Here is a 60948-nt window from a genome sequence, read left to right on the forward strand (position 1 = left end):
CATATGCATTACCAAAGTTCTAGTATTTTCTTCCTGTATGCCAATGGATTGTCTTATGCGCTCCTTGGGGAACACTCCCACGCATATTTTGAAGACCACTGTTCTAGAGCCTTAGAAGACTTGGTTTCATAACTTTTTTACTGAATGTAGTATTAAATTTAGGACTAGATTGCACTTGATGCTCGGGTTATGTATTCAGCCTATTCCAGAGCTTACTTCTCTCTAGTGAAGTGAAACAAGGCTGTTTAATCTGGGTGAAATGTGGCAGTCTGTGCAGAGCATCTGAATGCTGATAAATTGTATTTGTGAAGTCTTAATCTGGTAGTGTGCTTAGATGTCTTATGCTTAGTACTGAAACAGATCCCTTCAGCACGCTTGGTAGTGGACAGGCAAATTGCAGGAGTGCTGATCTACTTTGTGAAGCTTAATGCAAGAACAACTTCAATTGTAGTTAGAGGAAATGTCTGCTTATGACATGATATTTGTCACTGTCTCAAGGGAGATGTGCCAATAATATTTTAACCTACGTGAATGTGTTGGCTAACTGTGAATCTTGAAATAAGGGGAAACGGTGAGGAATTAAGGTACTGTAATGTGTGTGTGTGTTGTTTTTAGCTTTGCAATGGTATTCATTCTTAAGGAATGAGTATTTTGCCTGCTTTGCTCAAGTAAACCAGCAAAATAGCTCTGTGTAACAGACCCCTGTTCTGAGTGCACCTTGGTTACACTTCAAGGTTTGACTTGTGCTTTAACGCAAATAATTTAATTCTTGTGCTATCTCTAAAAGACAGCTTACTTAATGTTTAAAAATAGCTCTAATACAAAGTTCAGGTAAGAGATATCTAATATGTTCACTTAAAAACTGTATCAGGTACAGCTTGATATCAGTCACTGTTAAGTATACAAGGAGTTATAGGCACAGGGCTTAGAGACAAATAATTTATAAAGTGAAATGGTTTTTAGTGAACAAAGCTTATTGTATCCCACAGTAAAGGTGAAGAAAGTTCTGGCTCCAGTAAAAGATGATCATTTTGCAGTGACAGAAATGGGGGCAAATGGGGCTTAATTTTGCATCTGGGAAAACTAAAGAGCAGAAGATAAACTTGCTTCAGTTTTTCTGCTATAAGAACAAGTTTAGTTCACTAACTCTTGAATGGATTTGGGAATAGATAGCATATCTTTGTTGTTCATCAACATAAGATACTTCTGAAGAGCGTATAGATTTGAGTGCTTTCAAAGTTAACCATGTTTTAGGTAAAAAGGGTAAAATGCAAGTACTTTATTTAAAAGAAAAGGCTTCATGGTCACGATTAATTTCTTGGGTAAGTTTCTGATGAGACTGTGACTGGATCATTTATTTATTAAAGGAACTATATTTTTCAATTTTGCTAGAAGAGAGAAAACTCACTGAATCTGCAGGAAGAATTGTGTCTTTGCTCGGGTGTAACTGAATAGTTGTGCTTGAGCCTTTTCTAAACTGCTCTTCTCCTTGATCTTTGGGGTAAAAAGGAGTTTTGCTGCACTTCAAAATGCAGCCAGAGGTGCTGGGATCTGTTTCTTGTTGATACTTTCATCATGGACTACAGGTTTAAGTGTATCTGTATTGTTAAGAGTACAAGTTAAATTTATTTACCTCTGTCTTTGGAAGCCTTAAAGCTCAAATATCACTGGAAGCATCTCAGTCTACAGCATGTATGAGAGAAATCTATTATCTGTTCAGCTGAATGAAACTACTTATTCATTGGTTAGCATTTTTGTATTAACATTGTATTATAGCAAGGCATATAACTACTGTGCTGGATGCAGTTAATGAGTAAATATCTCTTATTAGGGTCGGCCTTGTTGAATCTAAAATCCGTGTGCTGGTTGGAAACCTGGAGAGGAATGAATTTATAACTATTGCACATGTAAAGCCACAGTCTTTTCCTGGCAACCAAGAACTCTGTAAACAGTGAGTTTCATTATTTTTCTGAAATACATTTTGGCCGATGTATTGTAACTTCTTTATATTCATCCATGTCAGATCATCTGTGAGATGTTCAGCTAGGTATCTACTGTTTCGTAGATACGAGCTCTGACAGGCAGGTTCCGAGCATGTAAGATCTTTTTAAAGAAAGAAGGGAGAACTTGAGAGAAGTACTCTAAGAACTTAAGTATGGGCTGACTAATCTTTAACTGCTGTGTACAACTAAACTGTTTTGCTTGATCCCTTCTTGAGAGCAGATACTAGCATCCGAATAACTGTGCATAAATTATAAATTTGTGAAACTGTCTTTTTAGGAGTGGATATGTGTCAATGTGGTTTCTTGGAATCGTATTTAGGAAAGTGGAAAATGCAGAAAGTGTTAACATTGATTTAACATATGTTATACAGTCGTTCACAGATACAGGTAAGCCTATATTTTGCTCTAGTCTTGTAGGGTTTCATTTTTTTATTCTAGTGGAAGCTGTTTAACAGTGAATTGTGCTTTCTTTTGGTACTAGCTATTAGATAGTTCTATAGAGAGCAATATATAGCAGATTAGCTTTAAAAATGTACTGTTTTGACACTTTGGTAAAGTAAGTTTGTCTTGACTGTATGTGAAATAAGAGTTCTGCAGGTCATAGTAAACACTCACAAAGGAACTGCATTTCATTAATTGAACAGTCAAATGTGAAGCCAGATGTCCATTTACTAAACTTGTCAAAAAGATGCTGAACTTTGAAAGTAGGAATTAACTGTATCAAGCCCTGAAATAAACTGTTAGTGCCTGTTGACAGTATTCTTTCCAAAATAATAGTCTGTGTATGATGCGATCCCAGAACACTGAAAGTCAGTGTTGTCACATTGTAATTACAGGCAGTCTTGCATGCAAACCTTCATGTTCATCTTCCATTATTACTTTTGATAGATGTAGAAATAAAGTAATATTGCAAGTGGTGTTAGATAATGCTAGAATAAAGGGGTTTTGGGGTGAGGAGTTGTTTGAAAGTAGAAGTCTTCTTCATAATCTGTTTCCTGCTTGTGTGTGGTTAGGCTTGTGCCTAATTAAATTCTAGCTATCCTAATGAAGAACGAAGGAAAGAAGGTTACTTTTCGGAAGAGACAAGTGTGTTTGAACAAAGTTTTAAACAGTGGACTCCTTTAAACGTTTGTTTGCACTGATGAAGAGTGTATGTGTGGTACCAGCATGAGCTGTGTGTTGTTTTGCTCAGACAACAAGAGTAAATGCAGTAAAACCTGACCCTCCCTTTAGCTTATGCTTTAGGATACTAGAAAAGCTCAGAAAAGTGCACCAAAACTCTTGTCAGAGTTTCAAGCCAGGCAGGGTGACTTCCTTAGACTTGTACTGTTCATCTGTACTGATGCTTGTCTTATACACTGCACACAGTGGCACCATGTTTCAATGCTGTGGCAAATGTAAATTACGTCAACTAAGTTTATGTGCTGCTAAGAGGTTAGAACTAATGCTAAATCCTTTTTTCTATGCACAAACTTGATCAGTATAGCTGTGTGCTCTTAGTTTAGTGAAGCACTGCCTATAGTATGTTTCAGATAGAGGACTTGAATCCAGAGACATTAAACACAAAAAAAGGTATGAAATCCTTTGGCAAATGTAGGACTGAGCAATGTTATGTGCAAGAAAGCTTTTATCATGTGCCTTGATTTTGAGAGAATATTTTTAGAGGACAAAGATTAACTTCAGGTTGATGGGCTCAAGAACATAAGGCTCACTGTTTGGAAGGCTTCTGTTAAGTGAAATTTATCTTGCTTTTACATAAAAACCATTATTGAATTTACTTTGAAGCAACTGTTCATATTGGTGTAAATATTCACATTTGTGCTTTTATTTCAATTCTAGGTGTCCTGTAGAAAGATGAATAAGCCTTTTTGTTGCATGTTCTTACTCTGATTCCCATTCTGTTTTAGTAAGCTGACTTTCCAGTTATGCTTATGATAGGCCTGTTAGATAAGCTTACCTAAATGTGACTTAATCCTGTAATAACTGCTGTTCTAGTATAGCAGTTTTAAGTTGCATAAAAGACTGTTGCAAACACTTAAGAAAAACCTGTTTAAATTGCAGTGCGTTTGGTAGGTTAGATGCCCTTAAAATCCAGTCTTGCTTTCTTGGACAGATAGAATTTTAACATCGAAACTACTGAGAAGTTATATAATGTTACAGAACTGTTATGAAAAAAGCCGATTGCCACTGAAAATACCAAATAAAAATATTAGTTTGAATCTTCAGTAAGGTGTCTGCTCTCGTCAGCACAACTAAGTTGATTCATCTAAGGCTTCTAGATCTATTCTTAACCAGAAAACTAATGGTTAAGGAGTACTATCACCCTCAGGTTAAAATCAACTCAGTTTTGGATTCTCTAAAATCACAATTCAGCAGCATGTGAGCTGCATGATTAGCAAACTACAGCTGCAACTGTGCACATAAATGTGTATTTGTACTTAAACAGCTGTTATGTATCTGGTCTCTACTGGATGTGAAATGAGCATCTTAGGTCACATTCATTTTCTTGAGAGACTATATGTGGAATGCTTGGGTAGCATTTCGTGTTCAGTTAGGCTGGAAACTTCTTGCTCTTTGTTTGGGCTGGACTGGCTGAAAGACTTGCTGTTTCTAAAGAAACCATGTGTAACCTTGACAAATACCTGATGCAAACATGCCCAGTAAGCTACAACACTAAATTTCACGTTAGTTTACAGGCAGGCTAACAACCTCAATGTGCTAAAGGAAGGTATGAAGATTGAGGCAGCTCATGTGAAGAGAAAGCATCTCCACTATTTTTTGCCTGCAGAAACCTTACAGAAAAGAAAGAAGGTATAACAATAATATAGCTTGTCTGGCAATCTTTTTTTGCTTTAATAATTACTTGAAGACTTCATTATTTTCTTAACTCTTTCAGCAAAGCATGCCAGATACTACTCAAAATGCTAGTGGGCTTCAGTGCAAAAGGACTTCTTCAGATGGAAGCTGTTTGGACAGTTTCAGAGACACGGACTCCAGAACACCATATAATTCCTCTTCATTAAATAAGATGTCTAAATTGGATACCTCTACAACAGAGATAGAAAGGTTAGCACCTTATCTTTAGAATTGTGAAGAAGCTGCTTTTAACTGACTCTGTGTGAATGAGATCTAGGATTTCTGGTTTGAATCTATGTGGATCATAAGCATATGGAGGGCTCTAATGTCTTCAGGAACAAACCTGGCACCTCCTTTGGGCATGCAGTGGGAGATGGGCTAAATTCTTGAAAACAGTTAATGTACATGAACACGTAGGTACGAAGAGCTCAATACAAGAGAAATTATTTTGTCTTGAATATAAATCCCCTTAGGTTAATGTGTAACTTGAAGCTGGAGTATTTTATGTGTAGATAATTGTTTTTTCTAACAAAGTACAGTTAATGCCAAGCAGTATTTAGTTCTAATGAAGTGCTGATCTTGATCACAGAAACACTAGAGCTTCTGCTGACTTAGTGGAGCAGTATGAGAACTTGGGCAGTAAAAGTGTCTGTCACTTCCTGGCAAGTCTATCTGTCCATAAGCTACTTCAGCACAGGAGGAATATGTAATCTTGAGTGTAATAGCCCAATGTGTAATGCCTGCTGTGTTCAGACTGTTTGGTACTGGCGGAGTAGCATGCACAAAAATATTGGGTGCATGTATGGAAAGAGCAGATATATCCAGTACTCTGTGCTGCTTTTAATGAATGTATTAAGCTGGAAAACGGTACCAATATGTAGAGACTCACTAAAGAAAATAATTAAGTTCAAATTCGCAGTCTGAAGTTCAGCAGAATGAAGATGATCTGCTAGATCACCTGTGAGTTTGTGTTGTTTAGTAGAGCTGTGACAATGAGCTAGGAAAGTAGATGTTTGTCTTGCATGAACTTTCTGGAAATGAAATATATAGTATTTTACAAGCTAGCATTTTATAACTCTAGCATCTGACTCTTACAGAAATGCTGTATGTCAGAGATCTAGTGGCGGTAACAGAGAGAAGAGATCTCATGTAGCTGTGCCATCAGTGTCTAAGGGACTCTCCATTCCTGTTATTGATTCACGTATGTATTGAAGTAGTGGGTGGAATGCAGTCTTTAATTTCATAGCTATACTCTAAAAGCTCAGTGTCTCCTACAGAAATGCAGGCTACAGTTGCAATAAGAACATCGGGACCCCCAATTGGTTACACCATTCCAGGACATAACACAATTTCTCAACTCAGAGCACATTTTGTCCAAGGACATAATGAATTAAGTGGGACCACAATTACAGATCCTAAGAGTGCTGCACCTAAACGACCTTATTCATTGACCTCTAAAGGATGTCATTCACCTACATCAGAAGGATGCCCCAAAAAAACAAGAGATGAAGAAAAGGTAAGGAAGAGGGAGGGGGGGGGCTAGGCCAGGAATGGTTTGCTGTAGTATTAACTATTGATATAGAATAAATGAGATAACTGAGAAGAAATGCATATATACATTCTCAACAGATTCAGGAATCTAGATTTAAGTGTAATGATAGTTTTACTAGGATGTATATATTAGAAATTGTCTTGCACATAATGTATAGCTATTAAACAAATACTTACCTAGGATCTGACGTTAATGACTGTTTCTAGTCTGGTGGCAGGGTCTTTAAATAATACTGCGCTTACATGTTACTGCACTGACCAATTGCTGAATGAACTGACTCCTTTGGAAATTCAAAAAAAAATTATCTCAAAAATGAAGAGGATATGAATCTTACAAATGTAAAAGTATGAGCCACTCTTGTTCTGGCAGACAAGTTTTGAATGCCTATTGGTAGTCTTGCTGCTTTAGAAATCAGCACCCTACACAACAGGCTGTCCACTGCTGAAATGACAGTGTGGAGTTGCTTGTTAAATCTTGTTTTGGTGGAAGCTTTAAATTAATGCTTGATTTGTGTCATTGCTATGTATAAATCTCCTTAAATAGCTATTTCTGTGGTTTGACCTCGGATTTGAGGCAGAAGCAAAGAACACCTAGGAAAAAACCTCAATTTAGAATCATAGAATTGTCTAGGTTGACACTTGTAAAGAATCAACTTGCAGAACTGCTATCTAGTATTGAATATTTCAAGTACAGATTTCAAGATTTGGGTAGTAAGACTTTTTGAGAGGCTTGAGATACTGTGTGGGGTAATGGTAGTCTTGCTTAAGTGTTGTTTTAAGAATGGCCACTAATACATTTAATGTGTTGACTGGAAGCTGTACCCAAATATGAAGACAACTTTAGTATAGCAATTATTCTGAGTCTGTGTATTCTGTTCTTCTAGTTAACTGGCCAGGATTCAGTATTCAAAGATGGTGGCAATGCAGAAGATGTCGGGAGAAGATCTACAGAAAATGTAATTTTGAATTGGTTTTACTCAGTGGACTAACTGAAAAGCTGAATGGACTGTTCTAGTGCCTAGACTACTTTGCATAAATACTCTACACATTTATTGATGTAAACAAAAATTTGCTTTTTAGTTTAACTTATTTCAGTTTTTGTTTCCCAAATACTACACCTGTATGACCTATCCTTTAAAAGAAATTACTACCAGGTGATTTGGCAGTATCTAGCTTCTTCCCATGCTTGAGATGAGATTTCATTTTTTTTAAAACCACTTGATTCACTGATGAAAACTACTGTAAAGACTAAAGCATTTGCCCTCTCAAAGGGAGTATAAAGAGCTCTATTTAGTGTAGCTTGCTACTGAAATATAAACTCTTGAGGGTATACCTTCAAATCAAGATGCGGTCTTGTTGGTAAAGTGAAGGTTGAAATACTTGAAAAGCTATATGTGTGATTATAGGTGTTAAAATAAAAAGAGGTGGAGGTTGTCAATGTATGTATGTATTTAGTTTTTAAGCATCCTAGCTGCCAGACCTTGCTGTCTCTCAAGTCATGAATTTGACAATACTGCCTAACATATCCCTTCTGGCTTTTTAGGGAGGCCTTGGAGGAAAACCCATGCTGATTCCACTTATCAACACATCAAGATCACAGGTATTATTTATTGTGTCTTTGTATTAATAGGCAAAGCAAAACTAGAATTTTTGTTATGTACAAAGACTTATGTACTGTTAAGCCCTATAAACTTGGCGGTTCTAAATAACTGATAAGCTTTGGCCTGTCATGCTTCCACCAAATCATATAGCTGAACAATGACATTCCAGGTTCACTCACAAAAGTGTAGCCAAAGCTTCCAAGTTATGGAACTTGAAAAACCATGTTTCCCTGCACTCAAACACTGACACAGTTTGTTACCTGACTCGTTTTTTTCTTAAGCAAAAAGATCTGTACTCCTTGTAGATCTTCCATAAGGTGATCTGTGCTCTTATTAAATACTTGTATACTGATTTCTGTGACCAGATTTGGAAGCTTTGAAGTGTATAAGTGACACTAATTCTTCTGTGTCGTGTACAATGTTATGAAATTGAGGGTTATAAGACTGGAAGTAATCTGGACAGTAAAGACACTGTTTTTTCTGATCGGTGGATCTGAGAAGAATGGTAGTTTCTCCTATTATGCTGTTGAGCAACTTGCAACTTATTTTATCTCCCTTCAGGAATATAATTATCTCAATTGATGCCAGGAAAGTGTTCAAACAAACAAGTGTCGTGGTGGAAAAAAGTCTTCTAAATATTTGGGCTTGGGTCATACTGTTTTGGTACACAGTTGTTATAGTCATCTAGGAAAGGGTTTATCTGCTGCTGCTTCTGAATTAATGAATTTAAAATTTCCTTTTTTTTTTCCTTGTGGCATCTTTTTGTGTGTTGTAGAGGCTTTCCAGTAAAGAACTACCAGATTCTTCATCTCCTGTTCCAACAAACAGTATTCGTATTATTAAAAGATCCATCAAACTTACCCTTAACGGGTAACCAGTATTTCTTCAGGTAAAGATAATTCACTTCTTTAGTGGTCCATATAATCAATCTGTATTGTAGTTACTAACAAAGTATGGAAGGTTACTGTTGCCAAAGTGCAATTGGCCAGTTAAAATCATGGTCTTATTTTATAGTATTGTTAGATGCTTGTTTCCTTTTGAACTACTCTTTGCATATTCTTGTAACAGTTATCCTTATTAGTCTTTTAAAAAGTCTTAACTGTCAGTAACTGAGACAACTTTTGAAAAAGCTACAAAAAAAACTTGTCCTGTGACTTGGATTCAGAATGTATGTCAACAGGTTTAGCTTGTCACTCTAACCACATTCGGTTTCAAGTGTGTGTGAACATGCCTGTATTCATTTGTGCTTTCCTAGTTCGTGTGCATATTGTTCTTATCTTAAATTATTTTCCCATTTGGCGCATACACTCCTGTGCATTTGTCACAATGGTGCTCAGCTTCCTCAGCTAGTAGCTTTCCACTGTCTAGCACAGCCATGCACTACACAAGTATTGTCTCCCATGGAGGCCTATAAATAATTTAAAAATTGAAGAAAATGCAGCAGAGGATGCTATCAAGGTATGAAGATGATAAATGTGTCCCATGCCATGTTATCTGATTTTTTTCTTAAGACTGCTCCAGCATGAGACTCAAGGGTTTTTTGTTGTCACTGGGTAGTAAAGCGAAACTCGGAACACACAGCTGAAGATGCACTTAAACATTGCAACAGGCGAGGCTGTTGTGACACTACTACCCACCTGCAAGCTGCAGTCTTGAAAGCAACTGGCATGCAGAAAGTGGTTTCAGATAAACCTTGAAAGTTGTTCTTAATGGTTGCATGAAAACTTGTAGTAGTCTTAAGTCTGGTTCTGTAAACTGATAACACTGCTTACCCGGTTAAGAGCATTAAGGTTTTTTGAGAGGTGGGGAGAAATTCTGATATTATGAAACAAATGTTATTCTACCTCTCTAATGCATTTTCTTTATAATTTGGTGGTTTTGTAAATGAAGTTGTATGTGTTTTCCAGAGTATTTTTGTATGTACTGTAAAATACTATCTTTCAAAGAGAAATTGAAAACCTTCCGTCTCTTTTTTTTAATGCAGGTGGGATCTGCTTAAAAAATCCAAACTACTAAACCAAATATAAGATGGGGGGGCAGTGCCACAAAAAATGTTCTACAAAATAATAATGTCATGTTAAAGTAAGTTTGAAGGAACTAGGAATGCTGCTTTCCTGCTTCTAGTATTTCCAGGCTTTGAATTAATGCCCTCTGAATAGCAGTTCGCAAACTGTTGGGAACTGATGTCCCAGATTGCCATGTGTGACAACAGATACGCCTGAATTCTTTGGAAATTAGTTGCTTGGCTTAAAGAGCAATTCTGAGCTCTGATCATATTGAGCATCCACCTGAAATTCTAGTGACAAGACAAAAGACTGTAAAGCAGTAAGAGGCACATGTCTTGTAAGGTCTTCATTCTCTAGCTTCTCCCTACTGCTAGTATTCCAAAGTTGAGGAGGAAGCATGACTACTTATCGCAATATATTTAGGTTTTTTTCCTTATTTCTGGTTTCCAGCTTACTTCAAGTGCACTTTCTCTTGGAAAACTGGCCTTAGTGGGTTTGAGAGGTCTTATTCTTCCCTCTCCCCTCCAAAACCCCCAAAACTTAGGCTGCAAGGCTTAGGTTTAGCCACAGGTTAAAATCAAGCAACAGAACTGATGTTACTTAAGCAGCTTTTAGCAGAACTACACCTTGAGTTTATAAAGTGGTTACCTCAGTTATGTGGCCTGTGTTAAAACCATGGTATTTAAATATTGTCAAGTCTGTGTACTAGTTACAGTATGTATACAACTTCAGCACCTGTGTAAATAAAAATCCAGCATGAATTTGAAGGAATTGAAGCTGAAATAGGTGAAAAGATAAACAGCAAAGCAAATATGAGGAGTCAGTGTTTTGTAATAGTCTAAAACTCTGTAATATTACCATGCTTTTAAACAAATTCTTCCACTTGAGTACTCTAAGACTGTTAAGGGCTGTTTTGCCCTTAACCTCTATGTCAGCACATCCACTTATGTAACTAGTCTCAAACTAACCTAGCTAATAGATATCAAAGTATACGCCTTTACACAGATTTTTCTTTTTTTTTTTTGCCTCTTGTTTTGCAGTTATCTTTAATTGCTTGTACTTCCCACCCCATCCCACCTCCCTTAGGCTTTTAAGAAGAATGTTTAGGAAGAATTTAGGTTACTAGTTTCTCAGACTTCACCCAGCATAGGTGAGATTACACAGTTTATCTTACTATACCCTGACTCAACACTTTGCCCAGTGCAGAGTGACATCACTGTTCTGGAGTTTCCCTGGATGTTGCAGAAGGATTAGATTTCAACTGTTTTTAAATAAAGTTCAAACTGCAACATTCAACTGAAATGTTTTCCTTTGTTTATGGACCAAGTCCTCTGCTAATGTGATTGAAAGTAAAGTTACTCATGCATAAAGACTCGGTGAGGGAGGCTCTTTGATATCAGACTCTCTGCAAACTTTGCTGTTTTCTATCTGCTTTCTAAGCTGGTTGTTGTATGTCTGGCTTGGAGGTCCAGATAGAAGGGGTGAGGGATGTGTGATCTCCTTAAAGTGGAGCAGCTCTGTATTGAAATTGTGTATGGTTAGTAACTTTGTGCAAGAAATTCCATTGCTGGAATTAACATCTCCTCTGGTTTTACTTCTTAGGTATAAGCACAGAAACAGTTAATGTAAAGTCACCTGTATTTCTACTGTTGCAATGGATGTCCCTATAGAAACTGAGAGAGAAAGTAAGGCTAAGAATAAGTATTCTATTAATGAGTAAAAAGCAAAGAGGGTGGGGGGAAGAAGTACCTTGAAATCTTGCATTTGGCAGAGAGGGGGCTTTTTAATACTGCCTTTATGTAATACTCGGTGACGTAAGCTGTTTAGCATAAAAACACAAGCAAAAACACCTAGCTGTATTTCTGCAATTACCTCATCACACTTCTTATAAAGAGTCTGGTCCTGTGAATTATTCCAGTAACTGAAAAGCTGTGGTTCTAGTGTGCTGTGTATCTGTGTGCAGCTGAGGAGCAAACAAGTACCCTGGACTGGAGGCACTCCGTGCCCTGTCCCCAGAGGAAATGGCTGTAGGGGACATCTCTGAGTAGTAACCTGCTGCTGTGAAAACAGTCCTCCTCCTCTCCCACAGGACCCTCCCCCCTGGGCTGCAGCCTCATCCCTCCATCCACCCCTGCAGGGTGGCTGTGGGGGCTGTGTGCCCTTTCCCTGGGTGAAGGGGAGCTGTGGTCCAGGCTTCCCACGCTGGGAGGGGTTTCCTGCCTTCAGGTCTGTAGCGGGGGCGGGCTGGGGGCTGAGAGCTGCGTGTGCTGTGACGGTGCTGGCATGTGACTGTACTGCTGCGGTGCTCCGGGAAACACCGCTGCAGCCCTGTGCTGCCTGCCACCCCTAACCACCGGCCTGGAGAGGCTGGGGGCACCAGCTGCAGCCCCCATCTTCCTGGCCAGCTCCGCTGTGCTCTGCCCTTCCCCAAATCCTGCTGGGGTAAGCAGAGTACAGTGGGGTGTTTTCCAGCTTCAAGCTGAGTGCTGGGCTCTTGAGTGTTCCTTGCTGTCTCCTAGAAGGAGACATGGACTGCCTAGAAGTCAGCATGGACTGCCCTTCCCCCTGGCTGAGGGTTTCTTCAGCCATCCTCTGTCTCTGGGGTGCCAAGGTCTGAGTGTGGTCCAAGGGCTCAGGTCTCCAGGCTGCTAGACCTTGTGTATTTTTTCTGGAATGATCTTAGCAAAAGAGAAGTCTGGGGGCTGATTTTCCTCCTCTTCTAAAGGAAGATACAGCCTGTTGCCCTCTCAGCTGTCTGACCTTCAAAAATTGATAAGAAATCAAGAAAATCAAACTGGGACTGCTTGTCCTTGTGTGCTTCCTCTTTGCTGGGAAGACCCTGTCTGAATCATCCTGCTCTCTTCACCTAACCTTGTTTCTTATTCACACTTCATCTTTTTTCATTTTGTCTGATCTCAGACTCTTGTATGTCTTCCTTTCTCTCTGAAAGCTTATATCTTCCTTTCTCACCCAAATCCATCTTTGCTTCCTCTTCATTTGAACTGAGTGGTACTTTATTCTGTGCTGATGTAATGAAAACTCCCGGGAATCCTGAAACCAGAGGAGAAACAACCTATGCTGTTTCAGTTTTAGTGTATGGCAGCCTGGCAATCAGCTGCTTACTGTGGGGACCATCCAGCTCACTCTCTGCAGTATGTGCAATGGAGAGAAATCTAAAAATTTTTGGCTACTAAGCAAGTCTGGCAAGTGTGTTCAAGTTCAATCTTTTCAAAGGTTCAACACATGCCCAGATATGTGGTTTTTCAAAGGAAGAGCAAAAAGTCCAATAATGACAGCAGCACAGTCTCTGCTAGATTTCATGTCCCTGTTTCTGAAATGTGAAGAAGAGTTTCTTGATAAAAATTTTAAGAATTCTTTGAAAATAATTAAAGCAGTGCATATTCCCCATGACTCATTCTTAGAAATAATTGAGTCATTTTTGTTCTGTTTTTCCTAAAAATCAGCTGGAGGTGCAGTGTATGTAATCATAGGCCAAAGAAAAGTCTTTGGCAAACTTGGAGTAACTGAAAATGTGGCCTTAAAATAGGAAGTGTTGACTAGCCATAACCAACAAAGTGCGTTGATGGTAATATGATGAAAATAAAATATAGTACCTACTTGCTACAGCATTAACTAAAGCTAGAAAATGCTAGAATTTATTTGGTCCCTGCAGCTTTAATTCTGCTCCATTTTTCCTGTGTGGTCACTTAGCAAGAACAGAAAGTTATCAAAAACACTGTATTCAAGTGCACGCACACAAAGAAGAAAAGCGGAGGTTTTGTGAATCACTTGATGTATCAGTGCTTGGCTGTGTGCCTTCAGCACTGCTTTAGTATGTTTGTAGTGATTTTTGTCAGATTGTTTTTCCTCGTTTCTTTGATACTGAATTTACACTTTACGTACAGCCTTTTCTGCTACTTGAGCAGAAGGGCATAAACCCGTCATTGCGAGCAATACAACAGAGATTTCTAATAAATAAGCTAGAGAAGTATTGCTATTTGAAGTTGTACATTTTCTGTTCTGCCAAATGAGGCAGGCATTAGACTGTCGGGAAACAAAGTTGGTGCTGCTTCTGAATTGTGTATACGAAACCAGAAGTCTGTAAGTATTTCTTGCAAGACTTGTAGCTGGTCATTACATTCACTTCTGCTTTTGTCTAGATGGTATAGCATATGTTAATTTTCCCCACTCATTCTGAGTGTTTTTACATGTCTTTACCAATACTGTACCGTTTCTGCTATGTAGGGTAACAGCTGTTGGTAGAGTCAGTAAAGCAAACTGATAGAGGTTTTGTTCAGTGCATTTACAGAAAAAAAGAAAATCCAGTCTGTCAAATCATGAATAATAGGAAGATTGTGGAAACAGGATTTTCTGTATAGTGATTGTTTGCAGTAATTCACTTAAGAAAATAAAATGGGACAAAAATATACCTCTGGGAGTTGTGTTTTGAGGAAAATGACTATGTTGCAAACAGCCAAGTACAAGCAATGAGAAGGCAAGGGAATCCCCTGTTTCTGTTCCCCTGTTCACCCACTAAATAAATCACTGGGTTACATTAAATCATAAGTTGCGTAAGTACAAAGACGTTTACTTTCTGTTAATTCAGAGTAAATATTTGAGTAAATAATTCAGAGTAAAAATTATAAATCTGTTTACTAAATTATATTCCTCTTATAGAAATAAGTAATCAACAGCTTGTTAATCTTCTCTCCCATTCTTATATGTTGTGACTTCAGGTGGGGAAAATTCAGTAAAGGTAACATCTCAATTTTCTCCAGACTGCTTATTTAAAGCTGTTTTGAGTTCACCTTTCAGTAACAAGTAAGCTGAGATGATTGGCCGGAAGACCAGCTATGGAGCTCAAATAGAGGTTCGTATATTCAGACTCAAATGTTGTATGTGTTCAGCCTTAAAGGTCACCCCTGATTTTAGTGGCTGTGATGTCAATGGGGAATCCCTGGTGCACTTCTGTTTGTCCTTGTGTGAAGGTCTAAAAAAAGTCAAATAAAAGCAAAGCAACTACTTAGAAAAGTTTAAGGCTTCAGTATAGAAACTAACACAGATTCTTAGTGCCTCTTAAAGAGGACTCTGTTACTTCAGCTGCTGCTGCTTGTATGTGAACTTGGGTCTCTTCTTGGTCACTATTCCTTTTGCTTAGATTTTGTCTTTCAACTACTTATTAAGGAGAGCTTTTGTTGAGAAACGTGATGATCTTGTATTTGTTAAGTAATGGATGCAACTAACACCAATGCTTAAGATGACTTCATATCTGAAACAACTGGACAGAGGATAAACCAGTGTGCCCACTGACAGTTCCTTGTTTGTATTAAGTTTTGGTACTATTGTGCACTCTTTTCAAGGCTTTTCCTGACACTGTGCCAAATTATTTTTCAACAATTAATAATTCTTTACAACATTTCTGAGAAGTTTTTTAAAATCTCTGCTCTAACAGATGAGGAATCTAAGGCACAGAGATTAGAGACTTGTGGAGGGTCAGAGAGAAGTTTTGTGGCAATACCAGAAAATGAAGCCAAATTCCCTGTATCAGTGAGATGGTGTTTGACCCTTTTTCTTTGGAGTCGTGTTGTCCATGCTTGCCATGGGGATTCCCAGTACATAAGAGTTACTGCATTCAGCTAAGGACTGCTTTAACTATCTCTAGAGACTACAACTGAAACCAACTGCTGATTTTTAACCCACTACATATGTGATAGCCCAATATACTTTCTTATTGCTTTTTTATAATCTTGCAAATTAAACAACTTTTCCTTTCAGATCTTGATTACCTTCTTGAAAAAAAAAAATCACAATTTTTTCTTGCTTATTTTTGGTTCTCCACAAAAAAGCCTCACTAAGAATTTTAGCACAACAAGCAGTGCCATAGGACTGTCAGATCCAAGTTAACACCTTACTAAGGGGTGACTGGTAAGTTCTTATACCTCACCATTGTGGGGGTGGGTGAGGTTGGTACAGGGGAATCCCAATAATTTCTCACAGTAGTAGGGGGCAAAAATACTAAAGTTGCTGCAGCATCTAACCAGATTTTCTATGAGAAAGATAAAGGTAACTCTTAAGTGATTGAATACATCTTTGTAGAAGTATCATGTCAACCGTTATGAAAAAATGGGATATCCCGTGACACCATTCCAACTTAGGAGGCTCCATGCTTAAAGTCATGCGTTAAAGCCACAAAGGTGTTAGGTATTGCAAAATAATGTTGAACTGCATGAACTGAAGAGGCTCTGTCGCTTGGGGAAACGTGAATCCCTAAGATGTGTGTTAAGTACTGCAAGACTGAGCAGCGTAGGACCTAGGTGTTGCCGTGGGTTTGCATCCAACTCACAGCCATGACTTCTTTTATTATTGTGAATTTTAGGCCCAGAGTTACCCCCCTTTAGATTCACTGTTAAAAAATACACTTGGCTTCAGTAGAAGGACTTGGCTTCAGTAGAAGCCAAGTCCTTTTATTTAGGAAAGGATTGTAGCTACTGAGTTGAGTCAGTTGAATTATGAATGTTATGTATGTGAACTGGTGTGTTGTTACATCTTTCTGAATGAATGACAGTTTACAGCAAGTTGCTGGTAGCCATCTCCCTTACAATACTTAAATGAATGGTAAGTTTGCAGGGCTGTGTATTTTATCACTCAGATAAAATTCCAGTCAACCTAAGTGGAAGCTTTGCCTGTAAGAGAGGTGTGTGATTGGGTTCTTGACTCTTAACAGTGCTGTATTGCTATGAACGTACTATTGCATGGCCCCAAATTTAATAAGCTTATTCCTGTAATCAAAGTTTGTTCAATGCAGTGAACAAACACAACAAGGATGCCTCCAGGGCCAAAGAATGTGCTATTACTTAATGAGTTGCTTAAAGCCCTTCAAATAAATGTGGAAGAAACACTCAGATGAGGGAAGTTGCCATAGTCCTTCTCTCCAGCTTTAGGAGTGTGAATCTTCTAGATTTCCTGACTAAATCTGTTGATTAGTCTCTGCTGCTTGAGTAGGTCATGAGCAAAGATGGAGACGATCTTGTAAAGGGAACCACAGAGAATTCTGGCTCCCTTCGATCTTATTGAGCCAGAACAGGAATTTATGAAGATATCAAACTCCTGTTCATAAAGCACTGCTATGCACACTGCATTAGAAAGCTCTGGGTTGGAAGACAGCCAGTACCTTTTTTGCAAAAGTTGAAAGAATTGTGGTTTAGAGGCTTACGAAGGGGAGGTATTGCAAAAGAAAGAACTGGACAGGATTGCTAGAGAATGAAGTAGTTACGGTCACTATTAAGGGAAGAGGGGGGAAAAAACACATTTTACTCTGTTAAGTAGTAGCTACTTTGCTCTTTATTGTTTTCATAAACCATAATCTATTTGGTTTTTATCACTTCAGGAGTTTCTTGCCACCACCTTCATCCCTGGCACACTGGACTCTTCCTTTCATGGCTGGAGACTTCTGCTTCATCAGTTGTGGTGAATCAACTGTCTGTATACAGCTAGGGAGCCAAATGCTCTGTTAAAAGGAGCAAAAATAACATTGCATTTATTTACCCCTGGTTTTTGTTATTTCAAATTAATTACAGGGATGTTTATGAGGCAGGCTTGTTGACCACACAAATATAGGTTGTTCATAATACATGTAGTCTGGGAGAAACTGCAATTGCTGTGCTAAATATAATTTATTCTGTGGTTCCATTCCAGCTATATATTTAACTTTATTTTTCCATTCTTCTTCTAGGGGCACTAGTAAGCATTCTTCCAAGCAGAAGTAGTAATGATGAGACAGTAATTGTCTGAGTAAATTATCCGAGCGGCCTTCTTTCTTTTTTCACTTCCTACGTTTCTGGTGTCCTCTGGCAGCAGAACAGAAGTATATGTTACTCCTAGGCTATGTAAATGAAAAGTTCTGTCTACATTACAATTAAAAACATGTCAGGTCACACGGTTTCCACTTGACCGGTTACAGCAGTGCTGTTTTGCAAATAAGGTTTTAACTGTGTTGCAAGTGTGAAGTCCTGAACTGAGTGTCTGTAGTAACTGGGTCACCTGCCACAGGTTTTTGTGGCATAGGTCATGGGAATATTTGCAGAAGCAAAAGTGCTTTAATTGCATAGCTGTACCAGTATTTATGTTGACACGGAAGTTTAAAGATGCATGTTCAGGAAGCAGAAACACCACCATGTGTATCTAGGATACGTAAAAGGAATATAAATTCTAGTTTTAAAAAATCCAGATATTAAATGACATGGGTTTTCGAAGGAGCATTGTAATTATTTCAAGTTTACTTCCCGATGGTCTTTTTGCACCCTGAGAGCTGCCCACTCTTGGAGAAAGAGAATTAATAGCAGTAGCATAACCCCAAAAAGAAATCAATGTACCACTGGGTGAATCACTGTGAAACAAAAGAATAGTTCTTAGCAATCAGCTCTACAGCCCAAGTATATGGCAGAGTAAACACAATATATACTTGTGAAGTAGAGACACTGTATAAACAATATGTAGATTAGTATCACATGTAGTTGCCTAAACGTGTAAGAGAGTAGATTGACTCTGGTTGCCATGCAGCCAAGGAGCTGTGGTCTTAGACCACCCTGTTGTGCTGCGGAAGCAGGATGACAAATCCCCCAAACCTGCCCCAAACGCCTAACAGTCAAAAAATAGAGTAAGAGAATAGATGAAGATGGTGAAACAGGGTAGCACCAGCAATTAAAATGACAGCATCTGTCAGCAAGCTGATTGCTATTTGTAAAGAAAGCTGGAAAAGAAAGCTGGAAAAGAAGCAAGACCTTCCTCCTGGGACCTATAGTCTGGCTTGGTAAACCAGGTTGGTTTGAAAGACTTGCAGCAGCAAAAGTGTCCGGAAGTGAATCAGGTCTCAGTACCAACTTCTGAATTGCAACAGTCTCTCTTCAGATCATTTATAGGTGGGCGTGGACCATAATGAATGTTAATTAAATGTAATTAAAATGTAATTAAATGTTGTACTTTATGCAAGTCTCTGCCATTACTGTGTTTGAGTCTCCTAGAATCAGCTAGATACAGAATTCATTTCTCACTGGACTACGCGCCATCTGTGCCATCAGGAACAGATTTGGTAGCTCACTTATTGAACCATGAGTGTTGAGTCTCTCAAAAGTATTACATCTGAATCAGTTTGCTCATTGGTTTTTGCTTTTACAGGATAAAGAGGGTAGTAACAAAATCTGAAACAGCTGTGTTAATTTTTAAAAAGTAAACTTTTTGAAGTAGACCTAAAGATTTGGCTTTTGTCTGATTTTTTTTTTTTTTTAAAGCAAATGATTATGTAGATTTGTATAAATACTTTGCAAATTGGGAACTTTGGTCTCAGTTTATTTTCTGTTTTGCAGATCATTTTTTATGCAGGTTTCCTTTTAATGGAGACTTCTGGAAAAGGCGGAGTAGCTATCTTTGGCTACTTTTCTTGGAGATGAGAGCTCAAGATGCCAAAGAGACTAAAACTGTTTGCTTTATGCATGAAGATCTTTACCCTCTTGTGCTGGAAGAAGCATGAAATCACACAAGTATGACAAGCAGTTAGCAGCAGATTTAATGAGGTTTACTGGGAAGACAATAGTTTGTGTGCCCTTTCAGGAAATCATTGTAGTGACCACGAGGGGGCATTTTATTAAGACACTGGAAACCCAACTGTATTACTCGCTGTATGATCACTGGGGGAGTGGCATCAAGGCCAAGCTGTTGTGACAGTCAGGAGTAAGACCAGTAGAACATTAATCAGGCACTTTATTCCAAATCCACCCCCTCTTCGTTCCTACTCTTTTGATATTGGAACCTGTAATGCTTATCATCTAATCACTGAGGCTAGTGCAATGGAAAAGTTTAGAGAAGTTACATGTCTCAGCCTTTGTGAAACAGATAATTCAACAGGTTGATTTTCAGCCCTCCTGACTTGGCTTGCAATCCAGGGTCTCAGTGGAGACTAATCAGAAGCGGAGCTAGGAGACATCGGTGGGTTTACTATATATAACTCATCTTTTCTACATCTGCATGTTAAGGAACCTCTCTGTTAAGCAGTTATTTTATATTCAACTTTATATGTGACATTGCCTTTCTAGCCAACTCTAGGCCTTGTTCTAATTAATCCTTCTTGCCACTGGCTTGTTTCTGTTGCTTCTTTCTTGGGTTAGGCCTTCTTACTCTGGTTCCTACATTTGCTTTTCAGAAGTAGCTTGTGGTGGAAATTCTCCCTTCGTGTCTGTTTTGTTTCCATTAAACAGGCTGTGTATCTAGATCAGTTTCTTCTGCTGCATGGGGCAAAGAATCTGTTCAGTTCCTTTCTCTCTCGATGTGTCTGTTGTCCAACAGATGTCTTGAAGAATTATTATTCTTTGTGGCTTATTGTTCCTTTTAATCAAAAATAAAAGTCAGAAGATTGATACGTATATTCTTTACTCACATAGAGGAAAATACTTTTTCCAGGCATCTGAAAATGTTCTGAGTCTCATAGTAGATGACGCATTTACTGTACCTAAGGTACAATATTTCAGACTGAAAACCCGGAGAATGGTGTTTGGATTTCATCTATTTTCAGCAATATTAAGGTTCCTAAGCAGAATTGCTGTTCAGATGAATTAATGTTTATCAAATGTATTCTTATATGAGGCTAACTACTATGTTGATTACAAAAAGGATGTTGAACTTTCCCCTAAAAGCAAAACTGACAAGTCATGCAGTGACTCCTAAATGAACAAGACTATGAAATAGCAAACCCATCACTGTTCTGCTGAGAAAACAAGGGGGTTCAACCTTGTAATTAAGAAAGCTCAGACTAAAAATTGTGGCCTTACTACAATGTTGGCCTTTTTAGTAAATCTAAATTATTTTATTGCAGCAGACTAGTAAATTGGATGTATACGTACATGCAAAGTTCAAACAGATACTGTGGAGACGTAACTGTTCAAGTGGGGTGAAGCAGCGGTGTGTTGATTGTGGGTTACTCACAACTATTGACGGTAAGACTTTGCATGGTGAGGTGGCACTGTGACAGCTCCAGGCAATTTGTAAAAAGGGCTAATGCAGGTAGAGATAAGATGAGTAGCTGGCCAATTTACAAATTGTAGATATGTTTTGCATACGTAGGAGGACTTATGCATAAACTGGTCCCAGAAGGTGTTATGTGTTTGTGTTCAACCTGAAGAGTGGTGTCACTTTCTGTGATTACTGGGTGCAATCCTTTAACTGTACAAGTCAGAACTACATGAGTCATTGGGCTAGAGATTTAAAAATAAAGGTAAGACTTCAAATTAAAAGGAGATACATCTGGCAAGGTTGTACTGAAACAATATGCCTTTTTATCTCTTTCTTGTTGGCTGCAGATATGGTCTTCTGAGACTCTTGAAGCTCAGGGTGATGTTAAGTAGCCTAAACTCCTTGTAAGCCCTGAGGAAAAGGGAAGTCTTGTAATAAGAACCTGGATGAGCGATTGTTGTCCTCTGTAGGTGGATCCAGTGCATAATGGCTGACTGGTATGTGCTGGGGTTTTGGGGAGCATGAGAACTAATATGAGCATACATTGCCTTTTTTTTTTTTTTTTCAATGTGTAGTTCTGTTATGACTAAGGTACTCTAATAGCTTGCTGTTGCCAAAGGGACGATTCCCATCCTTCCTTCTGCCTCCATATTTTTTTGTGGCTGCAGCTAGAGCAATTCTATTGCTTCCCTTTTTACTAGCAATAGTGATCTGGCTTGGAGAGGTAACCTATTTAAAAAATCATTTTGGGCAGAAAAAGGTTGATTTCTGCCAACTTAGCTCCTCATGCTCATCCTGAGCTTCTCTCCTCCCTGAGTCCTCTCACTACAGTACTACTGCATCAGATGAATCTTGATTGCGGCATAAGGAAGAAGTTTGCAGTTTGTCCATTTCAGAGGTCACTAGATCGGCTTCACTGTAATACAACGCTTTTATGTAGTGCAGTGGAAAAAGAGAAAACACTCTTCAATTATTTTTTTTTTTTGCCTGCCAACTAACATGAAAGATTTTTCTCTACTAAAATAATGCAGCAACTCCCAAACTGTAGTATGTGTTTGTAACAGTGGGATGAGGAGAAAGGAATGGGAAACACTTGAGAGGACTGAGGGAGAAGGTGCTTGAGAACTTCTGCTCTGGAAACTAGCTCTGGGAAGGAAGGATTGTGAATAAGATTTTAGAGAAATTTATCAATTTCCCAAGCTAAAAATACAGTGTTATGCTACAGTTCCATGAAGCTAGCATTCTGTCAGGAAGCTGGCATCTCTGCCTAAATCTGTCCTCCAGAAACTTGTTCCAGCCTTGGTGCCACTACATTCCTTGCTGCTGGCACAGTCATTTCTGTGATTGTATGTGGAACTGGCTCAGTAAAAACTGAACCAGCAGAAAAACAATTTGTTTCCCCTGGCTTACTTTTAAGCAAGCTCCCATATCGCCAAAAGAGTGCTTGCAACAGCATAAGAACACACATGGAGCGAGTTGCCTGGAGATAAGGAAAGAGGGAAGAGAATGCCTTTTTTTGACACTACCATAGTCTAAAGCATTCATGGAACTATCATTTTATTGCACTCAGCGCTTTCATATGAAGAGCAGTTCATCTCCTGAAGAAGTTGCATCATGAGTGAAGAAGGTAGAAGTGTGGGAGCAAGGAAGTGTCTTCTCTGATTTCTGTTGGGGAAATTGAGACTTGGAGAATTAGACGACTTGCCTAAGAGTAGAAAGGCTGACTTGCCAAGAGCCAAATTCCAGTCTCCTGAATCATTGCCTTGTGCCTTATCCACAAGACCAACCTTTCTCTATTAGCATTTCCTTTCTCTCCACCCTGTTTTGAGAGGAGGCACAGTAGCATTGTTCTATGGCAAACAAACTCAAAGCATGATGCAGGAACACTTCCAGCAGAATGGCTTCAACAACCTTTGAGTTTATCATTAATCTGGAAGCCATGACTTTTCTTGGAATGGCTTCAGCATTAGAACCTTCCTCAGGACCAATAACCACAAGTGCTAAAACTATCAAAAGGCCTGACAGTGTTTAAATAAGAGGCCTTTGAGATTAAAAAACATACTTCAAATAAAAGATTTCTTAAGGCATAGAGGATTGGAAATTACTAATCAGGGGAGCATGTGAGGCTTGAGATAAAGTGGGCAAGAAAACAGGACTTTTAACTGCATGCCATAAGGAGAGAAGTGAATGATTTTATTATTATTATTATTATTTTCATTCCTAGTATGATGTACCTTATTAGGAGAGACATATTCTGAAAGTACCTTAGTGCCTGCTTGGCTGCTTAACCAGGCCAGTGACAAGCGGCTTATCTTTGATCTAAGTCAGATAGCTGGGAACAGGAAATAAAGACTTAACAGTTTGCCTATGCTGCTTTTGTATCACAGCAGGCCTTAGCAGACTTAATTGGACAATGCCTGTGCTAAGCACCACTAGACCTATCATCCTAGGCTTCTCAAATGTCATGTCAAACACTCAATCCTTTTCTCTAGAGGTTTTGGTGCTGGGTTTTTGTTTGGCTGGCTGGCTGGTTTGTTTTTTTTTTTCCCCACTCTACCCTTTTCTCCTCTTGCCCTGCGACATTTCCCGCCAGAGCAGGAAGCTTAATTCCTTACAGCAACCTAGGTGTTAACTCTGCTAGTGCAGCAGCCAATGAAAAGCAGGAGGGAGGACTTGTCTTTGGACTTGATAAGTGGAGAAAAATGGGATCTTAAAACTCTTGCTTTAACTGGAAGACAGGAAGTGAAGCACTGGATCAAACTGGTCTAAGAATTCTGGTATCTTGCCTCTGGCTATAGCCAAAGTCAGCTGACAAAAATAATAGTGATGCACCTGGCTTTTGTTATGCAATGCTACAGGAGGGGAATTCCGTCCTGCTTTTTGCAAAGACCTGCATATGCCCAAAGTTATGACATGTTCTTACACTTCTTGTCAGTGGCTGACCAGGTTTCTGTAATTACCATTGCTATACTGCAATTCCGTAGTTCATATCACTCTCACAGGATAACCCTTGTGCCATAGATTCAGATCACAGCAGAACAAAATTGCATACGGGGTAGTCACAGGAATAGAGGGATCTATCTAATGCTTGCATGATTTTGAGTAAGGCCTCTTTAAGTTGTTTAAGTTTTTGCCTTTTACTTGGGAAGGGTTCTTGGTTTCTGTAGAACTTTCCCCTCATTCAGGAGCGTGAACATATTCTAAAATAGCCACGCTGAGCTTAGACTGAAAGGTCACTTTGGCCCAGTATTGTCTTTTTCCCTGGGCATCAGCTTATGGCTGGAGAGAGAAAAACTGTTAAGAAAATGTCTCCACTCACACTGTCCTTCCTCTAATAACTTTGTTCATGGACTTCCTGAGCCAGATATGGTCTCTATGTATTCGGATGATGGGAGCGTATACATCTTACACAGTGAAACGCTTCATATGGTTGGTTGCCCTCTAATTTTATTACAGGTTGTTTTCATTTTAGGGAAGGGGTAGGGATAGAGTTAAAGTTTTTGGGATGCTATAAGAAGTGCAACCCAGTCATCTTTTTCTTAAAAATACTATCCAGAAGCAGTTTGTACCATAGACACTGGTGTGTATGTGAGATACTGCCTCAATTTCTAACATTTAAGGATTATCTTTGAGTAGCCTGTTCCTGCAAGCCCTAAGAGTTAGACTTCAAAAGAGTTGGGGAAAAGTAGTGGATGTTTATTGATGTTTTAATCATAACATGGTATTTATATTGCCTGGAATATTGCCCTCAATTTTACATCAGTTTAGACTGTATAATCTACAATAACATTTTCCTTCTGAAGAAATGAGTAGACACTGTTTTGAGCCATAGAGTTTCCCAGGTGCCTTGGTCTGTGTCTATTCAGTAGTGTCATGGGTTGGAGAAGTAGGTGGGAACCAGGGATATAAACTGTTAAGGGAAGCACCTAAATTCATTCTTCCTGAAAGGCTACAGTTTACTATCTGAGATTTTTGTAAACCAGCCTGAAGATAAGACAGGAAAAGTGTTTGGTCGCTTCATATGCCTGTACTGACAGCTTGCTTTACATCCAAAACCAAACCTCACATCTACACTCCAGTTTCTGGGAAATAAACTCTTAGGGCTTTTCCAGCTTCAGCTAGCCAAGGGGCGTAGCACTCCTTTCCCTCCTATAACACTGTCCAGATCATTCATGTGACCTGCTGGGATGCCCTCAAATTGGGAGCATTTCTCCAGCTGTTCAACCTTGTGAATGAAGGCTGTGCAAAGCTGTTGTGCCACAGCCAGGTGATCAATTAAACAAACTGAAGTAGCTTCTAGTATTAGATGTTCATGAGCTAAATGTGTATAGATGCATGCACTTAGTGGAGAGAAATCTGGCTTGTGTGTTTTCCTGTTTGATGCTTTGATGCCACTTTTACCCTGGAGCGGCACAAGCAGTGAGATGCTGAGCTTTGAGCACGCTCCATGTTAACGTGCCATCCTGTTGGCACCTTCTAGCCCCATTGCTGAAAATGCAAGAGAAAAGCATCTACTCTCACCTCAACCCCCAGCTACCACCTTGAAGAATGTTTTGTTTGAGGTCTCTGACAGTGCATGCTTTGGGCTTGCGTGCGTAGGTAAAGGCCAAGTTTGATTTAGAATATTAGAACCACTTTCCTGCTTTATTTTACATCATCAATCATAGGGAATCTAACAAATCACCCAAGACAAAGATCTAGTCCTAATTTGTCATAGTTTTAGGGCACTGCTGGTTTGTACCTTTCTTAATTTTTTGTGGGAAAGAAAATGAAAAATCATGTTCTTCTGGCAAGAAACTAACCCACAATCCTAGAATTATTTCAGCATAATATCTAAGTATAATAATGTAGCTGTTCTTCCCTTTAATCTTCTAGATCTAATGTTACAGACATTTTGATTATCTTGTGTGGCCCCTAGAACTCTTCTATTCTGATTTCAGTTATAAATTTGATAGGGGTGTATCCTACTGTATGATGAACTGTGAATCTTAAATACGGAAAGTTTTGCTTAGGGGATAGAGAAAGATAATTTCTGTTTACAGGCAGTATGATGATAGTTGGACAAAACTAAGGTTATAAAGTGAGGTCCTGTTGGGACGGACTACGGAGCAGGCAGAATAAAATAACAAGCACTGGGCAATCTCTTCTGCTTAACTACCTGGGATAGTGTATTGTAGATTACAGACCAGCATTTTCTGCTGTGGTTCATTTCTATACATCCCAATACCTTTGCTTTGAAACAGGATAGTGAGAAAAAGAAAAGTAAAAAGAACAAACAAAAACCCCACAAACAACAAATGTAAAAAACCCAGTTAGGTACCTTGCTTTAGTGGCCTTTGAGGCTTTTCTTGTTATTTTATCAATGTTTCATTTTCAAGAATACTAATTCATTTAACTGCTTTTTCACATGTGACAGTGTATTACATTTCCAGAGTAAACATTCAAGAAAAAAAATATTAAATCTTGCTGCTAACTAAATGCAGTCTTGTGCCACAGGGCTTGGTGTTCTTTTGTGTTCCTCTCTTTACAGGTGTTTTGAATTTCTGTGGATTTGCTTGGTTTGCTACTGACCCCTCTTCCTGATCGGAGTTTGGGGCTGTGGTGCTGGTCCTACAGTGTTCATCTCCTTCACTTGATCTGCACCTGGTTTGGGGTAACCCCTGGTACCAATACAGGCTGGGGGATGATGGGGTTGAGAGCTGCCCTGCCCAGAAGGATGTGGGGGTATTGGTGGATGAAGAGCTCCATGTGAGCCAGCAATGTGTGCTCACAGCCCAGAGAGCTAACTGTATTCCAGGCTGCATCCCAAGAAACGTGGCCAGCAGGGTGAGGGAGGGGTTCTGCCCCTTTACTCCCCTCTGGTGAGACCCCAGCTCTGGGGCCCCCAACATAAGAAGGACATAGACCTGTTGGAGTGGCTCCAGAGGAGGGACACAAAAATGCTCTAAGGGCTAGAGCAGCATCATGGACAGGCTGAGAGAGTTGGGGTTGTTCAGCCTGGAGAAGGCTCTGGAGAAACTTTGTGGCTTTCAGTACTGAAAGGGGGCCTACAGGAATGATGGGAACAAACTTTCTAGCAGGTCCTGTTGTGATAGGGCAAGGGGTAACAGTTTTAAAATAAAATAGGGGTCATTTAGACTAGATAGAAGGAAGAATTTTTTTTTTTTTTTTTTACAAAGAGGGTGGTGAAACACTGGCCCGGGTTTCCCAGAGAGGTGGTAGATGCCCTGTCCCTGGAGACATTCAAGGTCAGGTTAGATAGGGCTCTGAGCAGCCTGATGTAGTTAAAGATGTCCCTGCTTGTTGCAGGGGCGTTGGACTAGATGGCCTTTAAATGTCCCTTCCAACCCAAACTATTCCATGGTTCTACAGTCTGGCTGTGTTTCAGATTAGGATCTGGAGTGCTCTGAAGCCCAGGCAGCCTTTAAGTTGACCGCTGCGACTCAATCAGCGTGTTGCGGGTTACTTTTCCCTTACCTATGGCGCTCTCCCCAGCACGTAGGGTTTGCGGGGCGGGCGGGGCGCGGCGGGGGCGGGAGCCGGGGCGGGGGGCGGCACCTCCCGCCGGGAAATTCCCCCTGAAAAGGGCGGCGTGCGGGGCGCGGCAGCGGGAGGGAGGGAGTCGGGCCCGGCCAGCAGTCTGCTCTTCCGTCCGTCCGTCCCTCCGTCCGTCCCTCCGAGGTGTGCGGGGCTCGGGCGGGGAGCCCCGCGGCGGCAGTGGGCCGGAGCGGCTGCGCAGAGCTGTCAGCATGGCCGGTGAGCGGCGGGACGGGCTCCGGGGGGGGGGAAGCGGATTTGGGGAGGAAGGGGTGTGGGGGGTGTCGGTGGGGAGCGGCGCTTGGGGGGTAGGTGGTTGGGGGGGAGCGGCCCCGCTTCTCCCGGCGGCAAGGCGAGCCCCCTCCCGTCCCGCTTCGGCCGCGGTGGTTGTGTAAAGCGCGTCGCTGAAGAAGCGATGGCTGGTTTAGGGGAAACGCCGAGCGTCGGCTGGTCGTTTTATCTTTACCCTCAGAGGTACGGTTTGCTTCTCTTGTGCCGTCTCCCATCGACTTAAGCCCGTAGGCAGTCGGGGAGGTGAGTAACTGTGCGAAAAAGGGTGACAGGGCTCTTACTCCGTCGTCCCAGCATCTGCTTTTGATATTAACTCTGTGGCCGTGTAGCTCGTTAAGCAGCCTTGTGGAAAAAAGTTAATGAAGAAACATCATGGGGTAGCTCAGACTAGTTGCAATAACATTTTATGAGGCTGTTATGTTTCAGAACGGATCTTTTAAGTCTTAAAATCGTGCCATTAAAATGTTTAGGCGTTAAATAAGCACTTGGGTCTTGTATCTGGGCTAAAGACATCAGTAGGCCGAAGACTGATGCTCAGGAAGATCCTGTTCACATCGGAACTTGCCTATGAAAATGGAAATGAAAAAGGAACAGAGACGGTATACATGCAAAGTAACGTAGATAAGGGATCATGTATTGAGTAATTACAACAAAAAGCACAATTAAGTTTCTTGAGGCTAATTTAAACTGAACTTGTCTCCCTTTCAGAAGGTGTTTCTCTGATATCTTAGCGTTTAAGAAAACCCACAAAAATTCCAGGCTTGGCAGCATTAATTAGAGCAGCATTTCGAAGGAAAGATGCTGTCTGGTCTCAAAGTTTAGGAATGTGTGTATTCAGTTACTACTTAGCAAAATATAAACTTTCACTCCTGTTACATATATGTGTGTGCTAACTATCAACAGAGAAACAAACCCAGTTTTTTTTTTCTATGGAGGCACCCATTACGCTTTATATTGTATTTCAGAGTGGCAAAACTGAAGCAGGAGGTAACGCTTTTTTTTCTTAATTTATTAATATATTTTCGGTGTAATTAGGAACCACATAAGGAATTTTTCAGTAGGGGAAGTTCATAACTTCCTGGTACTAGCTAGCTTTTGTAGTTGGTTTGGTTTTTTTTTTCTCTTTTGGTTGCTGTTCTGTAATGTAACACGATAGCGAAGAGGAAGTTCATGAGCAGTTTTGTCTCCCTGTTAGAATCTGTACAGTTTATGGAGTCCTAGGTAGATTACTGCTTTCTAAAATTGTGTTTACACTTTTGGTTATTTAAGACTGAGCCAGAATGAGCTGTAATAAATCTTCTACCATCGTCTCTTTTGTCTGAGCTGTTGCAGGAGATTATAAGCGTATAGGTTGTCTGCTCTTGCATCTTCAGAAATGGCTATTGCTGGGGAGGATGGAGGGTCACCTATGATCTGTACAGAGCAGTGACAAGCAAAGTTGAAGAGTAGCGCTTCTCCTATCTGTGTCTCACGGCAGTCACCTCAGGTCATAGGGTTTTGGGTGATACTGTCACATCTTCCATGAAGACCTGCAGCTACTTCGCTCTCACACACAGATGTTGCTGGGGAATCTGTTCACAGGGCGCTCCTAGTTGTGCAAGAAAATTGCAAATGGTGTAGTTCCTCCAGAGCCTCCTTCCTTTGAGCAAAGGAGCAAGACAAACCGTATGAACCCTTGATCCCGTTGTCACTTTTCTTGGTGGCAGCAAGCTTCCTCCCTAAGGGCACAGGCCATGTTAAACTTTAAACTGGCCCAGGTTTCTCATCATGGAGAGGTCTGATGGAAGTGTTGGTTTGAGTTTTTGGGGTTGTGCTTTTGTTCTTTTTTTTTTTTTTTTGTATTGCTCAAAACAGATGAGAATAAAATAACCTTCGGTTCTTGGGTGAGTCGAAGCCGGCTGAACTCTTGGAGCTATTACTGCTTTTACCTGTTTTCCTTGCTTATGTAATCAAGACACTTGATCTCCTGTATTCTAATTCTGTTATTTACTGTAATAGGGCATGGGGGGAATAAACAATATTATAACAAAAAGAACAAGAGGTAGGTTGTAATACGTAGCATAGTATTTCTATTGCTAGCATGTGTAAAGGCAATTATAATTAATTACAGAGGCAAATTAAACTCTTAAGCACTTAGATGAAGGATTAGCTAGATTTTTGCTTTTTTTCCATTTCAAATGCTTTTCCTAGTAGTTGTGGGCAGGTAGGTAATGTGAGTCGCCGTGCGTTTCTGTTCCAGAAGTGGTATAAGAAAGTTTGGTTTTTGATATAGCTCGTATTTGTTTGACCAACACAGCAAGACCTGAAGAGGACAGGTCTTTAGCAACGGTACGGGAACTAACAGACCTCCGTGTAGCTTGGGAGTGTAGATTGGGAAACAGTTAAGCCATGCCACTTCACAAGCACATGGCTGATTTACAGAAATAGGGAACGCTGAGCAGCCCTCCACTTGGCTGCAGAGTGCTGATAATACCTTTAGTTTGCACAAACACTTTTAAGTGTTTCCTCTCTACACCAAACATGATGACACCAATAATCACAGTAGAGATGATAATGCGATTCTTAAATAGAGTGAGAGAGAACCAAGATAAAATGAAGTTTAATGTTTAATCTCTGGAGGCTACTGCGTCACTGAGCTTTACTTTCCCACAAACACACCTGCTAGTAAGCAGTGGGTTTGCCTTCAATGATATTTGTTTCAACCGCAACCCCGTAAAGATCACTGAGCCCAGAATTTTAAAATAAAACGCTCTTAATAGGTGAGAAAAAAAGTCCTCTTAAGCAAGTATTAATAGAGTATGAAGGGAAATTATTGGTTAAAGCAGAGAGAGTTAAAGATTTGAAGTGATTATGTTCTATAGCAGTTTTGAACAGCAAAGCTCTAGCTAGTTTTGACAAATATGTCATGAATGTGGGTGTATGGTGCGTCTGGTTAGCAGCTATGTAAGCCTGTGCATCTCCAAAGTAATATGATTAGTAGGCACTTTACTGCAATTTTGTCATTATAACATCTGAAATAGATTTTTTAATTTAGAATATGGATACACGTTTGTATTTGTGGCATACTGTATTATGTAGGAATGGAAAGGTGAGATTCTTCTCTCTCCTCAGTTATGGGATGGAAACGGGAAGCTGACTGATACGCAGCAGTCGCTCCTCAACGCTGGTAGAAGTCCTCTGTTGTCTGGTCCACTGGACTGTCCTGACATACAATAGCATAAGTAAATTTAAGTGAGAAAGTTAAATAGCCATATGCTGGTGTGTGAGCTTGGTTTTGTGAGAAGCTCAAACTTGTGCTCTCTCTTTGAAACCAGCTTTACATCATTTCTAGGCTTTTTTGTTATCAATGCCTGTCTCACTCTCCCCTTTGCTAGACTTGCTTATTTTCCAGAAAGTGGAAAATATGCAAAGCTTGTCTAAAGGAGGGTTAGGTAAGATCTGGGAAGTGTCTAGAAAAGAGACCAACCTTGTAAGTAACTGGACCTAGAGTAGTGGCTAGTGTGTATTTAATGTGACAGCTCATGGTCTATTTTCAGAAAATTATTTAAAATTTACTTGATGGGAGGCGATCTGTTTAGATATTTCATTTTGATAAATTGTTATAAAGGAATATAGAGTCCTAACCCTAGTTTTCAAATGTTTGGCACCAAATACAGCCTGAAGTTGAAATGCATTGTGCCTTTTTAAAAGGCGTTTGGGTTTTGAAAAGGCATGGGTTGTTGAAAGCAATTCCAGCATCAGAGCTGCTTTCTCTTACTGCCATTCCACAGCTGCCTGTAGGTGTGTTAGAGTTGAAATGTGCATTCAGGTAACACCAAGGCAACATCTCGGAGATGTAGTTCTTTCCATTCCTTCTCCACTTCTCTTAATTACTTTATCTTTTAGGTTATATTTTCCTACTTTAGTATGAACCACTGCAGCACTGCAAATGTTTTGCGATCAACAAATGCAAGGCGTGAAGTTCAAGCTTTGTTGGCAGGTATACCTAAGCTATTGTAGGTGTAACAAAAGAGAAGCTTTTATTATGGAGTTAAGATTGGAATCCACCTCTGCCAAAACTCATATGCAATGGACCTTAGGCTGTATAGACCTTGGGCAAAAGGAAGTAGGGGATCTTTTACCCTTTTAGCACTTTCAATATATTTAATAACTATTTTGCTTATTATGTTAAGTCCAAGCACTTTTTTCAGTGCTGTGCCACAGGATTTTGCCTGTCATGTTTGTTTGTGATGCTCAACCTTGCTTGAGTAGGATGCTATTATATGAAGATGACAGAGAGCTCAGTAGACATTTCCATAAGCTATGTTCTTCTGATCGTGCAGCACCATGATGATTCAACTTCTACAATATTTACTTACCCTCTGTTATTTGTTTTTCACATGCCATCTCACTGTTGTCACTGTTTGATTGACTATCCTGTTTGATGTTCTCAGTAAGATATATTAAACAGCTTGTTACTGTATGGCAATAAAACATCACTTGAAAAGTATTTATGCTCTTACTAAGTTAATGTCTTGCTGACCCCCTCATTTAAGAGTTCTGCTGTCTCTTATTCTTGTCTATCACTTATGTTTCCTGAAAACCTCTTTTTTGACAACTGCCCCACAGCTTTTACTGAGGTTTCATTGTCTGGGTAGATACTGCAACTAGAATCTGGCCCTGTGGGAGATGGGCAGCTCAAGATGTAGAATTCAATACCAACAATCAGGTATTTTTCTCAGCCCACAGTGATGGTATTCAACCCAGTAGGTTGGTTTTTGTATAATTTGCGTAGTTTCTGCTTCACTATAATAGGAACTAAATCAATCAATTCAGAGGAAACATCTTGCCTTTCAGAGGACATTTAAGAGAATATAGTATTGACCGTGACTGTACTTTGAGAGGACAACTATTCCTAAAAGTGTATTACAATTTAAAATATCGGCCATTCCCTCAAAATAATATTTGTTTTCTGTTGTACAAAATCCTCTTCCATCAGACTTTCTATAGCTGAAAGAAGCGAAGTTCTAGGTGAGATGGAGGGAAGGGTGTCCTTTGCTAATTACTTAGATGGCATTGATACTTGAGGCTTTATTTAAAATGTGTTCTCTCCCCTTGCCCCTGCCTTCAACAGATGCATGTACATAAAAAGAAGAGTAGGTTGTCTGAGAAGGCAGACCAAGCAGAAAGGTCGTAATATCAGTTGAAGAGTCTAGATCTTGTAATTCTTGCGTCTTCTGCTGCTTGTTGAGCTCTACTGTGTACTAACAGTGAAAATGTTTTCTTTTGTTTTTAAGGTGGCCCTGAGCCCTACATTGAAATATTTGAACAACCCAGGCAAAGGGGCATGCGTTTCAGATACAAATGTGAGGGAAGATCGGCAGGCAGCATTCCAGGAGAACACAGTACTGAAAACAATAAGACATTCCCTTCCATACAGGTAAATACTACTTTTATCTATGAATTACCATTGCCCAGATTACCATTGTGCTTTAGCTATGTGTTGGACTCAGTGCAGTAAATAAAATACTTTTCTTTTCATGTTCTGTTATTCTTTCTTTGGCATGCAAATGTAGTTGCAACAGAGTGGAAAAAGAGTTCCTTGCTTCTAGTCATTGAAGATTTTGTTTCAAACTTGCAAGAGGAGAAGGTGTAGAGGTAGTTAACGAAGTGCCAGTAGAGAGGGAACTCAGTGAAGTTACTCGTTGTCTGGGAATCATTCATTATTAGCTTTTTCTGTATGCACATTTGTTCTGGTTTCTTAGTTATGGGACTTGGGGTTGGTTTTTTTTCTGCTATTTGGACCGCAGTATGAGTTTTGGGAGAGCTTTGAAGGAGTTTGCGTACAAAATTTGCAAAGGCTTTAAAAAGCTGCACAAGCATGAGCGCAACATGGAAGATGGCACTTTGTACAAGTGATAAAAGTAATAAAGTGACTTGCAGGCAGTGATTCGGTAATTAGGCTCTGCAAAAGAAACTACCATGAAGTACGTGAAGTCAGAAGGGGATACAGAATTTAAAAATGAGCTGAGAAAGGGGAATTATGTGGTCAGGGCACCTGCAATGAAGACAAGTTGGGTGGTTGCATTGTGGATTGGTTGGGAAATCCAGAATGAAGGGCTTCAGAGTAGCCCTAGCAGCTAGGATCAAAGCAGGCACAAAGACACAGATAGTAGAGGTGGAATGGAAGCATTTTGGCAGTAATTTTCATATATGGGACAAAGAAATGTGTCAGAGACCCTAGACAGGGAGGGTAAGGGAAAAGAATTTCTGGTCTCCTATTTGAAGTTTAAGTTGCTAGTGTTTCCTTGATGTCTTTCAATTTGGAGAAGATCTTTCGGAGATGAGATTAGAAGAGAAAGCTCAAATACAAAGTTAAGAGGACCTGCCATCTTGAAGTACATTACAGTGTGCAGGAACAGAAGCCGTGTGTCTGTGCTTGCAGCGTATGCAAGTATACAAAAAAAAAAAAAAAGTGGAGCCAAAGATGGAGTCTCTGGAATCACAGCAGAAAAAACAGGTATAGAGGACGTGAAATCTGAAAAATATGTTTCAGTCTGAGGCATAAAAGTTCTTGAAGAAGAGGGAGAGTTTGAGAAAGATAGCACTGGCAGTCATGTGTTGAGCAGCAGAGTGAGCCTCTACTACATAAAGCAACTGTGGAAGCTGGTCTAGCCCTGGAGCCAGAATTACTAAGGGAATAAGCAAACAAGAAGGTCACCCCCTTGACTATCACAGTGCCAGATTTGGTTAAGGAATGCAGGAAATGGAGATCTTGCCAGACTCTCAGCACTCTACCAATTGAACAAGGATACGTAGGCTGCTGGCAAGAGTCAGTATTTTCACAGACTCTCAGCCTCACGCTGTGTCAGGGCATGAGTTGACCGGGCAGTATGAGCCCTTGATTCCTCTCAGCCTGAACCCAAAAGGAAGCTGGGACATGGTAGGTGACCGTGCAATCCTGGCCATAGTTTGTTCTTTTTTTAAAGGTGACTGTTGATGACAGAGCTGATTGTTACTGATAGCAGGTGATTTCTAGGTGAATTCCTGCCTCCCTGAAGCCTGTAGGAGGCTTTAGTGCTGATTAGCTGCTAGGGGAGTCCCCTCTAGAGGTGGAAACATCAATGAGGATGAGAACAGAGAGGCCAGGAAGAGATTAAATTCATGGTGTGGTTGAAATGAAGAACATCAAGGAGGAACTGGAGAATCAAAAGTGGCTACATCAGGCTTCAAGTTCGAGGGACTGGGTGTGAAATGAGGGAGAAATGACGTAATAGTCGAAGAAGGAGTGGTGGAAGTTTTATTTTAAGGGTAAAAAGTAATGGTGGCTTGTATGAAGGCCAAGAAAGGAGCCAAATTGGAGACTGAAGAAACTAACAGATGACAGAAGCTAGAAGAGGTCAGGTCAAGTCAAAGGTCTGACATGTCAGCTGAAAAGGGTATATGATGGATCCTTGGAGTCTCAGGAGGAGGAAAGAAAGGGCTGAAGGAGGAGAGGAACAGTTAGTTACAGGGCAGGGGAAGTGGAGGAGGAGAGCTCGCCTCTGCACAAATGTGTGCCTGAACAAGTCTTGTATTTGCTTTCAAGTTGTTACACTTCAAACAATTTAGGCCAAACTGTTTTTCTTTCTTTCTTTTTTTTTTTTTTTTCACTCACCCACACAGCCCTTGGTGACTTCACTGGTAGCCGTCAGCAGGAGGGAAAACTTATGTACCTTAGGGATTTGTGTTGAATTAGGCTGACAACTGCTGTGAAGGCTGTAATAGGAGCTTGAGAATTCAGTGCCCCCCCTTCTTGAATTGAAGATTGAATATTCATATGAGAATAATTTAGAAAAACCTCAACAACTTGATAGGGGATTATGTCTTGCTGTATCTGTTAAGTTTCACTTTCACTACTTAGTGTTCATGCATAGGTAATATCCTTATCCCTGAAGCTTTAGGAGCTTTTTCCTAAGATCTTTGGAGCTAGCTAGACCTGTCCTTCAATAAGCATTTGTATGTGGTCACCTATGTAAAATTTTGCATCTTTCGCTGTATATGATAATGAAATATGTCCTGTTACATTTGGTCTTACAGCATTACAAGCTGTTTGACCTCTAAGCTTCTATATTGCTTCTGGCCTTTAGCACAGGGATGAATTCAACTCATATAAAGAGCCCTTGTAAGATGGTGAAGCAATGGATCTCCAGCCTCCAAAAAAAAAAGAGGGGAAGAGAAAAAGGTTCTTTAAAGCCTTTCAGACTTCCTTCTCATTCTTGCAGTAGGGTAGTTTAAGAGAACTGAATGGATTGGATGTTGAATGCTGGCACCAGCAAAACTTCATCATTACAAATAATCAGCTTTGGCAAAACTAGCAGGTGAAGTATGTTGTTTTACTTTCTGAAATAGATGAGATATACTTTTGGAAAAACATTTCACTTTTCAAATATTTTGCTAAAAAGTTGGGGGTTTAGTGTAAAATGAACAGAACTGAAATGGAATGAACAAAACTTCTGAATGGTCTGGCTTTTGTGAAGCAGTAATGCCATTTTCTTAGATGTGTTGTTTCATCCATAGAATATTTTGGATAAAACATATTTTTTTGTTACAGGTAGGGACTTTACTAGCCTTGATATCTAAAATCTAGAAAATATCTCACTTTTTTGGATAGATTCTGAATTATTTTGGAAAAGTCAAAATAAGAACTACATTGGTAACGAAGAATGAACCTTACAAGCCACACCCTCATGATCTGGTTGGAAAAGACTGCAGAGATGGCTACTACGAAGCAGAATTTGGGCCAGAACGGCGAGTCCTGTCGTAAGTAGTGGTGTTGTTTGGGAGTTTGATTAATTATGCAAGCGATTTGCTAATCTTATGTTTTGAAACACTGACTAGTGATTAAAAGAGCAATTAGTATGCTGTCTTTGTTGAAGTTTACTAATCCATCTCAGAGAGGGCAACTTCTCTTTGAAGTATTTCCTTCATTTTCAATACTTCACACACTCATCCATGGTCCTATTCCTTTCCTGCCACCCTTTTCTTTGTTCATTCTCCCACTGTCTGTCTCCTTTTCCTTTCTCCCACTTGTTTGCCTTTTTTTCAGTCCTGTTCAGTAGCATGTCTTACTCTTGAGTGTGACTCTCTCTTACATGTGAAAATTATGAGTAACAGAATAGGTAACAACAGCACTAGAATTAGTATTTCATGGCGATAAGAGATTTAGGGAAGTTCACGTGTTCCATGGGAGTTATATTTGGACTTCCTGGAAACTGGTGGAGAAAGTTTGTACTGGCTGAGTATCAGTCATTCAGAAGATAATGGTTGTGACGCATCTAGAAGTGTGTTAGTAGGTGTCACTGTTGTTGCTGTTTGTTTGGGTTAGGTTTTTTTTGAGTGAAAATACAGATTCTGCTCAGGCCCAGCTCTGTAGAGCAATGGATCCATTTGTGGATGCAGCAAGGAAAATTCAGGCTGTGTATGACATGTTTCTCAGTGCTATTCAGAGGGGATATTTAGAATATCTAAAATACAGTTGTATTTGATGGCATTTCCTTTAAGTTTACCAGTTCTTACGTAATAAAGGAAAAGCAGAGTAAACTGCAACAAATGTCGAGTGATTATTGCTGGAAAGGGGAATTTAGAATTGACAAGCTGTTTGTGATGTAGTAAATTTGGAAGTAGGCTATTGCTTTGGGGTAAACATAACTGAGCTGGGAAGAAAATAAGGTAAATATTTCAGTGTATAAGTAGCTCTTACGCACTGCTCTCAGGCTGATGTGATTCTGTTGATGTTAGTGAAATTACTCCACATGAACGTGGGTTTAGTCAGTAGAACACTATTAAAGGAGAGAACTGAAGACACGGGCTGTTTGAAGATGATGATTGCCCGATGGTGAAATAAACAGTTGCAATAGAGGAGATGCTTCTTCAGCGTACAGCCCAGGCTCAAGTGATCCTGAACGTGCTGCAGTGTATTCAGGTTGCATGTAGCATGTTGACTGTGCTGTCTTTCGCTGTTACAGATGCTAACAATTCTATTAGTTTATTGTTTTTAGCTCTGTTCACAATGCTGTCCTAATTGGCAAATGGTAGAAAAGGATTAGTAAATGTAATTCCTCTAATTTTTTCACCACTGTCATACCTCTTTGGAAAGGTAGGGCTATCCCTTCAGGCGCTTACCTTCCGTCTTGATTGTTGTAACCTCATCCTCATCCGCTTCCCTGCAAATAGAGTTCCCCTTCACCTTGTCTAAAAGGCAATTGCAAATGTCTTAAACTGCTAAGGGACCTTGCGCCTTCCTCTGACCATCCATTCACCAGCTTCTCCTTTGTTGTCTCAAGTCAAGCTTCCTCACACAAGGTCAAAGGATGTCAGCCATTCTAGCCCATCCCACTTCCTCCTCTCAGCCCTGCACCTTCTGATCCAAAGCAAAAAAGCTCAATTGCTTAACACCGTTTCTGGTTATGTATTACATTTCCTGGGTGCAGGAAGACACTGATGATTGTTTTTCCTCTTGGCATTTTATTGCACAAGGATAAGCGTGTAAGCACTAGGCAAGTCTGTAGAGAGACCATTACAGGATGTAATGTCAAAAAGCATTGGGATGCTCTGCAAATATTTATTTGCAAATTTTTATTTCATCTCCATTATACGTGTGCATCAAATCCTGTTCTTTGACATCATGCTGTATCTCCATTTCATTTAAGACACTTATGATGGTTTGCTATATCCGTCAATTCTTCTCAATATTGTTAGGTTATAAGCCCCTCAGTTTCTTACAAAATAGTAAGTGGGCTACTTTCACTTTATTGATGATGAGAAACTGAGCTTCAGTTGAGCTCCTGATCCTGATGGGAGGAGGCTAGAAACATTCTCTTTGAAATGTTTCCAGCATTGGTACACTCACTTTTTTTTTTTTTTTTTTTAAAACAAATCATTGGTTACTTTAAGATGAAAGAACGGTATGATCCATAATTGGATCTGGATGTTTAAAGTCATTTTCCTTTTTGTGGCTGGTGACTCAGTCTTCACATTCTTCTTTTCGAGTCCATGTTGGAGAAAAGCCTCATACAATACCAGTGAGCAGAAGATGTCCTCTCTTGGTAGTGGTTCTGGCTGTTTACTCTTGCTGATCATCCCAAATGGAACAAAAATCCAGTTTTAAAATTTTTTTCTTTCTGCAGGAGTGGAATTATTAATCCCAGATTTTGTGCTGGTCTGAGTAATTACTCTGCTTTCTGCTTGTTTAAAGTTCCCCATGTAGTTCCGGTTGAACAAAGTGTTTTGTTCTGCCTGTGGTATAATGAACTTTGTACTGCTGCCGAAACTTCATCAGAGCCCTCCCTGGCCAAAACAGCAAGGCAAAAGTATGAACGTTGGAGCTTGTGTGACTGCCAGTATATGCAGATTTTTACTTCCTAGTTTGCTGTCTCTCTGCAGGGATGATATCATAGGGTTTTTTAAATGTTTTTTTGTTTTGTTTTGTTTTGTTGTTTTGTTTGTTTTTTTTTTTTCTCTCTTCCTACTTCTCCTTCTCTCTTCTCGTTAGCTTGCTTGCTTCCTGTCAGCTAGCGTTGATGTGAAACCCCACAGCCTTGCTGAGGTTCTCAACAGTTTCTCCTCTGATCCGGCCTTCTGTTTAGCGATCATTAAATAGATACTTTCACGGTGACAGCGCATGTTTAAGAAAATGCTTATAATCTGAGAATTACAGGGTGCTTAAAAGCCCAGTTTCTGTCCAGGAGAGGCTTGAAAGGTGCAGAATAATGGCTGTCAGTCCTTGCGTAGCTGGGTAGAGCTTTTGTTCTGCGTATGTACTTGCTTGATAACTTATGGTGGATGGCTGGAGAGCCTGGGACTGCCAGATAGCAATTTGGGATATAATACGGAACCAGGCCTGTTCATGGACTTGCAGTGGGGGGAAAAGATGTAGTACGTGCTGTAATCAAGCCCTAAAAAAAGGTACTGCCTATAAGAGAAGATAGAAATAGGGTTCATCATCAAGGTACAGTACAAATCTTGAATGTCCGTAGCCACAGTATGAAGCCAAAGTGCTTTAGTGAATTTTGAGATGATATTGCATTTTATTTTTCTCTAAGTCAAAGTATCAAGTTCAGGTTCAAAAGGAAGCTTAGGCGTTCCTCTAGTGAATAAAGGTTTTGGAAGTGGAGTCTGATTGTAGAGGATTTGGGAACCTCTGAACAGAGTGTATTAGGCACAGGCAATTAAACTCAACATCATGCTAGGATAGTCTTGTTCAGAGCAGGGAAATGTAGGACTGTTCTTGAGGGTGTTGGCAAGAATAAGGAGTGTCTTTAGGTCTATTAAGATGTTTTGGTTTTTTTCAGACATAGCTAAAGCAAAGAACTTCTTTAGAGTTTCAAAGGAAGGGAAATTGCTGGTACTTCTGGAGGCAGATGCCTGCTGGCACGACCTATCTTCTGAGCTTATTGTAACATCATGAAACTCGGATTATTTATTTTTTTTTTACTTCCTGCTTTACATCCACTCAGCTTTGATGATGTCATGGTTTTTCCATGTGGGAAAGAGTCAGCTCGCCTGGGACTCCCCCCACCTCCTGCATTGGGGTGACCTGCACTCTTATGCAAATAAGGAAGAGCTGCAGCTCTTCAGAACTTTTCCATAACTACATGAGATTTAAAAACCTGTTTAGACTTGTTTCAAAAAACCTTTAAAATAGTGTTTGAAATTTATATTCCCTGATAAAAGCAGGAGGGCAAATCCTTAACTCATGCAGATCAGCAGGTTTATTAATAACAAAAATAATTGTCACTTTATCTGAAATTTAACTTTTAATCACTGTAGGTTTACTGTGGAGTAAAAATTTTTAATATAGAAATATATATTCTTAATAAAGAATATAAATCCTTTGGAATTTTATTTTAGTATTTTTTATTTCTGTTTCTGCTCTTTTAGAAAAAACTGCATCCCTACTTCTCAGATCTTTTACATCCTTCTCCAAATAAGCTTTTTTCCCCCATTTCTTACACTATATTATCACAGCAGTCAACATAAAATAATTTATTTAATATTCTACACTGAAGACTTCATTAGTTGCTGAAATCCTACCACATGTGCTTCAGTTTTCAGAATCTGGGCATTCAGTGTGTGAAGAAGAAAGACCTGAAGGAATCAATTTCTTTACGAATCTCAAAGAAGATTAACCCTTTCAATGGTGAGTAGAGCTTAGCTGGCTCACTTTGCAAGGGGGTGGGCTTTTGTTTGTCCTGCCTTTGCTTTTATGGTGGAGCTTTATTTTTTTCCAAAAAAATCTTTTTTTGAGAAACACTCTGTGTCCCTCCTAGTCTTTCCTCACTGTCATCACATGATGAATCTGTTTGGATGCTTTTTTTTTTTTTTCTCTTTTTTTTTTTCTGAAACCTCCAGCAGAGATGTGAGTTGCTGCTTGGACAGAAGCAAATTATGGAGGCAGTGGGATAGCAGCAGTTAGCCGATAGCAGATACCAGCCAGTTCAGGGAGCTGAAAGACTCCTTGAAGCTGCCCCTCGCTTGATTTTACAGCATGGGAGCTGGTACAGGCACTCGGGAAGCCCTCGGCAGTACAGGGCTCAGTCAAGTCTCAGACAAGTTGTGCTGCTGCAGAACCACAGCTGTAAGGGCCTGCCCACGGGCTGTAGGTTTGTGTGACAGCTAGGCTGTGAACTGCTCTCAAAAAGAGTCATCCTGCTCTTCCCTCCATCCCTGGTCACACACTCCTACTGCTTTCCTCACACCAGATACAGGGGCTGTGGGGCTGCACGGTGAACAGACTCAGCAAGTTGTTCCAATGGAAAACCAACCTGCAAAAAAAAAAAAAAAGCGTTTTCCCCTCAGATCAACTTGTTAAACCAACCCATCTCACAGCCACATGATCGCTAAGTTCAATGCACAGGGGGAGTGGGGAACACACAGCAAATTGTAGGGCCAACTGGAGCGGGACCAACACTTCCAGCATGCAGGCCCTACTGGGGGGAATTAGATCAAAAGCATAAACCCTCCTCAACTATTAATAAAGAAATTATTAATTTTGCTTAGCTTAGCTAAGCGTTCTTATGAATGCAGTTATGTTTTTGCTTAACAGTGGTAAAAGCTTGGAGATTTGTCAAATACTGGTTGGGGATGGTTTTTGATTTTTTTTTTTTTTTTTTTTTTTTTAATACCCACAGAAGTCTTGCTAAATTCAGGTAAGACCCTTCTTAGAGAGTTGAGAGCTGGATTTCTGGCCGGCTTCAAAATACATACCTTGCTTTTGTCCTGAACTGGGACAGAAAGAAGCATGTTGAACTTATACAGAAAGAGAAATGTTTTAGATCGCTTAATTTTTAGAACAGCTTTTTGGAGTCAGGCTGATGGTCCTAATGGTCCATCTAAACAATTACATTGGTTCTGATAATGTACGCAAATGTTTTTACATGAGTTTAGTCCCTCAGCACAATTAAAACAGTTTACGTGTTTTAATTGTTACCTTGACTCAGCCAGCTCTACCTTGATTTCAGACAAAAAGGGGAATTCTTCTGTTCAGCCCTCTTGGCTTTCTTTTTCTCCATAAATAAAAAATGAGATTACGTTTTCTCTTGTTGCCATGCAGTAAAAGAACGTGATAAAATCCCTTTCTGTACATGTATTTCACCAAAGAAACTTTAGCAACCGCAGAAGTAGCTCTGTTCCTAGTGCTGCTGAGTGTAATCCTGAAGGCGTGTTCGGCTGAACTCATTTGACAGTAGATTTTTACAGTGGTTGGCACGTAACTCCAAATTCACTAACAGTTTTTGGGTGATTACAGCAAGTTGCCCTTAGCAGCATCAGGTGAGATCCTGGGCTGCTTTCCACCAGTCCAGCAGCAGAGGAGAGCGCAGCCCTGCCCTGGCAGCAGGGGAGAGCCTTGCTTGGGTGACACACAGGGCAGTGCCCTGCTCTCGGCAGTGGCTGTGCTGAGAAGGGGCCGCTGGCAATCCCCAGCCTGCCTAATTGCCTTTCGGCACTTGTCAGCATGTCAGCACAAAGCAGAGCTGCCTTGAGAGTGGCCTCCAGCTGCTCCAGGGCAGTCCCACGCTAAGTAGAGCCCAGAAAGGCATAGGACTAAGGTCTAATAAAACAGGATTAGTGACAGAAATATTTTTATACGTGTACTTAGTTGATCAGAACAGAGTTTCATTAGCAGCAGTTGCTGTAATGTTTGCTGCTTGCTAAGATTTATAGTTTTATACATCAATTTAGTTTGTTTTTTAAGGTCAGAAGAGTTATCACTACATTCTCCAAGATTGCACAGGCTGTATTGTATCCATCCTGCATTGTGCTTTATTAATGTGTCCTCAGAAAGGCATCTGACTTTTCTGTTTTAGAGACATTTCGGAGTTAGGTGCATCCTCGAAGCAGGTTGCAAGTTAGTGTTACTCATTTCTTGTATGAACATCATAAAAGAGATCTATTGGAGCTGAAAACCAGCCTTCAGGGTGTTTTTGAGTTGGTTGTTTTTTCTTTTTCTTTCCCACCTTCTTCTGGAACAGTCAAACAGTCCCTGTCCCGAGTCTCCTTTTGGGGCAGAGGTTTGGTATTGCCCCTATTAACAGATGCAAAATGCCTCCAGCCTGCCAGCATATATATGACTTGTCTTGTCAGTAAGGGATGAAGTAATAGCAAGGCGTGGGTCCACAAAGTTGCATTCCTAACTTCTTTGTGTAAAGGGGCCATTGTCTTCCAGGGAAGCCCAGGTGCCACAGGCAACTGGGATGGCAAAGGGAGAGTGAGCCCTGACACAAATTCTGTAGTGGTGTCATCCCTCTTCCACGCCTTCCAGCACATGGTATGGCTGCACACTGAATAGGGGTCATAATCAGCAACAATAGGAAGTTGCTTGCTCAAGATTTAAGGGGGTTTTTTTAAGATCATTTTCTCCAGCACTCTTGCCTATACTGTTAAAGCAACTGACGTGTACCTCCAAACTCCGGGGTGAAAAGAAGTTGGTGTTTGGAGATCATGTCGTGTGTCTAGCTGGAGCTGTCTGCGTCTGAGTCATTCTGCAAGGGTAGCTGTAAGGCTGTTTCACTATGAATTCCCCACTATTAGCTGGCAGCGTTTATCCTTTGTTCAGTTCAGGACCAGCCGTGCCAATTGTGTGCGTTCACTAGGATGCAAGTCAGATGACTTGCATTCAGGTTGCCCCTCTTGCGTTAGCCTTGTTTGAAGAGTTGCTGTTTCCACACCGTCTCAGCACTTGTTCATGATCTGCTGCGGTCACAAGGTACATCCCGTATATTGTTGTCCTTTAATAAGCTGAACAATTCTAGAAATCTCTCGTCTCTCATCCCTGAGCGCACCAGGGAAGTGGTGTGCAGTGGCAGCCCAATGTGTAACTAGGGCTCCTTGGCGCGATGATGGTGATATAAATAGCACAGCATCCAAGGAGCAGAGTTACTCCTCCAGTGGAGCTGGTCCATGTCTGCTTTCTAGGGTGTTTGTTTTCTTTTGGTAGCTGTTGAGTTGTGCCATATCCTTGTCTTCCCGTCTACTGTCTGATGTACAGCCAACTCAAATTAAAAGAAGAGCCAGTCTCGAGTTAAGAGCTTTTGTGGGTGGGTGTGACTTGTCATAGAGACAACAATTGAATTAATAGCAAGTCGAGTTAATTATCAATGAGGAAAAGCCCTAAATGGGTTCTTTAAATTTAGGGGAAAACTGTACTTTGCAAAGTACTGCAAGGACTAACCTTTTTCTAGCCAAACGCATGACAGCACGAAAACCCTGCGCTTATTTTAGAGTAACCCAGAGAATTGCCAAATTTTAGGCCATTAATCGAGAGGGTATAAATAGGCTTTCCCTGGAGTTTGGCATATGTTTAAGGTTCCTGTTCCGTTGTAATTGCTGTTGCTAATGGGCATTTAATTCATTTTTAGGCTCTCCCCTGCACCTTGCCACTACCTCAGCTCCGTTTGCCTCCGCAGTCTTTCCTTTGCCGTTTCCCCTTTCCGCCCGCGAGCAGCTGACCCCGCGTTGGCTTCGCACTCGTCACCGTCTCCACGCCACCCCCCGCACGCCCCCGCGCTGCGCCCGGCCTCGTCCCCACACCGGTCGCGCTCGCTTCCTGCCCACGCGCGCACTCACCCTCTCCGCAGCTTCCCTCCCCGGCCCCTGCGCTCCTGAGACCCCCCCTCTCCTCTGACGCCGCTCGCCCACCTCGGCCGGGCTGGCCAGGATCCCCCTCTCCAGCCCGCTTGCTGCAGGGGAGCCCCTGCCTTATGAGCAAATGGGCAAAATATTACCAACCAGAAGAAGACTCTTAGCGAGAATTGGGGAGCTGCGAATGGTTTGAAGGAGGAAAGCATCAGAGTCCTCTGTAGTGAAAGCACCAGATGTTAAAAGAAACTTTAAACTTCTGTCCTTAAATCAAAATGAAAGTGTAACCCCCCCCCCCCCCCCCCCCGACTAAATTCTTAAGCTGAAAATCTTGGTAAGTGAGACTTGTCAGTTTTTTACGAGGCACGGAACAAATCTGCTTGAGGAAAGCTAGATGTCCTGATACTGACGTGACTTTAGCTTTTCCCTTCGGAAAGCCCTTTGTTCGTCTCTTCCTCATGCAAATGCTTCTTGCTGTTTGTGCTGATATTTTTATATTAACCTAAAGGACAGCACCTTTTCAAGTTGTTTAAAGATGAAAAGGAAAATTACCAAGTAGGGACTCAAAAAATGCTGACTTCTTTCTTTGTGCTATAAACAGAAACTGCTAAAAAATGTCTTAGAAACATACAGCGGCTGCTGGATATATTTGCTTAAATCTGTTCCGTTTTTACCTTTTTTTTAGTTTTGGCTTAAAAGAGGAAAAGAACCCAGATTCAGAGAAACATTGTCTAGGCAAAACAAGGGCTGAGTTTCGAAAGTTTTGTGTTCCCAGTTCTTCCCTTGGCTTTTGTATGAGGCTGGGCCGTTCCCCTTCCCTGTGCTTCTTTCTTCTGTAAAACAGGGATCCGTACACATCCGTACGCCGAAGCAGCCCGACAGATGTAATCGTAGTAGTTCGGGCATTTATTTGCTGTCATTATTACAGTCATTTGTACTAATCAACCCCCTTGGCTTTTTTAAAATTACCGAGCGTTGCTGATGCATGTTGTGTTTATAGGTACGGGCAAAGGTTTCTTTATTCTGCAGAACCGATTGAAATTTACCTCTTTGTGGATCACAGAGGTATTAGCCAGACACGGGTGCATCGGCAGAAGAAACATAGTGCTGCCACGATCCTTCCCTCCCCTTGTGCCCAGATTCTGCCTCTCTGCAAGTGCTCGTAAATCGTAGACCATAGATGGTATTTATGCCTCTGGACGTGTAGCTGAACAGCCTGACCACTGTCATCCAGTGCTGTGTGTCCAGTTGCTGAAGTCCAGGTGTAAATGGAGCACAGTATTCTGCTTTTGACAGCCAGGGACAAATAGTACACCAGGACCGTCTGCTCTTTCCTTTGCACCTCTATGATTGTAGCGCACTTGGAAACAGCAAACGTAGCATTGATCTAGCTGGTGAGGTCCCTTTTAGCTGTGTAGAGTTCAGCTACAGGGGACCCCAGTCAAATACTTGAGCCACGTAGTGTGTGCTTTGTCACTTGTCTGCTGTAGCCCTTCCTCAGGCTGGCTGCTATACAGCTACACAGCCATAGCTGTGGCTGCAGCGCGGACGTAGGCTGGGGGGAGTAAATTCAATCTGAAATGTTCCTCCCAGGCGCTGAGAGGGACCTGTGACCTGCACCCACTTTCCCTGATGGGTTGAACCTGGCATAAATCAGCCCCGGCACTGGAAGAGACAGTCCTTCCTTTCGCTGCCTCCGCCTGCTTCCGCCCTTTCCCTTGTGCCAGGGCTGTAGTGTTTGTGGGGACTGACTGACTGAAAACAAGCCTTTTCCTCTTCTCTTCGGCCAAGTTAGTTTTGTGCCAGACCAGTTTCTTGATCTGATTCACCACGTGGGAGCTGGTCCCGGTGTCAGAGTAGTGTTGGAAAGGAAGGTTGGGCAGAGCCAGCCTTTCACAGCAAAACCTCTGGCGTAAAACGAGTTAAACTGATCGGTGAGTATCAGGGCTAAGAGGGGGTATCTTTGTGCTCCAGGAGCAAAACGCTTGAGGCAAACCACCTCTGTGTCATCACCTAAATGAAACTGAGCTCCCAGCATATCCCTAAATTAAAAACCATCATCTGCGTAAGAGAAGAGGCGGAATACAGCGTACGGTGATTATTAACGATGTGTGTGTGTTCCTGAGCGGTCTCCTTGGTGAAGTGGTTTGGTTTGCAGGAGGCCATTCTCTTTGTTTGAGCTGTAGCATGGCTCATGTGCCCCTGCAGCCCCTCGTTGAGAAGGGAAGGTCACAAGATGTCCCTCTGCAGGGTAAACTGGTATTTTCAGCACAGCCCTCTGAGCGTGTCACACCACATCGTTTGCCCTGGAAGTTTCCATGCAGGTTAAGTTTAGATGCTAGAGTACCTCCGACTCCTCCCACTCCAGAAGTTTCTGACATCATTAGTCTAGAAGTTGGGTGGAGGGATGGATGTGAGGAATCTGCTATTTAATCAGGTATCGCATTATCAGTCAAAAAACCCAAACTTCATCATTTCTCTTCAGTGTTTAGAATAAACTTTCACTTTCCCTGTAACATCATTTTATGAGTAAACGTCAGAGCCCTTAATCCCCCAGTAATTACATCAGATAAATGGTATTTTGTTGGCCTTTCTGGATGTTGAAGACTGTTAAAATAGTAGAAAACATTAGAAATTAATAAACAGGAACAAACAGGAAGCCTGATCTTATCGTCATCTCTAGTTTTGTGCCTGAACTTAAAATTGCGTGTTGGTGGGTTGGACCCAGAAAATCTCGACTTTTCCGTTACAGAAGCAAATCCAAGAAGTTCTGTCATTCGGTGGGAACCCAACAGGGCATCTCTGGACTTCACTGACATAAACCCCTGAGACAGGGAGAGCCCAAACCTAACACCCGTGTCGCATGAGCTGCGCGGATTCGCCAGCTCAGGTTGGAAGGAGTTCGTGGTTTGGCTCGTGTGGGGTGTTTTTGTGCCCACACCGGGACTGTATCAGTCTCTTCCCATGACAGCAGATGATGGATTAGAGAATGATTTCAAGTTCTTTTTTATTAAGTTGGGGAATCAGCGTTTCTTTCAGAAGAGCTGTAAACAGATTTATAAAGAAAGGATTTACTAGTTCTTGTAGCCCCTTTCAGGTTGAGCAGCTAATACTCCCCAGGAGGTGACTGTAACTCTAGATACCTTTTTTTAAAAATCCTATGGCCAGAATCTTGGTGAGTGGGGTTAGTTTTCTTTTTCCATTGTGCTAGTGGTGCTTTTACGGATTTTTTTATCCCATAATTAACTTAGCATTTTAATTCTTTTTAAATATTGTCATTTCTATGTGTTTGACTTGCTGAGCATTAGTTTTGAAAACTCTCCTTCCCCTTGTAAAAAAGCTGTACTTAAAACATTCCTTCGTATGCTCCTGTCTGCATAGACAACTATGGAAAATGAATTTCGGCCAGGTTAAGGCTAGTTTTTTATTAGATTGGGCCATCACAGGAGCATACTTAGATTGTTGGTCGGATGCCAGCTCTTTCGGTTGGGTTCATATGAAGACAGTAAGGTGTGGTACCACACAGCGAGAAGCAGTCAGAAGAGGAAGTTGAACTCTTGCCAGAAACAGAGTACTTCTTCCTTTTATTCATGTGTCGTGTTCAAGCCTTTTTTACCGTATCTGCATCATGCGATGTTTATACTTCACGTGCGTAATGTCCCTGGTTTCACTAGAGCTGCCTGTGTGGAGCTTGCCCAGGTTGGAGTGGCTGCTGCTCTTCTCCAGTCCTTTCTCTTCCCAAAATCTTCAACAGCATTTCTTAATAACTTCAGGTTTGTCAGGTTTAACCCCGTCTGTTGTTCTTCTGCACAGAAGTTGGTGAAATAACACCGAATGACACGACCATCCTCCATAGGGCCATACTCCAGGCATTAGTCAGTGTGTTTGTCTGCCTCGGTTTTGTTTGTTTTTAATATTCTTAAGGTGTAAGCCAGCATCTGTCCAAGTTAGTGGCGACTCTCAAATTGACTTCAGAGGGAGCAGAATTAGACGTTTCTTAAAAATAACAACATTTTATTTTGTTTGGATGATTGTCTTTTAGGTGGAAATACGTTTTGAAATTGATGAAAGCTGTTCACTTCTTTATACCAAGGTGGAATCCAGCCTCTCTCTATTTTTTAAGTGTGTCATCACAAGATGGAGTTGCAGCTGTCGTCTTCTCCTTTTTTTGCTCTGCTATGTTCTTCTCATCTGGATAAAAATAGCCCAAGAGGAATCAGTCTTGACTGAGCACTTCCTCTTTGAAAATACAGATTTTTAAATTGTATTAAATCATTTATAAGAACATGCAAATTAGGAGCAGTGTTTTTTGCTGCAGTACAATGAGCTGTGTACAGCAGTTCTGTTTCTTGCACTTATTGGCACACCACACCTTTCCTGTGTCAGGTGGTTACAGAGATTTATTGGGAATTTGCGAAAGTTCATAGTATAGGAAATGATGTAATTTGAACATTAGCATTACTAATTTTCTCCATATCGAGTGTATTTTTGCATTTATAGAGTTCTCTTAAGCTTTAAGTCTGCTGGTACTTGTTTGTGAGGAAGAGGCTGCTGCGCCTGTGGAAGAGGCGGCACAGGGCTGTGCTGCTTTCACCTGGGAGAGCCAGGCTTGATTGCAAAACCACAGAGTCCTCACGCTTGATTCAGAGTCAAAAGCTAGATCCAGATTTTGTGCTTGGCTTCTGTCTACGGGGAGTTGACTTAGACAAAGGTATCAAATCTCTGTGCTCAATTTCATTTTTAAGAGGTTTGAAATCGGACTACTGCCCGGGCTCTTTGGCCGGGTCCACGTGGTCACTGATGGCTCATACACCGCACGAGCGTAAGCCCTGATGCCAGGGTGTCCTTGGGAGCTAATTGCCTGCTGGCCACGTCAGAGTGTGGATTAGAAGAGTCACCTGAGCTGATGGGAGCAAAGCAGCATTGCTCTGCTGATTAGCCCTTCTGCAAGGTGCAATCTAGAGAGGGCACTTTTCCTTTTTTTTTATTCTTTAAATCAGGGTGTATCAAGAGGCCGTTGGGCTGCGGAGTCTGCCAAACCTGAGTCAGGCTGAACAGCTGTCTGTTCCAAACCTGTTTCCTAAAGATCCTGTTTTATTAAGTTAGCAGGTCAGCTCACGAAGCACCTTACATTCTAAAACTTTGCGTATCTGGTAATACGGTCAGCCACCGACCTGCGCAGTGCCCACTGGCAGAACTCTCCTGGGCACCGCTGCTTCTGAAGTTACAGATGTAGTTGCTGCTTAGTTTCGTACTCGCTGGTGGTTTTGTCTTGAAATATTGCAGATCATGGACTTCTAAAAGGGAAAGGTGGTACGATTTCTCTTTACAGTAGAGACCACGAGAAACGGAGATATTCGGAGCACAAGAAAGACTGAAAATACCAGTGGAAAGTATTGTGAGCTGAGTGCATTTATTATTTCACACTATCAAAAGGTGAAAGGAAGAAATCACTCAAGTGGGGATTGTGGGATCCCACTCATGGCAGGGTAGAGAGCAACGCAGTGATAAATGTTAAAGGTCAGGGCATTGCAATCTAATCAGTACGGTGTGACCCCCAGACTTCTTATCGCAGGCACGTTTAATCTTTTATTCTTGCAAGAGGCCTTTGAAAGGGCAGGGAAAGGAGTGAACTTGAGAGGTTGTGATCTGTCGACTTGGCAGATGTTCACTGTAGGTAATTGCGGGGAGTGTCTAACTGTGCTGAACTGCCGCTTTGAACAGTTTTGGAGAAGAGAGCCACTTTAAATGATTTTAATTATCAGTACTTCCACTTAAATGAAATTAAATCAGTTTCTCATTTTGCTGGCATTGAATGTCAACATAATAATAGTTAATGTTTGACCTTAGAGGAAAGCATCAAATTCGGAGAGGGCCGCTTTTCCCAGAATCACCCATTAAGCCAGGAGTACATGAAATGTTCGGTAATGATATCCCAGATCCTATGTCTTGAAATTAAAATAAGTGAAAGAGTAAACACAACTGAAATGCTGAGCTTCAGTTATGCATTACTGTGTTTTACACTGGGAGGAATATGTAAGGAAACAGATCCTTTCCAGCAAAAATTTGCTTGTTGTGTTATGAAATTATATCATAATGACACCACTAATTGCTATTCTCAAAGGTACTGAAGGACCACAGGTGTTGATGGGAGGGAGGAGACGGTTTGTGTTGTTTTGGCTTCAGTCTTGCCCCAAGAACTGCCTTCTCATTATTCTTCCATCTCAGTTTCTAGAGGAAAATAATGATACCATGTAGTGGAAGTCTCTTATTGTTGCTGAAAACCTTCCTCTGCGTCCTAGGACTTACTTGAATTGAAAGATTTCTCTACAGCAGCAGCATTCGTCTTGTAAATTTTATCATGCACAAACGAGAGAGAAGCATGACCAGGGAATGACTTTTAAACTACAGATACGTGAAATTGGGCTGGAAGACAAGGTGAGGAAACCAGACACAAGAAATAGCAGGAGAACTAGGACAGTTTAGCCCTGTTTGACGAAGGGAAAGCGTTAAAGGCTTCGGTATCTTTTGTTGTGTACGAGGAATTCATTCCTGCAGCCCCTGGAAAGCTAGCAGGGACTAGGGCGCACGTTTCGTCTGCCTTGGCAACACTATCTTTTTTACTGGTGGAGATTCATCTCCAGTTTGTTAAAGAATTACTGCTGGGTTTGGTGACTAATCTTCAGTCGTGTCTGTCTTTCTGCTGTTCAGTGCCTGAAGAACAGCTGCACAACATTGATGAGTATGATCTCAACGTCGTCCGCCTCTGCTTCCAAGCTTTCCTCCCCGACGAACACGGCAACTACACAATAGCTCTTCCTCCTTTGATTTCCAACCCCATCTATGACAACAGTAAGTACCAACTCAGTCAAATGTGCATATTTTTTTTCCTTTTGTTTTTCTCTTTTGCTTGGGATGAAAAGTGCCAGGCCAGTTTCTGAGGTCTGTGCCAATCCTCGGGGCCACTTCTGTGGCTCGGGGCTGCTAGATGCGTGGCTAACACATGGCAAGTCAGTGAGCAGGTACTCAAAAGCTGATCCCAGGTGAAGTGTTGGCCCAGCAGAGTAAGAACTGTGCGGTACGGCCATGGAGTCACACATGGGGGGCTTTTTCAGCCCTTGTTCACGTGGCTCAGCAACGACTGCAAGGACAGGCCTGCTCCTGACATCCCAAGCGGTTAAAATAAACAGTAGCAAGGTGAATGGCTGCCCCAAAACTGATGTGTTTCCATACACGGATGTCCTCTAAAGCCTGTTTGTACCTGCGAGGAGTCTTGTCTTTGCCTTGTGAAGGCTCTGGAACAGGACTCGAGAGAGAGATTTATCCCAGCAGGAGACTGTCTTAAGGCTTTTTTCTATTCCTTTTGTATCCCGGTCAGTTGCTATTTTCGGTGTATACGTAGATAAGGAGGGAATGTTTGATCACATTCCGAGAGTGTGCAGAAGTACATGAAACACTCCTTCTTGGCACCGTTTTCCACATTGCACAAAACTGGACTTCCTATGGCTTTGGCAGGTGGCTTCAGTGGAGGATTTTAGCCCTCAGCGTGTGCTGGACTTCTCTTCTGGAGAAGCAGCTTTTAGTAATTGGGAACTTTTTGGCAGTGGGTTTTTTTCTATAGTGAAAGTATTTCTACACTAAATATTAAGGCCATTACTTTAGCAGAAATTACTGGATAAAACGAGGTATACATTTTATGTAGTTGATATTAGAATTGTATTGATGTGGGCATAACCACTATGAAAATACTGAATGTGAACTCAGGTGGTTTTGGTATTTTTAGAGTCTTTTCTAGAATTATCTAGAAGTTGGAACTGTGTACATTGTGTTACTGAGAACCCTTGTAGTACTAAAGTAATTAGGGTTGAGATAAAATTGATGTACAAGATTTGCAGCTATGTCTCAGATGCCATTTAGAAATGTGCCAAATCATGATTACTCGTCTACGTTGATTGACGTCAGTCTTTGCTAAGCTGCTGAAGTGACAGATAGCTGCGTGGTGGGGGAAGCTGGGCTGTGGGCTGTGGGTGTGTGTGGGTAGCTTCTGATATACCATAGGTATCTAAAATCCTCTACGTAACGTAGCAGCGGTGTAAATAAAACAGTGCGTAAGTGCAACCACAAATCATAAAAATTATGCTGCTCATCTGGAACAGCAGTTTCACATCTGAATTTCTTTTTAAAATGTTAGCCGTTTTAAACCTGCTCTGTCATCCTGAACTGGGTAAGGTCAGGTTACAACTTTAGATAAAAGATAAAACTGGAGGGTACGATGGGCTTGGAAATCCTCGGTTGTTAAGATTTTCAAGCTTTTGCAGATCTGTCCAGATCAGGAGCAAAAAGGTTTTTGGAGGTTTTCTGAAGATCCATTTGCACATTTTAAATCTAGTATTTTCTTCACATTCTAATACTTCATAGTCTCCACCTGCTTGGAACAGTAGAGATACATAAGAATAATATGCACATAGTACAGAGGCAATCACATGAGCAGAGACTGCAAGTGTATAAAATTCAGGCAGCTTCTGTTTTCAGTTGCTTATAATGTTAACTGGTTTTGAACAGAAATTTCCCCAGTTGTGTGTCTTACCACGCTGAAAACTCTTGGGGAGAGTCAAATAAAGCAGCTTACTGTTTCTGAGAAATGAGCGTAGGGAGAACGTGGTGCTCTGCCCTTGTTGAAAGTGATGTGATTTTTGGTGAGAAGCTTATTTGTTTAGGGATCTGTTACCAGGGTGGTGCTTTTGGGGAGAGAGGAACAGGAATTGGGCAGGAGTCGAGGCGACAGGGAGGCGAGGGTGTGCACGGGGGAGGAGAGATGGGAAGCCACACGGCGTGACAGAGAATGTCTCCCTCGGAGGCTGCTGCCAGACTCGGCGTTCCTGCCCAGCACTGGGGCAGAGTGGTGCATCTATGTCTCCTGGCACTCGTGTTGCTTTCCTTTATCCTCCCTTCTAAACTCCCCTTAAAATTAAAGATAAAACAACCAACTCCAGCCTAGGAGACCTTCCCCAAAACCTGTTAAAAGGACCCCGAATACCATTCAAGCATACAGAAGTGAAACAAAGGTAAAATTAGGTTTCTCCTTGCAATTCTTAATTTACCCTTCCTGTGAAAAACGCACGATGACACTGTCAGTCATATGATCCTGTGCTGTTTCTGGGTTTGTTTTGTTTCCCCTCCCTTCAGAGTTTCTGATTCATTCAGCACATGAAGTGGCATGTGTCATGTAGTGAATGAGGCTGTAGCACCCACTTCTCCTAATAATAATGATAGCAGTAGCTGCAGATAGTAACTACCCAACTGGGGTCTGGCATGAGGTTACCAGGAGCTCTTTGAAGCGTAGTCTGTTGTGCTACAGCCTACCTGTACGGTACCATGAAAGACTGGGCAGGAGTTGACTCAAACTGAGAGGCTAAAGTAGATTATTATTTTTTTTTTTTGACAGCGACACACGAGCTTTAGTTTTGTATTTCATCTCTGTGCCTGGAACAGGGAGCTCATGGTGGTAGAGCCTCGTGTTGCTGTGGTGGTAGGAGGATCAGTTTCTGGGTCGCAAAGCGGCATGAGCTGGATCCTCCCAGGTGTCTTAAATACATTTGGAGTTGATGTCTTGAGGGAAGAAGATGAGAGAATTCCACAGCACAGTGTAGTTTTTTTCCATGGGGACTGGAGGGGTGGAAGAGGGCGCAGTAAACTATGGATATGGTCACAGACAATAGCAGAAAAATGAGCATCAGTTACTTTGTTAAATGAAGACGGAGTCTTAAAATTGGTACTTGATAATGTACTAAAAAATATCAACACAGCATATAGGGGCAGGGGGTGAACTTGAAATTCTAGAGAGAGTTCTTCTGTTCTGGGATTTTTTTGTTTGTTCCTTGTTACTTGTGAATCACCGTATTGTGACATTAGTGCCCTTTTAAATAAATTGTAACAGAGCCCACAAAGCTCCAAGGGGCTGTTCTCTCTTGCAGTTGTCTCCTGTCCAGATTTACCCCGCAGGAGATCTGCTGCTACTGAATTGGGGCCAGGCCCCGTCAGGCAGTGCTTGTCTCCATCCTGCATGGGTCCCCCGTAGCCGTCGGGCAGTTTGGATGCAGTGTGGAAACTTGGGTGGTGGTTCATTTATCACAACATACAACACTACCAGAGCTTGTGCACAGGGCACCTGCAGCTATCATGAGTGCTGTCCATGTACAGCCCCAGCTTGGAGCTGAATTTTGAGCGTTTTTGGGGTGAAATCTGCTACCCTGAGTAAAGGCATGAAAGTTGAACTCCTAGACCTGTTCTCAGGCACCTACAGGGGGTAACAGAGGAGAGGTTCGGTGGCCAAACATGTCTCAGAGAGGGGAATTTTCTTCACTTGCTAACCCAGCTTTTTCCAGAGAAGCATGACTGTTCCAGGTAATCAGTCCCTCAAAGAACTGCTTTGAATGCTACAGCTTGAAGGGCAGCAGGGCCGACCACAGTAACGTCATTCCGGGAAGTATTCTGGGACTAGTGTCGGATAGTTCAGGAGCAAGCAGCGCAGCCATGCTGGTATCTTGTGTTGGAATATGAGCAGCTGTAGGATCACAGAACATCAAGCCCTGTATTTCCTGTATGGAGCGACTTGTGGAGTGTGGATTTTGGGGTATCACACCCCTCCTCCTGCTGCCTTCCCTTCACATGCCTTACCTCCCAGCACCTCACCCTCAATAGTGACAAAGTTACAGTAATTCTTTACCATCAAATTTGCCTGTTTGTTTCCAGGAGCTCCCAACACAGCAGAATTAAGAATTTGTCGTGTGAACAAGAATTGTGGAAGTGTAAAAGGAGGAGACGAAATATTCCTACTGTGTGACAAAGTTCAGAAAGGTAACCTTGACAAGCGTTGGTTTTCTCCTCCCTTTATCCCCAAAGGCTGACACTACCACTTTCTAGCTGGGGAACTTAAGCCCTTCACTGCACTCCTGTGTGAGTGGTCTGGTTTGACAGCTGGACAGAATGGCTTTCAAGTTCAAGGGCTCTCAGCACCTCTGAAAGATATTCAGTGCCTTCAAAGTTGAGCCATTTACTTTGCATCTGAATTCTGAGTCGGACTCCTTTCAGTGTTCCCCTTCCTGCCTTTTTTCTGCTACAAGTGTCCAGTTTTCTTCTCCAGCTTAACAAGCGTCTTATGTTTCTAATGGACTAGATGATATAGAAGTCAGATTTGTCTTGGACAACTGGGAGGCCAAAGGTTCCTTCTCACAAGCTGACGTTCACCGTCAAGTTGCAATTGTGTTCAGAACGCCACCGTTTCTCAAAGACATCACCGAGCCCGTCACGGTGAAGATGCAGCTGCGAAGACCTTCGGACCAGGAAGTCAGTGAACCTATGGATTTCAGATACCTACCAGATGAAAAGGGTACGGTTCCAATTAGTTGAGTTTCTTAAAAGCCATTATCAGTGCAGAACTCGTGTTGATAGTAAACAGTAGTTTAAGTAGTAAAAATTCTACAACACTGCTTCTACAATGTAGATTTTTGGTTTTTAAAAGTAACACTAGTCAGTTTGCTGCCTCTTTCAATGAAAATACGAAGAATCACTGTTAATAACATTGTCTTGGTTGGTGCTGTCACCTCTGAAATATTTTTCTTAAAATATATTTTACTACAATTAGGGCCCATCTAGTATATGTTTTAGAAACTTCCTTTATTAATTGTATCAGAGAGAACCTTAACACTTTTCCCTTCTACTCCTTCCTCTGTAGATCCATATGGCAACAAAGCAAAAAGGCAAAGATCGACGTTGGCTTGGCAAAAGCTCATACAGGACTGTGGTAAGGAAAATATTTGTCTTTTTCTCGTTTGAATGAACTTACATTTAGATAGAGTTATTCTATATAAAAGCAAACTTTGAGTATAGACTCACGCTTTCTTCCACTGCAGGATCAAATGCGACAGAGAGGCCCAAGGTAGCGCCGTTCCCCGCTGTCACTCCTGAAGGGAAGCTGATTAAGAAAGGTAGGGTTTTGTACGCACATCCCAGTCCGGCAGCGGTTTGCAACAAATAGTGTCTGATTGCTGTGGGGAAGGGCTGGAGCTTTTTCAGGGGGGCACTGGCATTCCCAAGGCAGCAGTAGCATCAGTCTCTTACTTTTCCTCCTCCTCTTCCTCCTCCAGAGTCTTTTCAGAGCCTCAGCTGTGCTGCAGCTTCCCCTTTGCACAGGAGAGGGCTACACCTTCTTCATCTTTAAGCATTGCTCGCTTTCAGCCTTAATTTAGATAACTACTGATTTTCTCTGTGTTCAGATACACAGCCCTTCGAACATACACTCAGTTCCTGGCCTTATATCCTCTTTGTTTGAAATCCCAATATTCTCTTGAGGGTTTCTTCCTGTAAGATACCGGTACTTTTGGCTATACAAATTAAAACCATCAGTTCTTTACTTAAATGTAGCCGTCACCTTCCGCATTCACCACAGAGGGGTGAGGTGGCTAGGTGTCCTGTTGCTGCCTAGAAATCTGGGGTCCACCCTGGAGAGCAGTTAAGCAAGAATGAAAGTGCAAATGCATGTATAATCTTGCTAAGAGAGCACTGGGTTTGCTTTGCTTTTTACCATTTGTGATTTAAAAAAAAAAACATAAAAAAATGGCATTAAAATGCAGTCGCATCTTTGCTTTCTGTAGAACCAAACATGTTCTCATCCACACTGATGATGCCGGGGCTCGGGACCCTGGCCAACACGAGTCAGATCTACCCTGTCTGCAACCAGCTTCCCCACGCGCCCGCGCAGGTGGGGCCAGGGAAGCAGGACCCCCTCTCCTCGTGCTGGCAGCAGCTGTACAATCCCTCCTCCTCGGCCGGCGGCCTGCTCAACGCGCACCCCCACAACAGCTTTGTGGCAGAAGGGCCTCAGCCTGCTGCTCAGAGCGGCGGCGCACTCCCAGCTTTCCCCGACAACCCTCTGAACTGGCCCGAGGAGAAGGATTTGGGCTTCTACCGGAACTACGGCAGCACAAACGGGATGGGAGCCGCGGCGGCGTCGACTGCAGACATGCAGAGCGTTTCTAGTAACAGCATTGTGCACCAGACTCATCCCATCAGCGTCTCCACAGCCAGCATCGTCAGCATGGAGACCGATGACATGAACTGCACTAGTATAAACTTTGAAAAGTATAACTCGGTGTTAAACGCGAGCAATCACAGGCAGCAGCTCCCTCAGGTGCCTCCCGCCTGCCCGCCCGTAGCAGCCCCGGGCAGCACGCCTTTTAATTCGCAGTCTAACTTAGCTGATCCAGCAGTTCACAGTTTTCTAGACCAAGAAGTTTTGAGCGAATCAAGACTATCCACCAACCCCATCCCAAACCATCAGAATAGCATCGCAGACAATCAGTACTATGACACCGATGGTGTCCACAATGATGAGCTCTATCAGTCCTTCCAATTTGATAGCATATTACAGAGCTATAACCACTGAGCCGGGAGTGTCGGGCTGGAAGCGGGTACCTAGTGCTTTTCAGCTGGCTAGCTGTGGGGAGATGAGTAACTTACCCTTCTGGAGCCCCTGCTTTCTCTTTCAGAATGCTACTATGCAAGTTTCATGACATAACTTAAGGTTACCTATTACAGCCTAAAGACTGGTGCCCATAAAGAAGAGAGGTGGGAGTAGGGTTTGGGGTTCAGTACCTTAAAAGTACCTTGTATATGTATTTTCACACTGTTGGAAAAGGGAACTCTTAACGCTTAAATCTTCCTTACCTTTGGGGACTGTAAAAACTGGTATCTTCAGAAGGGTTAAAATTTCACATGCATCACAGGGTTAAAATTGTTTGGCTATGGAAATTAAATTTCAATTTTGATAAGACAGAAATTAGGAAAAAAACCTGCACATGGGCACTCTAGTTCACTAGACTCACCAGACAACATTAAAGTTTTACTCAACTTAGAATCATAGAATGTGTTGGGTTGGAAGGGACCTTTAAAGGCCATCTAGTCCAACCCCCCTGCAATGAGCAGGGACATCTTCAACTAGATCAGGTTGCTCAGAGCCCCGTCCAACCTGGCCTTGAATGTCTCCAGGGATGGGGCATCTACCACCTCTCTGGGCAACCTGGGCCAGTGTTTCATCACCCCCATTGTAAAGAACTTCTTCCTGATGTCTAATCTAAATCTAATCTACTTGAAAGGTTTAGGTTCTTACTGTTTTTCTATAAAATATTCTTCTCCTACAACAAGATAAGGTATTGATTTTTCACATTTTCACCACACTCCATTTGCTTTGAAGGCAAATTTACTCTAAAATTTTTTTAATGACTATGTCATTGTTAGATATATTTTAAAAGACCGGAAGGTTTGAGTTTTTTAATAGACCATCTCTGTTGTAAATGAATCACTGCACAAAAGACTAAGCAGAAAGTAAGGACTTCTCTGCACTTCATCCAAAGTGCGCTATTTTAAATGACAAACCCCTGTTGCTTTAGGAATGGAGCACGCTGTTATTTCTCCGGAAGTTTTTTTGTGTGTGTGTGTAGCTGTGACGTGTACGTTATTTTGAACTGCAGAACTATGTTGAGCCGAAGCATCTACCGATTATTTCCTCAGGTATCCCGGCAGTTTCCTGCTATGCAAGTGACTGCTTAAAAGAAGGCTCAGATACTGCCTCCCCACGCCCCCCTCCCAAGAAAGCTTTGGGGCAAACCCAGAGGCAGTCTTAGGGCAGCCTCATATAGATACACTCAATTAACAAGTTACGGCCATTTCAGTCTATACTAATTAAAAACACTCCTCTATACTCTGTATCAGAAACCAGAACTTCCCTCCTTCCAGTTGATTCCCAGTCTTCATGCCTAGCCTGAGTTGCGAGGTGTCCACTGACAACTCGCATGGATGGAACTGGCTAGGTAAGACACTCTACTCTGCATTACAGGGCTTTGCTAGTTTATAATTATTTTTTAAGAAGCAACACAGCAAGAAATATATGACTATTTCTTAAGTTATACAGCTGGTTTGTATGGCAAATAAGGCTTAAGAGTGTAATTGTTACTGTTTGGCGACATGAAACTGCACCATGGAAAGAAGCAATAAAAAAGGCACACTCAGATATATAAAAAACAAAAAACCACAACCCCAAATCAAAAAAGCCACTTGAGACCTATAGTTGTACCTAAGGCAGAAAGGAACTACAGAAACCCGTCGTGGTTTATTGGAAAGCAATGATTCCTTACCTGCAGTAATTCATTGCTTCCAAAGGACTAAGGTGCTGCTGCTGAAATGCATTACACCCATTACATGGGTTTGGCAGAAATTGCTCCTTAGACAAGGCGTAGAATATATACTTTGGAAAACTGCTTCCCCTGACTCCAGGCACACAACGCAGTGAATTGACTCTCCACCTTTTACAGCAGTTTTTCCTCACTTCTGCAGAGCTCCTCTGCAGTCTTAATAGAAAGACCAAAGAAATACAAAGAAAGCTTGAAATGTGGTGTTTATTCAGTTTTTTTTTTGAAGTTCTCAATTTTAAGTATATTAAATGTAAACATTTTACTCACTTCATAGAAAGCTCTTTATAGGTACAATTTGTTTTTACTGTATAATTAAATATTTTCAAAGTTCTGTTTTCCTTTGTAAACGAGTCGGTTTGGTAATTAAAAAACTGGTTATACTAAGTACTCAGCTTCTGCAGCCTTCTCAGATTCATGACATCCCTCACTGCCGGAAAGCCAGAGAAATGGGAGAAGGTAGGTTACGGGTTGCTTATCCTGGAGCTTATTAGAGTATTTTGTGCTCACAATTACCAGTGGTCACTACACAACCTGCAGCAATGTGTGCAGTAAGGATTCGTCTGCACTCAGCAATTTTTTGTGGCAGAAAAATTGACTTTTTAATCAGAGGGGCAGAGAGGACAGATGTTTTCAAGCTTAGCTAGAAAAGCGGGCATGCACCAAAAATGTAGGGGGGGCATTATAGGTGACCAGTTGTTCAGAGAAATACAATGGCTTCCAGTGCAAAGAAGGATGGTGCTAAGGAACACTGGACCAC

The 60948-nt window shown here is 41.4% G+C and overlaps 2 protein-coding genes across 2 annotated transcripts in view; both read left to right on the top strand.

Moving 5' to 3' along the window:
- Positions 1 to 8885, top strand: part of PAPOLG (poly(A) polymerase gamma) — a 19199-nt gene extending 10314 nt beyond the window's left edge. The window contains exons 14-22 of the mRNA XM_074150238.1: positions 1832 to 1951; positions 2281 to 2390; positions 4693 to 4814; positions 4900 to 5069; positions 5957 to 6060; positions 6137 to 6375; positions 7295 to 7366; positions 7954 to 8010; positions 8787 to 8885. Coding sequence (XP_074006339.1) covers positions 1832 to 1951; positions 2281 to 2390; positions 4693 to 4814; positions 4900 to 5069; positions 5957 to 6060; positions 6137 to 6375; positions 7295 to 7366; positions 7954 to 8010; positions 8787 to 8885 — 1093 coding nt within the window. The remainder of the gene's footprint in view (positions 1 to 1831; positions 1952 to 2280; positions 2391 to 4692; positions 4815 to 4899; positions 5070 to 5956; positions 6061 to 6136; positions 6376 to 7294; positions 7367 to 7953; positions 8011 to 8786) is intronic.
- A 24242-nt stretch (positions 8886 to 33127) lies between these two features.
- Positions 33128 to 60567, top strand: REL (REL proto-oncogene, NF-kB subunit). The gene is made up of 9 exons (XM_074150405.1): positions 33128 to 33265; positions 36479 to 36627; positions 40914 to 41005; positions 51655 to 51795; positions 55696 to 55800; positions 56120 to 56332; positions 56678 to 56746; positions 56856 to 56930; positions 57597 to 60567. The coding sequence occupies exons 1-9, from the start codon at positions 33173 to 33175 to the stop codon at positions 58385 to 58387; spliced, it is 1728 nt and encodes a 575-aa protein (XP_074006506.1). The 5' UTR covers positions 33128 to 33172; the 3' UTR covers positions 58388 to 60567.
- The last annotated feature ends 381 nt before the right edge of the window (positions 60568 to 60948 follow it).

Source organism: Numenius arquata, chromosome 7, assembly GCF_964106895.1.
Source record: "Numenius arquata chromosome 7, bNumArq3.hap1.1, whole genome shotgun sequence".
Classification (NCBI taxonomy): domain Eukaryota; kingdom Metazoa; phylum Chordata; class Aves; order Charadriiformes; family Scolopacidae; genus Numenius; species Numenius arquata.

Bases quoted from the DNA above. Each gene is read 5' to 3' on its own strand.
- REL (XM_074150405.1), top strand. From the start codon at position 33,173: ATGCGTTTCAGATACAAATGTGAGGGAAGATCGGCAGGCAGCATTCCA. The intron at 33,266-36,478 runs GTAAATACTACT...TTTTTTGGATAG, and splicing joins AGACATTCCCTTCCATACAG to ATTCTGAATTATTTTGGAAA. The intron at 41,006-51,654 runs GTGAGTAGAGCT...TCTGCTGTTCAG, and splicing joins GAAGATTAACCCTTTCAATG to TGCCTGAAGAACAGCTGCAC.